This window comes from Balaenoptera acutorostrata, chromosome 15, assembly GCF_949987535.1.
Source record: "Balaenoptera acutorostrata chromosome 15, mBalAcu1.1, whole genome shotgun sequence".
NCBI lineage: Eukaryota > Metazoa > Chordata > Mammalia > Artiodactyla > Balaenopteridae > Balaenoptera > Balaenoptera acutorostrata.
This window is the reverse complement of record NC_080078.1, coordinates 7024843-7082456: the sequence shown is the minus strand read 5'-3', so window position 1 is coordinate 7082456 and position 57614 is coordinate 7024843. Positions and strand designations below refer to the sequence as shown.

At 45.7% G+C, this 57614-nt stretch overlaps 4 protein-coding genes across 6 annotated transcripts; 2 read left to right on the top strand and 2 right to left on the bottom strand.

The window, feature by feature from the left end:
* Nucleotides 1-681: 681 nt before the first annotated feature.
* On the top strand, nucleotides 682-2093 carry PPP1R35 (protein phosphatase 1 regulatory subunit 35). The gene is made up of 4 exons (XM_057528316.1): nucleotides 682-1187; nucleotides 1268-1520; nucleotides 1601-1737; nucleotides 1843-2093. Exons 1-4 carry the CDS (start codon nucleotides 687-689, stop codon nucleotides 2014-2016), a joined length of 1065 nt encoding a protein of 354 aa, XP_057384299.1. The 5' UTR covers nucleotides 682-686; the 3' UTR covers nucleotides 2017-2093.
* A 485-nt stretch (nucleotides 2094-2578) lies between these two features.
* MEPCE (methylphosphate capping enzyme) lies at nucleotides 2579-7402 on the bottom strand. 2 transcript variants are annotated; one of them, XM_007186648.3, is made up of 4 exons: nucleotides 5066-7402; nucleotides 3603-3821; nucleotides 3299-3425; nucleotides 2579-3182 (listed from the first exon to the last, which is right to left on the bottom strand). In XM_007186648.3, the coding sequence occupies exons 1-4, from the start codon at nucleotides 6758-6760 to the stop codon at nucleotides 3130-3132; spliced, it is 2094 nt and encodes a 697-aa protein (XP_007186710.2). In that variant the 5' UTR covers nucleotides 6761-7402; the 3' UTR covers nucleotides 2579-3129. The 2 variants fall into 2 exon arrangements, with proteins under 2 accessions (XP_007186710.2, XP_007186709.2); XM_007186647.3 differs by having other exon boundaries at nucleotides 2579-3026; nucleotides 5066-7397.
* Nucleotides 7403-8585: 1183 nt separating this feature from the next.
* On the top strand, nucleotides 8586-38691 carry ZCWPW1 (zinc finger CW-type and PWWP domain containing 1). Its single transcript, XM_057529311.1, has 18 exons — nucleotides 8586-8724; nucleotides 11135-11241; nucleotides 14712-14771; nucleotides 15585-15838; nucleotides 16325-16403; nucleotides 17517-17607; nucleotides 17904-18061; nucleotides 18272-18394; nucleotides 24460-24576; nucleotides 25311-25431; nucleotides 26058-26133; nucleotides 26540-26644; nucleotides 27578-27661; nucleotides 28269-28335; nucleotides 28748-28863; nucleotides 37037-37097; nucleotides 37570-37704; nucleotides 38262-38691. Exons 3-18 carry the CDS (start codon nucleotides 14744-14746, stop codon nucleotides 38579-38581), a joined length of 1935 nt encoding a protein of 644 aa, XP_057385294.1. The 5' UTR covers nucleotides 8586-8724; nucleotides 11135-11241; nucleotides 14712-14743; the 3' UTR covers nucleotides 38582-38691.
* Nucleotides 38692-39523: 832 nt separating this feature from the next.
* On the bottom strand, nucleotides 39524-53988 carry PILRA (paired immunoglobin like type 2 receptor alpha). 2 transcript variants are annotated; one of them, XM_057529317.1, is made up of 7 exons: nucleotides 53908-53988; nucleotides 53204-53593; nucleotides 43492-43716; nucleotides 41143-41173; nucleotides 40079-40128; nucleotides 39819-39850; nucleotides 39524-39646 (listed from the first exon to the last, which is right to left on the bottom strand). In XM_057529317.1, the coding sequence occupies exons 1-7, from the start codon at nucleotides 53960-53962 to the stop codon at nucleotides 39524-39526; spliced, it is 906 nt and encodes a 301-aa protein (XP_057385300.1). In that variant the 5' UTR covers nucleotides 53963-53988. The 2 variants fall into 2 exon arrangements, with proteins under 2 accessions (XP_057385300.1, XP_057385301.1); XM_057529318.1 differs by lacking the exon at nucleotides 39819-39850 and having other exon boundaries at nucleotides 39559-39646.
* Nucleotides 53989-57614: the final 3626 nt, after the last annotated feature.

The following is a 57614-nucleotide window of genomic DNA, read 5'->3' as shown; positions in this document are numbered from 1 at the left end:
CAAGAAGTGGTTCCTCACCAGACATGGAATCTGCCAGGACCTTGATCTTGGACTTCCCAGCCTCCAGAACTGTGAGAAATCAATTTCTGTTGTTTATAGCCACCCAGTCTGTGGTATTCTGTTAATAGCAGCATGAACCGACTAAAGCAGTAACATTTTGCACAACTACACTATACTGTGACAACCAGGATGTTGCCATTCACATAATCCACCAATCTCATTAACATTTACCAGTTTTGTACTCGTGTGTATGTGTATGTGTGTGTGTATGTATTACGTTCTATATAGTTTTTAAAATTTTTTAAAAACTGTACTTATATGCAGATATTTATTTTTTATATAGATGAATATTTTAGTGGATCTTCGAAGGGGAAAAAGGCACAAAAGGCCGCAAGGCGGAATGAGGCTGCTGTCGCCCAGGCAACCACGGTCGCCTAGGAGGGAGCCCGAGGCTGGAGTCAGCGAGCCACGCCCTCACTCAAACTGGGGAGCTCCGGTCCGAGTTCGGAGGCGACGGAACACCCGGAGATGCTGTGGAGGCACGGAGTAGGGAGGTCCAGTATGGGGACGCTGTACCGTTAATAGGGAGGACTGGCACACTCCACAGATTCCAGCGGAGGCCAGGTGGTGACGATTGGATAGGGCAACGACGCCGTACTGCAAGTTTCTAAATGAAAATGGTCCTAATGAGGACCCGTAGAGCTTCCAAGGGCTTCAGCTCTAAAACCCAGGCCTGGGGGCGGGGCGAGGCTTTGTGGGCGGAAGCCTGCCGGGAGGCGGGGACCGGGGCAACGGAAGTGACGCTTAGGCGCACCAATAGGGCGGGGCGGGCGCTAACGGTTTTCGGTAGCCCGGTCTTAGAGGGGCGGGGGAGAGGAGGTGGCGAGTCCGTGTCCCGTGACCCTTGGCCCCTAGCGACCCCGCACCCCTGCAGACACCCCAAGATGATGGGCTGTGAGGAGTCAGAGCTGGAGTCGGTGGAAGGGGGAGAGGCCGTGGCTGACCCAGGGCCACCCCCAGAACCCCGAGCTCCCGAGCCCGGAGCCCCAGTACCGGAGCCCGGCCTGGACCTGAGCCTGAGCCTGAGCCCTCTGTCCGAGAGCCCCGGGCGCGGGCGGTCCAACTGCAGCCCGGGACGGCGGAAGGGGCGGGCGGACCGGCGGGGCGGGGCCCGCAAGGGGCGACAGGTGAGCTGGGGGAAGGCCTGGCCGCCAGCCAGCCGACGACCCCGCGCCTACCTCTTCACCGCCCCGCTCTCTGCTTCCAGGTCCGCTTCCGCCTGGCGCCGCCCTCCCCGGTACGGTCCGAGCCGCCGCCGGCCGCCGCCGCACCGAGCGAGAAGCCCGCGGCGCCGCAGGACCTGGGGACGCCCGCGCAGCAGAGTAGCCTGGCCCTGAGCTTCGAGCTGCAGGCCGCGCGGGCCGCAGCCGGGGGCCAGTTCGATGCCGCGAAGGCCGTGGAAGAACAGCTGAGAAAGTCGTTCCAGACCCGCTGCAGCCTGGAAGAGAGCGTGGCCGAGGGTGAGGGGGGCAGGCGGCCGGCCAGGCGCGGGAGCGGGGGTGCGAGGCGCCGCTCACTTCCGCTCCTCCTGCGATCTCAGGGCTGAACGTGCCGCGCTCCAAGCGGCTCTTCCGAGACCTGGTGAGCCTGCAGGTGCCCGAGGAACAGGTTCTGAACGCCGCGCTGAGGGAGAAACTGGCGCTCCTGCCGCCGCAGGCCCGAGCCCCGCCTCCAAAGGTGAGGGACCTGGGCTTGAGTCTCCCCTACCCCGTCCCCCCTCCTCCCCAAGTGCCAGGGGTTTTGTCTCCGCCCCGAGGGTAACCTTGCTTTGTGCTCCAACAGGAGCCACCTGGGCCAGGGCCAGACATGACCATTTTGTGTGATCCAGAAACATTATTTTATGAATCTCCACACCTGACCCTGGAAGGTCTGCCCCCTCTCCGGCTTCAACTCCGGCCCCGCCCTTCAGAGGATACCTTCCTTATGCATCGGACACTGAGGCGATGGGAAGCGTAGACTTGGAGGCTCCCTGGATTGCTAGTTCGTATTTTTTTGTTTTTAAACTATGAGAATAAAGTGGTTTTGCTAACAAATGGGACTCTTCTTGGGAGCCTTGAGATGGGGTCAAGCCTCAGGTTGGAAGCTGCCAGAAAGTCAAGGTTTTGGCCCTCCTTTAAAGGAACTTGGTAGTGATGAGAAGTAGAGCAGGCAGGTGGTCTGGTCCTAAAAGTGCCTTTTCCTAGTTCCACTTCGACTCCACGGTTAACTCTTCCAAAGTTAGCCTTGTGCCAAAAGCTTACATAAAAAAATTATGTCAGTGTGTTTTTGGGGGAGGATAGATGGATTCTTCAAGTTTCACATCAAAGTTCACATACCCCTTTTTCCTGGCCTAGGGTTCTGTACACTTGTGTGTGGGTTTCGTTAGCATTCAGCAACCTTCCCAACCATTGAAAAACCTGCCCTCTTCCTTAAGACTATAGTTTGGGCAGAGAGGAAGCACAGGTTCTACCAGGAGGCACCATCCCCACCCCACCACCCCCCTCCCCCGTCCCCCCCCAAAACTAGAATGTGCCAGACACAGGTGTGTGGGCCACTGCCCTAAACATCAAGTTTATTGTGCTGTTCTCACATTCCAAACCCAACCCCCTCTCCCAGTGAGGGACAGCAGAGGGAAGGATTTTCACAGTACCTGCATGCCTCCCCAGCAACGTCCCCCTCTTAACCCTCAGTCCATCTATCCGTGGTCCACTGAAACGCAGCTAGGGACAAGGGCCGAGGAGAAATGGGAATCTCTCCTTGGGAGAACAGGAGGAAGAGGCTAGAGAACTTGATACCCCCCACCTCCCATGCCCTCGGAGAACAGAGGGCAGCAAACAGTCCATGCCATCCAGCCCAGTGGGCTAGGGGAGAGGAAGATGATGGTGACTCCAGCACAGCTGGGCTTGCTGCTTAGGTGCCAGAGGTGGAGGGAAGAGGCTGGGGCAGCAACACAGGAAAAGCTTTCTCTGCAGATCCAGGAGAGGGAACTATTTTTGGAGGCAGAAAGAAAAGACCTTGGGATACTTTCCTTTACCCCCCCAGGTCCTTTGGAGCAGCGGGCAGCTTCACACTTTCTGTTCAGGGGGCCACTTAGTGGCTGGGGGAATGGGCCTTGTGGAACAGGTACACAGGACGCTGGAAGCCTGAGGGAAGAGTGTGCAATCAGGAGGGGTTGGCAGGACCTTAAGACTCCACAGGGTCTGCACCCTGCACCAGGACTGGCCTCCCTTCCTCCCCCAACAAAATAAGCCAGCCTTACCTCTGGAGGTGTTGTGGGGTGTGGCCACAAGCTCATAGCTGGAGAAGCCCACCTCTGGGGATGTCAGGTAGGAAGTGAACTGCTCTGGCTTCAGCTGAATTCGATAGTAGTTCTTGTAGATTGTTTCCTAGGGAGGAGAGCAAGGGATCACTTTAGCTCGTTGCCTTCTCTGCTGGTGGAGGCTGATGCCCACCCAGGGGGCCTTTTCACCTTGTTCAGAAAGTCCTCTTTCTGCTTCTTTGAGGCCTTCCTTGCCTCAACTAAAGGAAGGAGAGGCCCAACTTCCACAGAAACCCCAACTCACCGTGAGAGTCTTCCTCCTGCCGTAGGATGACCAAGGCTGGGGCTCCAGGACCAGGATGCCCCCAGGATGTAGGTGCCGGTAGATTCGGCGAAACATGCGCTTCAGCCCCTCGTCTCCCCAGTTGAGATGCACCCACTTGGTGAGGCTGAGGCAGAGCACCACATCATACTCGGGTTTTTGGGCCTCCACCAGCTCATCTCGATCCAGCACGTAGTTACCCTGAGGGCAAGAATTGGGGGTGAGGTCAACAGAGGCATAAAAGAACCACTGCCCCCCTCACAACCCACTCTGCAGCCTCACTTTAGTCCTTGGCCACAATCTGCTCTGACACTCCTCAAAATAACTCCCAAATGGTGCCCTGTTTGAGTCTCATTTTCTTGCTTTCTATTGGTGGTAAGCCAATCAAACATAAAAAGGGAGCTTGGGTAACTTTAAATTGAGCAAATTATCCACGAGATCACAAAGGCGGGGGTCAAATTGCAGAGAAAGAATGGTGGGGTTCTCCCAAGACCCTGTCCCCTACTTATTCCCACCCCACAGTCATTAAGCTGAGAGATTCAACGTTATGCAAAGGGCCCCAACCCAGGTTTGAAAAGGGAGACCTGTGGGTTCCTTCCCTGTAGTTGGGACTGGCGAAGTTTCAGGCCTGTTCTTTTTCTCCCAGAGAAATGGAAGAACCCCATCCCTCAGGAAACCTTTTCTAGATGATAAGATCATTACCACCCTCTGCAAAGTCCATTCTTCTAGGTTGTAACCCAACACACTGCCAACTATTTCTGTAGCTGGCCTAACTGGAGCATTTTATGGGAATCCACCTGCAGTCAGGGGACAGACACTGAAGACATGGTACTCTCTCCTGCTTCCCCACGGTACTCTTTCTGACGCTTCCCCATCCCACCATCTAGGGTCAGTATGGAGATGACCTAAGGCCAAGCCGCTTAGGTTCCTGGCCACTGACAATCAACTCTGCATCTAATGCAAACAAGGTCCCTATCAAAGGACAGAAACTGTAATTAGTCAGCCACTACCCTAATTCTTCCCCCCCCCCCCCCGCATCCCAAGACATTCCATGTCTGAAACCCATCCCTTCATGCACCTTCAGTAGGTTGGAGGACAAGTCTTCATCTGGACCACATCCTCTAACGGGGAAGGTCGACAGGTCTGGATTACAGTACTGGCCAAGAGCAGGGCAAGAGGAGTCTGCCCCAATTCTGGGGCTTGCAGTCATGAGAAAGGACTCCAAGTAGAGCCACCCCCCGCCATCCCCCCGACCCAGTTATAGGGGGGGAGACACACCCTGTGGAATCAATCGCAGATTCAGACCCTTCTCTCAAGGACTTGGTTTTCCTAGGGAGGGGTGCATGCACAGACACCCTCTGGGTCATAACCTTTCCCTGCCATGTTCCCATTTAATCTCATCTATATTCCTGGCCCCTATCCCAAGAGCCTGTGAACCCTCTTACCGTGACGAAGACAACATTGTGGGGGAAGACGGATGTGTCTGCTCCATCCAAGGGCACTTGGGGTGCAGCAATGGGACCCCGGCTGGCTGTCAGTGAGGCTGGGAAGTAGCTTCTCTTTCGGACGGTTGTGGTCCCTTCCTCACTCTCTGCTCCTGGGGCCCCGTCAGAAGTCTGGGGTGGCAGACGCAGCTCTTCGGACAGGTAGTGTCGGATGTTTTGGCGGGCCGAGTGGATGAGCTGGGCATCAATATCCAGGCCCACCATGCGAGACGGGCCCCACTTACAGGCAATGCTCAGGGTCAAATGGCCCACATTGCAGCCCAGATCTAGGACGTCCCGACCCCGAAACCACTCAGGCTTCAACACCCGAAGGCGCCCATCCTCACAGGAAGGATTGCGGTACCCATAGTACTTGCAAAAATTCCCATACTGGAACTTGCACTGTTGCTTTTTGAAGCCTGCAGCAGGTAGTGGGTGGAGGTGGTGGCGGCCTCCCCCACTCCCTCGGCCCTTTTCCTTGGGACCCTGGCCTCCACCCCTAGCCCCTGCCTCTGACTTGCTGGAAGTCCTGCGACGTTTGCGATGTCGTGAGGAGGAAGACGGGGGTGCAGAGGTAACTGAGGCAGCTGGAGGGGCTGAAAGGGAGCCTGAGGGGCCCTGTAGGGCAGATGGAAGGGGAGACACGACCTCATCCCTGCAGTTGATGGCTGTGTTGAGTTCATAGGGTTCGGGGGCGTCCCGGTTCTGGCCTCCAGGCTGCTGCTGCTGCTGCTGCTGCTGCTGCTGCTGCGGGGTGCCCTCCCCATGGAGTGAGGAAGTGAGGGGGGCTGTGGGCAGCACGGAGTGGCTATCATTCCCTCCAGCTGCCTGCTGCTGCTGCTGCTGCTGGTGGTGCTGTCCCCGGTGTCTATGCCGCTTCCGACCAGTCTTGAGTGGCGAAGCAAGGACTACTTGGCCCTCATCAGTGCAAGTATTGAGACTGAGAGGGTCTGTAATATCTTTGGGGATGAGGATCTCCACTGGATCTCGCCCCTTGGCCGGAAGTGGGGATGACTTGGGGGTCTCCGCATTGAGTGCGCGGCTCACTTCCTCATCCAGGAGACTATTCAGGTTCAATGGATCAAAGATATTGCCCCCCAGGAGGAAGTTGGAGGGTAAGACAGAGTCACAGTCCGAATTGACCCGCCTGCGCCTCTTGAAGGCCGGATGTTTGAAGCCTCCACCACCTCCCCCTACATTACAGCTATTTCTCCTCTTGCCCCCACCTCCCCCAGGGGGCCTGTGGGGCTGATAGCCATTACGGGGTCGAGGAGGAGCAGGGGGGCCCAGTTCTGTTCCGCCCCCTCCCCGTCGCTCCTCCCCCACGTCCGGGGGAGCGGCTCGCCCGGGGGTATCCGACAAGCAGGCCTCCCCGTGCGACTGCGCCTGGGGGCCGCCCCCTCGTTGCTGCTGCGACTGACCGCCCCGAGGGGTGGATGCAGCCCCGGGGCTCTCCTTGCCGGCCCCAGAAGCCGGGGATCCCGCCGAGTGTGCGCGCGGGCCCGGCCCACGCTGTGTTCCGCCGCGGAGCTCCCCGGAGGCTGCCTCTCGGTGCGATTGCACAGTGGGGCCGCCCCCTCCGCCCGACTCATCTTTGAGCGGCGGCGGCGGGGCCGGCACCAGAAACGGCTCCTTCTCCGCCGCCATCTCGATCATTTCCTCCCCTTATTCCGTCCCAGTCGAGGGCAACCGGGGGGACCGGGGGCTTAACCCCCCTTCCTAGACCCCGCTCGCTTCCCCCCCCTTTCGCGAGTGCGCGCGCAGTTCTGCTTCTCTCCCCTAGTCTCGCGCCCAAGCGCCTCCCCCGAAGCGCGCCCTACTCGCCCGCGAGACCAAAACAAGATGCCCGCGAGACCCGAACTCGAGGAATCAACCGCGCGTGCGCCGACCCCTTTCTCCACTACCACTACCGCTTCGCCGCGAGCGCGCACTGCTGGGGCGCGTTCCTCTCTCCCTGGAATCACGCATGCGCACTCCGCCACCACCCTGGTTGCGCGCGCATCGGAGTACGAACCAACTTAACGGCTCCGGGAGTTTAAATATAGCCCCTCTCAGCCCCCACAAAAGCCCACCACCCCAAACTGACACCCTACTTCCCTTCGCAGCTATGTCCGTCCCTACTGATATCCTTTGTCTCTGCCGCGCGATCCCACCCACCGTAGGCGGGGGACGGGGAGCTGGTGTGAAAAGGTCTCCTTGACACCCGACCCTTGCTCCTGAGGAATGAGTCTCAGCGGTCTCCGCCCGGCTCTAAACCAGCAACCTCCCTACCCCGCCTCCTTCCTCCCCCTAGTGGGCAGCGCCTGCGCACACCCTTTTGGGCTTGCGCGGGTAGATGCAGCACGTGCTGGAGATGACGCCCCGCCCTCCGTGCTAGGGGCGGGGACTGTTACGTTGCTTCCTCAGGTTTGGTACACGCATCATGCGTCAGCACGACTCGGAGGGGCGTGGCTAAGGAACGGGGCGGCCCTCATGAATTATTCATGATCTGGTTGCCCCCTGTGTCCACCTATTTAGAAGGGCTTCCGAGGGAGCAGAGGGGTGCACCTAAAAGTAGGGGAGGGGAAAGAGTGGAGCGTACTGCCCGTCCTCCTACGAACTGTTCTCAGTATAATACGACAGGTCATTTTAACTCACCCCCTGGAAAATATTCTCTGCTGAACTGGAAAAAAAAAAAACTAAAACAGGCAATGTTGTCCAACTTCCTCTTCCCCCGAAATGGCCGAGTAGTTCTCTCGCTCCTCCGCCTTTCCCCAATCGCAATCACCTGGGGACACTACGCCCTCCTCTCCGCCTCCCCACCCACCTCCCGGACACCAACGCCTCCGCCCACCACCCAACGTCTGCGCACGAGCCCCCCAGCCCACGGAGAGCGACCCCGACGCCCACCACAGCCACCAATAGCAGTACACCCACCACCACCGCCCCCTCGTACGCAGGCCTTCCCGAGCACACGCTGCGGCTTCGCGCCGCCTTATATAAAAACGAATGTGGGCGGAGAAGAGGCTTTGGCCTGCTTTGGGGACCCCCCTGTCTCAGTCAATGGGGAAGAAGCTACTCGACGGCCTTTCCAGAGGGTGCTTGGTGGCTCGTTCTCCTTGCCAACAGCACTTGGGGTGCGGGTCCTGTGGCTGAGAAGAGGGAGGAAGAGGCGAGAATGGGGTTAAGGAGAGTCTCAAAATAAAATACCAAAATAAGGGCATGAAGGAGAGTAAGAGGAAGAATGGGGATCAGTGCACGATTCCCAGAGGAAGGAAAAGGCAGTCTGGGGCACAGAGAAAAGTTAGTAAAAGGAAGATGTGCATCTTGAACGATCAGGCGCTATTGCTGCCACCTAAAAAAAGTGAGGCCAACGAGGATTATGGGATTTGTAGTTTTACAGGGCGTTCTATTGGAAGATGGCGGAAATAACTCAGCTGCGCAGACGCAGAAGTCGATTCCAGTTGCGCATGCGCCTCAGCCCTGCGAGCACGCCGCCGGTGGGGGTGGAGGTGGAGCTTGTGCGTGGCCTCGCGCCTTTCCCTGGTGGCGGGAAAAGTGGCTCGAGGTTCGAGGTGCTTGGAGAATCTCTGCCTTAGCCCACTGTGCTCCTCGCCCTTAGGTTCTCATCTCTCCAGAAGGTAGCTGGTGCTTCTCCACTTGCAGCTGAAGGTGCTAGGCGCGGTCAATCCTGGCACCTGTCGCCTGAGAAGTTTTCTCTTCAGGGTGCCGTCCAACTCTTAACCCCTGTCCTCAGAATCTCTAACCGCAAACTTACTCCCAACAAACAAACAAAAGTAACTCAATATCCGGCGGGCGACGGCGGGCGACGACGGACCTGAGCGAGAATGCGGATCCTGGTGCCTCCGCGGGTTGTGGGTGGGGAGCGGGAGCTGAGGGGAAATTCTCTCATGGTGGGGGAGTTGTTGATGGGGAAGAGAGACTAGAAAGCCACTGTTTTACCCTTTGAGGGGAGTCAAGGAGTTTTGGTTCTGTGGTACCTCCGGTTTTAAATGCTGTGCTTAAGGCAGAATTGGTGAGGGAAGAGAGAGGGAAAAATGTGGGTCCGTCAAAGTTCTTCCCTCTGGTTTATAAGGTGGAATTAGGCCTTTTATTGTTCCAGACGTCGCCTTGGTGCTCTGTGAGGCAAAATGCTGCCAGAGTCTGGGAGTCCATGGGCATGACCCCTGTAAGCGAAAACAACACAAAAGGCTAGTGTGAGGTCGGCAATAGTTTGGGGCAAGTATGGAAGCTTTTCGGGAGTTAGATAGCAAGGGTCTGAACCAGGATCAGGGTCCTAAAGAAAGAGTCTGTTTCGGTGATAAGTGCCCGTATCTCTGTGCTTCCTTGCACCCTCTGAACCGAGAAGCTTTAGTCACCATTAATTTATTTATAAGATTATGTAAAAGGTTTAGTTCAGTTAGTTATGACAGGAAATGTCTTGTTAGGTAGTCTGCTATGGGCAGTAAGCGTAGCGGGGATCATTTTTTCCTTCTGTCTTGTTAAAAGTTTTAAATCATGCTTGCTGAGTGCACATGAGAGAAAGAAGGAAGAAAGAAAGAAGGAGACAGGAAGGAAGGAAGAGAGAAAGAGAAAAAAAACCTCTTACTGACGGAGGAATGATAATGAGCAGGGATCTACATGCCGTTAGACATTAAGACAAAAAGAAATCAAACTCCAGCTTAAAGGATATTTAAAATATAGTCCTTATTTATTTATTTAAGAGTTATGTTTTATCTGGTGGCCATACTGAGGACTTCAAGCCTGGGAGGCAGCATCTCAAGTAACCCTGAGAAAACTGCTCCCAAAATATAGTCTTTATTTATTTATTTTACAATATATATTTACTTATTTTTGTTTGTGTCTAACTACTCCCACTAGAATGTCAGCTCAGTGAGAACAGAAACTCGATCTTTCTTGTTCTCTGCTCAAAATATAGTCTTCTTGTTTTTTTTTTTCAAAATATAGTCTTTAAATACAGTTTTTTGAGGCTCACGGAGTCTGTGTTAGAGGACAATTCTAAAGGGTTTCTTTTCTTTTAGACCAAGGATTCCAGGGACAATATAAAGAGGGAATAATTGGATACTTAAGAGGGGAGAAATTTGTGAACATATTCTAAATGGGGGGAAGGGGGAGGAGGATTAATGCTTTTTGAAAAATATTGACAAGACTGAATTTATTTAGCTAGATCAATTCTCAAACATTTTGGTCTCAGAATCCTTTTATACTCTTAAAAATTATGATGGATTCCAAAGATTGGTTTATATCTATTTATGGATCTATTGATACTAGTATATTAGAAATTAAACTGAGAAAAAAATTAAACATTTATTTATTAATTTTAAAATAACGATAATAAACCCATTACATAATGTTAACATAGATAATATTTTAATGAAAAATGTATTTTCCTAAATGAAAGAAAATTTAGTATGAAGAATGGTGTTGTTTTACATTTCTGCAAATCTCTTTCATGTCTGGCTTAATAGAAAACAGCTGGATTTTCATCTGTTTCTGAATTCAATCTGTTACGATATCTTGTTTTGGTTGAAAAGTATGAGAAAACCCAGCCTAACACAGATAAGTAGTTGAAAAAGGGAGGGGGCCCTCAGGGGTCTTTGGATCACACTTTGAGATCTGCTGAGCTAGGTGATTTCATTCTATAATCAGTGTCATGATTTTTAGTGTTCTAAATGAAAGAAAACTATTTTTTGGAACAGCTCATTCACCTTCTCTTGGTTCCCTTTGTTATTTCTAAGTTATTTTCCCCTCCTTATTCACCCTTCTTTCTTATGTCAGTTCAGTAGTTAGGATCTGGTTATGGAACTTTCTGTTACTTTCACACTTAAAGCTTTATTGGATTTTTTGGTCTCTCTTTTTTCATCTAAGGTCAGAAAAAAGAAATTAAAACCTCAAATGTTATTCCTGGGTCTAGAGACCCTATTCCTGGGTCTAGAGCCCCCAGTCATCTCGTAGCTGGCCAGGTGAAAGTTGGTGGTATTTTGTATATTTATTAACTTCCTTAAAATTGTTTTTCTCTCTCTGAAGTAGATTTCAACATTCGTTATTGTGGAAGAAAATACTTCACCTGAAACAGAGGAGCAGAGACTTGGCTTATCAGACAGTGACTTCCAGACTTTCCCTTCTCTATTGATCAGGTTAGAGATTTTATTTAAAAGTAATGTTCTTCATCACACCCTCACTGTAGGTTAAGGAAAACCAGTATTCATTGCTGCTTGTATATTTACTACATCTTATTAACTCAACAGTGATCCACAATTTTATCTAGTTGGTTGGGGCTCCAGTAACACACTTTTGCCTAGAGAGGTCAGTATAGGTTTAGATAATGATTTGAACCTAAATATTGGAAAAATTTTGCCGTTTTAGGTTGATTAAAATACTCTTTTTATTTTAAAAATAGAGTTTAAAAAATCACTTTGAAATGGTGGTATATGTATAAAATGCTAGAGTTACACAAGAGGGTACAGTAGAGAGCTCGTTTCCACCCCCAGCCACCCGTTTCCACTCTGCTGAGACACTTTTGTCAGTTTCTTGTGTATTCTTCCAGAGATAGTTTACGGATACACAAGCATCTTATATAGATGAACATTTAAAAAAATCAAATTTTGTCATCTCAGGTACACTAATTTTCATTTTGTTTTTCTCATTTAGTATAGTTTTATAATTCTGATTGTCTTCATAGGGACTTCTGAGGATCATTTTTGGAATTCTAGAGTCTGGGAGAAGATATGTTTGTCATTTATTATTATTATTCCTTTTGCAGCCTAATTTTATCCAGTTTCTGGCTTCTGTTTAGGATTATCATAAAGAAGGGACCAGTTTGCTGCAGTGATTCTCCCCCAATGTCCCACTTGCTTTTTTTCCAGTGTCAAATAAGTTTGGGAGTTGGTGGTGAAAAGTTAAGATGGAACAATGATAAAATGTGCTTCTTAATATATAGGAAAAGTAGTTACTGCAGAATAGCGCATATCAATTATTCGCCTTTATGGAATGAAGAAAAGGAACAGAAAAATACCAAAAAAAAAAAATTAAAAATACTTTATATTCAGCCATGCTGTGGCCACACTAAGTCAAGTCTCCAGTACCTTTTGAATTCATCTTGGGATCTGGAGGGAGGAATTCTACACCCTGAACAACTGAGTGTTTAGCTTGGCCATTTGAGGGTCGTAAAATTTTCAGCCCCTTTAGAGGGAAGACTGTATGAACCCAAAGATCCATTTTATGCTGCTTTTGGAGCTCTTTATAGTGGCAGATGGCAGAGTTGGAAGATTGAGTTTCGGGTCCAGGGCCTTCAAAGCACTCAAAACCAACAGCCAGAAATAAGATCACTGAGAAGAACAGACATGTTATTAGAATTTAGAAGCCAAAACCTGGGTTCATCTTGACTCTACCATGTATTAACACTGAGGTTTTGGGCAAACCACAGCTGGGTAGAAATAATATTAATGGTGGAAAGTGAAAACTGGAAAAATGTACAAGTTCTTGGAACATCACAAGATGAGTCTTGGCACTGTGCTGGGTCACAAATGACTTATAGCTGTGTAGAGATGTTAACCTCTTCAGCCTTTAGTGTGGCTGGAGGCCCCCCACTCCCATCCCTCAGTTTTATATGGATGTGGGCAGCCTGGTCCTTTTACCCTAGAGTACCTAGAAATATTTCCTGTGTGTTTCAATGTGTACTTTTAATGTGTGCTTTACATGTGTGCTGTGATATTAAAATTATTGTGAAGCACTGAACTACTGAACTAGACGATTGGGATGTAGAGTAGCACAGTTCATAACACAAACTTATAAATCAGACAGGTTCTAATCCTGATTTTTACCACTTTATCGATTACTTAATGTCTCTAAATCCCTCTAAGCGTCAATTTCCCCAATTGTAAAATGGTATCAATCTCATAGATGTATTGGGAGAATTAAATGAGATGACATATCCAAAGTTATAGTGAGTTCTCAATAAGTGTTATTCATTATTATTAGTCACAATTTTGGTAGAAATAATGAAGCATGCTGATATTGTATAGAACATCTGTGAGTAGATAGCTACAGATAAACTATGGATATAGAGTGAATATGCTAGATTCTTATTACTAGCTTCTCTGGGGACCTCTGCTGATTACTAAATATTTCTGAGCCATGAATAGAAATTGCGAGAATCCAGCACATTCGGAAATTTATTAGACTAGAAGATCTAGGTAAAGGGAAGCTATACATTATAGTGATGTTAATAAAGGGGGTTCCCTATGCATAGGGATGCCTGAATTAGGTAGGAGAATTTATAGGTTTTTTTTTTTCTAAGTATTTAGGAGAACCTTGTGAAATGAGGTTATCCCTCTGAAGAAAACTCACTGTTTAACTCCCAGGACTGTCCACACCCTACTACCACTACTCTACTACTATTTATACTTCTGGCTGTTAAAAACGTGTCTTGTTTTAATAAGAGGCACCAAATGGGGTTGCTTATGCTAAGCTCCAAGTCACTAAACCAAGACAACTTAATTACAATGTTCGGTCTCCCAGAAATGGAATCTTAAACCAGTCAATCAGGAATTGCCTGATCAGCACTAGTTGGGTAATCTGCCTGATAGACTCCAGTAGTCCCTTAAAGGAAAATAACCTTGTATGACCAACCTGCTTTTTTTTTTTTGCCTAGTATTACTTCCTTGTTCCTGCTCCCTTCTGCCTGTAAAAGTCTTTAATTTTGTATAGTTCCTTGGAGCTCCTGTCTATCTGGTAGACTGGATGCTGCCCAATTCGTGCATTGTTGAATAAAGCCAATAAGATCCTCAAAATTTACTCAGTTGAATTTTTTTTTTAATTTTTTTTTTTGGTTGCATTGGGTCTTCGTTGCTGCGCGCGGGCTTTCTCTAGTTGCGGTGAGCAAGGGCTACTCTTCGTTGCGGTGCGCGGGCTTCTCACTGCGGTGGCTTCTCTTGTTGCCGAGCACGGGCTCTAGGCGTGCGGGCTCAGTAGTTGTGGCACGCAGGCTCTAGAGCACAGGCTCAGTAGTTGTGGTGCATGGGCTTAGTTGCTCTGCGGCATGTGGGATCTTCCCGGACCAGGGCTCGAACCCGTGTCCCCTGCATTAGCAGGCGGGTTCTTAACCATTGTGCCACCAGGGAAGCCCCTGAATTTTGTTTTTTAACAAATCACTACCACTATCATTTCTACCTACTTACAAGTGCCTACCTCATGTTGTACATGGTTCTAGAAACTTAAAACACTAAGGATTGTTGCTGATCTTTAAAACAGCAACTCTTATTATCCTCCAGCATGTAACTGGCACTGCTGAGGAGTAGAATTGTAGTCAAGAAGGCAGAAAATGTAGTTCAAGTGTCCCAGGCAAAGAGACCCTGAACCCAAGAAGACAGGGAGAGGAGAAAGTTTAAAATCATGTTCGATCAGCACTGTATAGAACAGGGAACTATATTCAGTATCCTGTGATAAACCATAATGGTGAAGAATATGAAAAAGAATATATATAAGTTTAACTGACTCACTTTGCTGTGCAGCAGAAATTAACAGAACATTGTAAATCAGCTAGGCTTCAATAAAATTTAAAAAATCATGTTCAGAGTCATAGCAGTTCATTTCTTTTTTCTAACAGAGGCATAAAGAAAAGTGTAGCTTCTGAGCTGAATGATGACAACCTTGCAGAGTAAAGACGGTGAGTCCAGAGTCACTTTCCTCTTCTTTCTCAGCCCTTGGTCATCTGGACACCTTTACCCCCAAAGGGAAGCTCAATTCACATATATTTCATGTCCACTTTGTTAAAGTTACTACTTTTCTAGACACTTTGAGTGAAATATATTTGACTTAGAAACAGTCTTATTCTAGAAATGTATGAACTCGTAGGGAAAGAAGAGACATTTAGATATTTAAAACATGAATTTAAATGTGGTAAATGCCACAGGACAGGTACAAAGTATTATGGAAGCTCAGAAGAAAGATACATTACTTATACCTGGGAGGATCAGTGCAATTTTCATTGCATCGTTTGTAGATTTTGACTAGGTTTTTAAAAATTTCTCTAATTTCCCCTAAAATTTTGTGCAAAGTTAAAACAAGCAAATTAAAAAAAATTTTCACATTTGAATAATTCAGTTTCCTGCATACTTACATTTATCACCTTTGACTTACTCAGTGGTTCTTAAACCTGGTAGTGCATCAGAATCATCTAGATAGCCTTGTAAAATTAAGATTCTTGGGCCTCACTTCAAACTACTTCATCAGAATCTTAGGGCAGGGATGAGAGGGTCGGGGGCTGGGAGGGTTGGGGAAGGAAGGCCTAGGAATCTGAATTTGTTAAATAATTATTATTTTTTCATATCATAATATTTCATAATATAATATTATAATATTATTATCAATATTTCATATCCAGATAATTCTGATATGGTCAATCAATGGCAGTGTTTGGCAATTTCTGTGTTAGATTCTATATTTCATAAATTCCATTTGATGATCACATTTCTTTCAGAATGCGGGAAGGGACCAAAGAAAACCTTTGCCCCACCTGCACAAAAACTGCAAAGCCTGATGCCCTGTAACCTTAACTCATCGAAGGAGGAGATCCTGGGGATCAGTTCCCCAGAGGCAGAGACCAGGCCAAGCCTGCTAAAGGCCAGGTTAGAGAAGAAGAAGGAGAAAACAACCAAAGAGAATGGTACAGGCAGTGGCCAGGAGATAAAAGGAAGGGCTCAAGACAACAAGAAAGCAGAGAAGAAGGAAAAGGTAAAAATCACAATGATGGGCTCTAGTGGGACAGTTTCTCCTAGTCACCCAGCCTGGGCAAACAGGATCTTTTCATTTCGGAAGACATTTAAATATTTATAACATAAATTTGAATGTGGTAAATCCCACAGGGAAAATTCATCCTGTAGTTTCAGTTTTTGATTTCTTTTTGGGGCTTCTATTTTCTTCTCTAAGAGGTAAAAAGTGTTTTGATGAAAGCGTTTAGCAGGGCATACTGGGTAGGGAGGGGCTGAGGTGGGATGGAGGTGAGAGTAGAAGTAGACAGAAATTTTATAAACTTTTTCCTTTTCTTTGACTCCTTTACTCCCAGGAGATCTGGGATAGAATTTATGGAATCCTTAGGTTGACTTTATGCTCTCAGTCTTGTGAACTTACTGCCTCATCTAAAGGAGGCTTCCTTGACTAGTCACAGAGGAGGACTGGGGAAAGATGAGCAGTTTTTCTCCCCTACCCTTCTCTCTGCAGGGAAAATCAACTCTTACCAATGCAGAATTTGAGGAGATTGTCCAGATTGTGCTACAGAAGTCCCTCCAGGAGTGCTTGGGTATGGCTTTTAGTGAGAGAAAAAGAGTTTCAGTTTGGCAAAGAAATTGTTATCTGAGGGGTAGAGTAAGTCGATAGCTTCTCTCCTTCCTTCCATCTTTCTAAGTAAGGAAATATTAGATGAGACTTTGAAATATTTTTAAATACTTCATCTTCTATCAACAGGACTATAGCTAAACCACCTTAGACAGAGGGTACAGACTTTTAGAAAAGTAGATTACATTGACTTCAGAATATAAAAATAGTCTCATCTAGATTTTTTAAATGTAATTTAAATTTATTTCTATATGTTTACAATCTTCATAGAAAAGATAAATTATTTTTCCCAGATTTGAAGAACTTAGTCTCCATCTACCCTTGTATATTTCTGTTTCTAATACTGCTTTAACATATGCTCAGGAATTTGATTTTAGAATAAGGAACTCTAGAGCATAGGTCGTGAGGCCTTCTCCATAAGGTCATGAGGCTAAGGACAGTGGTTTGACATTTTCAGCTATTCTTAGGTATACTTCCATTCCTAGAGAAAGTTTGAGGAACAAATGATATAAAACATGGTACATAAAATTTCTGTTATGTACACAAAATAAAATTAATATTACCTGGCTATCCTAGAATAGGCACATCAATCTGGAAAGGCTTGCAGAAGGATATAGATTTGTAGTTTTTCCTGAGAATTAAAAAACTTGAAAGTTGGAACTTCCCTGGTAGCACAGTGGTTGAGACTCCACGCTCCCAATGCAGGGGGCCTGGGTTCGATCCCTGGTTGGGGAACTAGATCCCACATGCATGCCGCAACTAAGATTCTCATGCCACAACTAAGGAGCCGGTGAGCTGCAACTAAGTAGACTGTGAGCCACAGCTGAGGACCCCGCCTGCCGCAACTGAGACCTGGCACAACCAAAGAAATAAATAAATAAATATTAAAAAAAAAAAAAAAACTTGAAAGTTCTATGGTGTTGCAAAAGTCCAAAGGTAAGCTCTTCCAGGCAACTGACGGGAGATATTTTAATGAAAGTTTACAGTTGGAAATAATGGAGTAGTTGTTTTCTTTAATTGCTTCTCTGCTTATAGTATTTTGTTTTGGGAGGGATGGAATCTAGCCTTGATTTTGCAGAGACTTCCTGTGCCCAGCCTACAAGATGTACCCAGTTAGACAAGGAACCAGGAATTGCTTCTTCTACTACTGATAATAATAATGCTGATGGGTAAGTTTATCCCAGTGAGGCAAGTTGATCACAGGGTAGACTTAATATTGATAAATGGTTATCCATCTATCTGTCTATCTAGTCATTTTTCATATCTCTATAGATTTCTCTCATCTCAGGAAAGACACTTGAGTTGAGTTGGGAAAAATAGGCCAGTAGATGGATAAAATGACCTCAGGAGGCCATAGAGAGCTTACAATTCTTCTGTCCTCCTAACTTTTATCCTTGGGTTTTTTCAAAAGAGGGGTACTACAAATTGCCCCTTTATACCTTTTAATTAAAATTCTTATTTGCAGAGAGAGGGTAGTGGTACCGCATATTCTAGAGATTTCAGCCTCTCAGGAAGGTGGAGTAATCCCTGAGATAAAGACATCTAAGCCAGGCCAGCCAGATCCTGCACCCTCTGAGAAGAAATTCAATAAACTCTCCTTAAGCAAAAGAAAGAAGGCTGCTCGTAAGTATAGTCAGATACACTTTGACACCTGGCTCAAGTACTTACTCCATGAAATTAGGGAATTGGACAGTGGGCGTACTGAGAATTTTCAGCCCAAGACTTGAAACTATTGATCTATGATTCTTCTTCCTTCTTTAACTGGCCTTTACTATCTACAAAGATTCTCTTCTTTATCTCCCTACCCTACAATGTTTTCTTTTATCTTCCCAGAAGATGAGAAAATGGAGAAAGCCCAAAGTGGACATGAGCACAAACAGAAAGACCAACTGAAGAAAACAGTTCAGGATCATTCCCAGATCAGGGACCAACAAAAAGGAGAGGGAAGTGGTTTTGGTGAGTTCAGCCATGGTTTGAAAAACCTACTTGGGCTTGAAAATTGGAGGTGGAGGACAGAGGTAAGGGTTAGGATGTTAGAGGAAATTCTGCAAAGACTATAATTTATCCCTCACAGCTGCTTGTTAGAGGATATGGTGCTGAGGAAGAGAACTATTTCATTCATTCAATTATTCAGTCATATAATCCACAGGTGTTTGGTGCTTGCTAAATTCTGGGCATTTTAAGAGGTACTGAGTAAATGCAGAGGAAACAAATATAAGCCTGTCGCGCGAGAGAGAAGCGTGTGAGGAAGGCCAACAAGAAAGCTACAAATTGGGAGTAGTCCTGGAAAAGTTTCCAAGAAAAAGATATCATTTGAGCCAGATCTTGAAGTATAATTTAGTCAGAGGAACTAAGGTGGGGATGGGGGTCAGAGTGATAATTATTGGCAGAGTAATGGAGGAGGGCTAATGTTTGTAGGTTTTGGGTATTTTGGGGGGTAGGAGGTTGTAGGGATGGGGGAGATAAGGCTAGAGGCAAGTAAGCACCAGATGTTAAAGGACCTTACAAGTCACGCTAAGGAAGTTGGATTTTATTTTAAAAGTAAAGAGGAGCCATTGACATTAAGTAGGCAAAACTTGATAAGATTTGCATTTTAGAAAGCTTGCTCTGGCACTAGCATGGAAGATGGATTGGCAGGAGAAAAACTAGACCCATAGAAATAATTATCCAGGCAAGGAAGACAGACAAATAGCAGTGAAGAGGAAGAGACAAAATTGAGATCTTTAGGATGCAAGATCAATATGATATGATTGCTGCTGGATATGAGAGCTGAGGAAGAGTGAGGCCTCTAGGATGGTCCTGTTTTCCAGCATGAGTGACTGAGTGGATGAAGAATCATGATCTGAAGTGGAAAATATAGAAGAAAGAGCAAGTTGAAGATGATGGATTGAGCTTTGCATGAGTTAGGGGGTCTGTGATGAGCTTTAGAGCTCAAGAAAGGGGTCTGGGCTCTCGGAGATACAGATTCAGGAGTCATCTGCATCAATAGGAATAGATGAAATTTTCCAAGAAGAGGGTGTAGAGTGAAAAGGGAACATTGGAAAAAACCCTGGGGGAACATAATGTTTAGGGTTGAGCAGAGGAAGAGCTACCCAGGGAGAAAGCTAAGAAGAACTAAGAGAAAGCTCAGAAAGGTAGGAGGAAAACTAGGAGAGTGTGGTATCACAGATTCCAGGGGAGGAGAGAATGTCAGGAAAGAGGGAGTGTTTAGCCATGTTAAATGCTACTACAGAGATAACAAAAAGAATAAAGATTTGAAAATCAACAGATATCACAATTAGGAAATCATTAGGGTTGATTAGAGCAACCATAGGGGTTGGTGAGGGTGAATGGCAGGTTATTGTTGGTTGAAGAATAGATACTTTTTTCAATTAGTTTAAATGTGAAAACTAGGAGGGAAAAAATAGTAAATAAAGGGGAGTGGGTATAAAGTAGATGGAAGATTTTTCTTTCTTTTTTTTTTTAGCTTTCTTTTAAAGAAGGATACTTGACCTCTTTATTGTCAGCATATTTATATGCTGAGGGAAAATTGTTTATAGAGAGGGAGAGATTAAAGAAGAGAATGAGAAGAGAACCAGAGGGTTTATTTTGAGTCAGAAAGGACACAGCCTTTCAGATTGGATGGAGGGAAATAAGGATGCATATAGATTTATTTATTCTTTTTTTTTTTTTTAAATAAATTTATTTATTTATTTATATTTATTTTTGGCTGTGTTGGGTCTTCTTTTCTGTGCGAGGGTCCTCTCCAGTTGCGGCGAGCGGGGGCTACTCTTCATCGTGGTGCGTGGGCCTCTCACCATCGCAGCCTCTCCCGTTGCGGAGCACAGGCTCCAGACAGGCAGGCTCCAGACAGGCAGACTCCAGACGCGCAGGCTCAGTAGTTGTGGCTCACGGGCTTAGTTGCTCCGCGGCATGTGGGATCCTCCCAGACCAGGGCTCGAACCCGTGTCCCCTGCATTGGCAGGCAGACTCCCAACCACTGTGCCACGAGGGAAGCCCTATTTATTCTTTTAACAATAGTTTTTAATGCCTTATATTATATGCCAGGCATTGTGCTGGGTACTAGAAATATATTAGTGAACAAAATAGATAATCCTTGCTGTCATAGAATTTACAGTTTTAGTGTGCTAGATAGATAACAAACAAATACATTGTGTGAAATAACCTTGGTAATATTGGGAAATTTTAGTATGATAAATAAAATAGATCATGCAATATATTAGTATGTTTAAAATTTTGAAAATAAGTAGACTTAATCTGGGGGAAAACAGGCTTGCACCAAAAAAGAAAAAAAACCAAACACCAGAACCCGAAGATTAAGGAACAGTGGACTAAACAGTCAGCTGGTGTCTAATAGGCATGCGTATATATATAATTTGGATTATAGAAGAATAATATGGTTTGTACATACTTGAAAGAAAACTCTAGGAAGACTATGCAGGTACGAAACAAGGTAGTCTAGGGCAGTAAACCACTCCTCGTGTTGTAATGACATGGCAATCAGTATAAAGAGCTGGAGGTATAAGTCTAATGTGGGCGGTCGGCTGGTCTGGGTAGTAGTGTTCCCTCTCCTGTAACTCTCAGTATTAAGGCGAGGGATAGATTTTAGCCTGGGAGATGGAAGTTCACTCCTTTGGCAGTGCTCGTGAGTTGAATTGTGGTTGTAGTGACTGTGTAAGCCTCTTCCTATTAATGAACCACTCTTCCTGTTTTTCACAGTTGCCAAGGAGGGGTGGGTGCTCCTGGAGCAGGAAGTAGAAAGGGAGTATCCAGTAAATAAAATTTGCATTAAGTTCTGTGAAGGGTAGGAAAAGAATGTCACGAGAGGAAATGGTGGAGACCTAATTAAGATTGGGTCAGCTAGAGAAAGCATTTATAAGGAAATAACATTTAAGCTGAAACCTGGAGCAAGACTAGAAGTTAGCCAAGTGAAGCGTAGGAGAAAGTTTTAGGTAAGGTGAAGATTGTCGTACTCCAGGTACTGAAAGAAAGCTGGTATAATTGGGATTCAGAGAGCAAGGGAAACAAGGCTGGAAAGTGGCTCTGGATAAATGTAAGGAGGTAGGCAGTGGCTAGATCAAAGACCATGTTACAAAGTGAGAATTTTATCTTAAGTTTAGTGGGAAGTCCCTGGTGGGTTTTAACCAGGGGAGTGACATCATCAAATTGATGTTTTAAAAGGATCCCTTTGGTGATTAATTGGAGAATGGAGTATGGGGAGACAAGAGTAGACCAGCTAGGAAGTTAGTGCTAGGATTAGATGTTTTGGTGGCTTGGATTAGGATGATGAAGGAGACAAGAAGTGAATGGTTTTAAGATATGTTTTAGAGGTAAAATTCTCAGAACTTGGTAATGAGCTGGATATTGGGAGGTGAGAGAGAGGAGAGGGTTTGTCAAAGATGATTGGCTTCAGGCTTGAGCAGTTATGTGAAAGGAGGTGGGACAAAACAGTTCTGTAGGATAAGATCAAGCATTTGGGTTTGGGCCCATTAGGTTTGAGATCGTTGTGAGACATCCAGATAGAGATATCAAAGAGCAAGATGGCTATAGGAACCGGGAGCTCAGAACAGAGGCTGTTAGCGTACATCTGTGTGTTGTCAGGTGTGAAAATGGATTTCAAAGCTGAGGGAGTGGATGAGCCGGCCTCAGGAGAAAGTGCAGCATGGGGAGTGAAGACCCATGATTAGGCTTTGGAACTCCAACTCAGAGATTTAGAGATTGGACAGAGTGCGAGGAGAACTCAGTAAAGGAGACTGAGGAGGGAGTTACCAGAAAGATGGGATGGGGAAACGGGAGAATGAGGGATCACGGAACCCAAGAAAGCTAGTGTTTCAAGAATGAGCGGTCAACTGAAATGCTCTTGACCTGTGTCTATGACATCAGCCTTCATTATCACAGAGCCACATCGTGAGCCTCAAACAGTTTTCAAACACCTCTTCTCTTCTTTGTAAGTTGCTTGAAAGGAAACTTTAAGGAACTCTATGTCTTTAAAAACTGTCATTGGAAAGTTCATCCTAAACCATAAATATCTAGTTTTATAGCATTAGGATGATTTTCCCCCACTCATTTCCTCATGAATATTCATTATTTTTACAACCACCATTTATTTGATTGATCTCTGTTCACTTTTATGGTCCCTGGCCCTTTCCCCTACTCTTTTTTTCTAGTCTTCCCAGGTCACCTCTGTAAACATCCAAAACTATCATTGGAAACTATCTTTTCAGACTAATATATCATTCTCAACCAGTACTTTATTCTTCAAAATAAAGCAGTTGAGAAGGTGATCCATGATATGAGATATTGTGAAGGGACCCAAATGTAAGCCAACTGCTTTTCTGAGGGATGATTTTGGTGGGATGGAGGGCATCCTTTATGTTTCGGCATTCAAGGTAAAATTTGACAGTGGGAGAGTGAACTTACTAGAGAAACATATTGGTTGATATTGTTAGCTGTGAATATATAGTATACCTATGTGGCTGGTCAGTGATTTTTCTCTAGCAATGCTCAGTCAAATGAGTATAGGCACAGAAAAAGTAGAGTGGGTTCATTCAGAATTGTGTTTGCTAGCTGGGTGGGAGGAAGGACAGAGGGAAAGGGAGTTGTTGATGTCTGCAAGAGAATCTAAGGAAATTAAACCTGCGTAAGTACAGAGTGAAGAAAAACAATTAATCTTAATTGCTACTAGATTGAGAGAAAGGTAGGGGCCAGTGGATTGGAGATCTAGATAAAGTGAAAGTTGCCACAGGGGTCTTGGAGCAAGTAAGGTGGAAGGATGGGGCATTTTTTATCAGACAGGGGTTTAGATAAGTGGTTCAGGGGAGTGCGCGGTCCCTGCAGATGACTGGGTGTGGCATGCAGGGTGGGAGTGGGTTCCTGAGGTGAGGGGGTTACCGAGGTGGCATGGAGGAGAACATATGGGGTGCCTTGTGAGTTACCCCTGTGGCTGTAGTGGTCATCTGCGAGGGCAGGAGGTAGAGAGGAGAAGACTGAACCAGATGCCAGCATCTTGACAAGGGTGATGAGAGGGCAGTGTAGTCCCATGGCATAGACCTCGAGTGAGGAAGGGTTTTATAGGAGGGAGGATAGTAATGGTCTGCAAGTGTCAATGGGGAGTAAGGATGATGCTGACCCCACTTTCTGGCGTGGGGTATGTGAGAAGGACAGGCTCTTCTTAGAGGGCTTCAGCGGTGGGGTGGGGTCGGGTTGGGGCAGTGTCATTAGCGCATCACCAGATTTCAGAAAGGAGGCAGAATTTCAGAGAAGAGATTGAAGACATGTGGACTTCTGTTGATTTTGTTTGGAATCCCAAAGACTATAGTGGAAGAGTTTGGGAGGGAGAGAGGAGAGGCTTTGTGGGACGTTGGGTCAACTTAGAAGATGTGGGGGTAGAGAAAGGTGGAGATGAGAGTTTGGAAGGTAATGGATAAAAGGAGTGTTTGGCCATTGAGCACAGCCTGAAGTAAATAGTTTGAGAAACGATAGGCTTAAACCTGTCTTTTGGAGAGGGGTGAACTCAGGGCTGTTGGTCCCAAAGGCTGCAACTTGGTGATTTGGTGTCAGGTTAATTTGTTGAGGTTGAAACAGGAACTCTGGATGCTGTGCACAAAAGAGGTGCTGGTTAGTCCTTCAGAAGAACTTTTTAGTAGTGACATGCCCTCAGAGAAATGAGGCACTAGCCAGAAATATGCCAGACATCCTTTTTAAGAACTGTCAATACAGGAAACACTCCTTTCTGCCTTGGGGGAGGAGAGATGATAGCATGGTATAGGAGAAAGATTGAGATGTGAGACCTGGGCTCTAAGTTCAGCTTTGCCACCAATTTAGACTGATCTTTAGCAGTCAGTTATCTCCTCTGAGCTTTTGGTTTTACCATTTATAAGTTAGGGATTGAATGAGTTGATCTCTAAGGCTATGTGATTCTGGCAGAGGTGGTGGTGGCAGGGAGTATATTGATTTTAATTAACTTGAAGAAGGAAGAACATATTTTTGAGTCTCTTATATCAGGCTTTTTCCTGTGACAGGTCAATGTCTAGTCTGGGTCCAGTGTTCCTCCCCAAACTGTGAGAAATGGAGGCGGCTACGTGGGAACATTGACCCCTCAGTCCTCCCAGATAATTGGTCCTGTGACCAGAATACAGGTAGAATGGAGTGGAACTTTTTTTTTTCAGTTTTTATTGTTTGTCCCTTTCTTTCCCTGCTTTCATCCTTTAGATTAAATATGACAAAAGTATAGTTAGGACTCCAGGGGTCCTTGTAGTTAGTGTTTGGGGAGAGGGAGGGATCTTGCTGTCATGTCAAGATGAATCTGGCATAAAGGGCTAGAGGAAGACACCATGAAGAGCTATGTTGTGAGGAGAGCCCTGGAATCTAAACGTATGTTCTGAGTGAATTCCATCTTCTTCAGCATTGGTTTGAGCCTGTCAATCTGATTAGATTGTTGGTATTGGGTTGGCAGATAGGAAGGGATATGGGATGTATGGGGAAAAGCCAGTGAGAGAGATTCAGTGGCTTAGAATTCTAGAATGTTTGAAACTACTTGAAAGAGATTATGAAGGTCTAGTCTAGCCCAACTATTTTACAGATGAGAAAACAGAATATCAGAGAAATTACCTTCATGATGTTACACTGATGGAAGCAGGGTCAGACACGTGGGATGTACGTAGAAGTTTGGAGTCTCTTTCTACAGAGCATAACGAGGCAGCGCTCCTACTTCTCCAGGCTCTGGCTGCATTTCCTTCATGGGTCTCCCAGGTGTCCTTTTGGTCCTACCTGCTGCATATACCAATTTCTTCTTGTCCTCTCCTCTGCCTTCATCCAGATTTTCACCTTATGAGGCTCTTTCCATCCCTTCATTCCTCCTCTCTTTTGGCAGATTTGGAGTATAATCACTGTGATATCCCTGAGGAGACCTGGACGGGGCATGAGAGTGAAGTGGCCTATGCCTCCTACGTCCCAGGATCCATCATCTGGGCCAAGCAATACGGTTACCCCTGGTAGGGCGCTATGGCAGAGTCAGAGCATCCTTCATGAACTTGGGAGTGGTAGATTCAAGCAGGGAAGGAAGGAAATGGAAGGGATTTTAAATGGAATGGGATTTTCTGCCTTAGAAAGAGCATGGGTGAGGGAGAATATAAAGTGCTAAGCTTGGAGGCTTTGAAAGAACCTGTTTTCTAGAGGTTTCACGATGGAGACGGTATCTCCCCGGAAAAAAGGGTTGGACAGTTCTACCCTGGATGGGTAGAAAGAGAAGAGTGGCTCTAAGATATTTTTTTAGACATTGGGAAATGAGAGATATACAAAGTAAAGAGAACAAGGAAGGGTGGAATAGCTTCTTTTTTGGAGATGTCCTTAGTCAGAAGATTTTGTTCTCAGGGTTGCCAGAAGGCCTAGAAGGATAAGATATTTTTACTAGGAAGATTCTGAGCTTCTTTGTACATTCATGGAAGTCACTTCAATCATTTGGTAGTGACCACTGTGGAGGGTTGACAGAGGGGTGTATTTTGGGGGTCCTTTATTTGCGAAACATATTGCCCTTTTATGTACATGTATATTGATGAGTTTGTGTTCTGTTCACCTGACCCCTTCTCTTCCATCCCCTACACCCATCTGTCTTCTCCAGGTGGCCAGGCATGGTAGAATCTGATCCTGACCTGGGGGAATATTTTCTTTTTGCATCTCATCTTGATTCTCTGCCGGTGAGTTCTCCTGATTCAGGGTGGGTAGGTGCTCAGGCCAAAGTAATGAACAAATCCATCCTAACAGATGTACAGAGTTAGAAATATAGACATAGCCAGCAGACACAAGCAGAAACAGATTCTTAGCTAGAGTGACAAAAAGATATAGAAACAAACTTGTATCTAATTAAAATTTATTCATTACTAGGACATTTATGTTTTGATAAATATGCTTTGGTTAGGACTCCTGAGGTCAGGATGGAAGAATAATGGAATGAGGTGGGATATGTGGGTCAGGTTTAAAGGAACAGACAAGGCCCAGCCCCTCCTTCCTTGTGAATCCTCAGTTCTTCTCCTGCCTTTTCTGGCTAGAGGGCCAAAGCAGAAGAAGGACAAGAGGCTATAACAGAACCATCTTTTATTACAGTCCAAGTACCATGTGACATTTTTTGGAGAAACAGTCTCTCGTGCTTGGATCCCAGTCAACATGCTAAAGAACTTCCAGGAGCTATCCCTGGAGTTAGCTGGAGTGGTGAGCAACCCTCAGGGGTCAGTTGTGATACAGGGAACTTGAAAAACTAAATCTTCCCTTTATTAAACCTGATTTCTCCCAGGGGAAGCTGTGTCAGGAGAAATTACATATCTGACGAAGTATGCAAGGGTGAGGTTATTCATGAGGTACACTTCTTTCTACCAGGATTGCAGCAGGATAATGATTTTTCTTAGTCTCTTTCCCTGTCTGCAGATAGAGGGCCTTCCTAGAGACCATGGTTTTCTACAGTTTAGCCAAAGCAGGTGTGATAGAAATGAAGGCACAGATTAACTTAGGGTTTCTCAGTCTCAACACTTGACATTTTGGGCCAGATAATTTTTTGTTGTGAGGGGATTCCTAGGCATTGTAGGAGTTTTAGCAGCATCCTTGGCATCCTACTGGCATCTAGCCGGTAAGACCCCTAATCCTAGCTGTGACAACCAAAAAATTGTCTCTAGGCATTGCCAAATATATTCTGGGGGGGGGGAAATCTCCCCTGGTTGAGAACCACTGAATTAACTAAATAATATTTCTTCCCTATAATCACTTTGGGCTTCATGAGCCTTGCAAATGAGCAGAGGTTTAGGAGCTCAGGGACCTTAGAAAATCAGGCAGTGAGTACTAAATCAAGCAGCTGGATCTAAAGAAACTTGTGAGAAGCTTAGAAGTACAGTCATCTGAACTCCTTTAATTTTGCCTTTACAAATTTCCATGGGCTTTACTTTGGAGAGGACACCAAAATGTTGGTTGAAAATTTTGCTAGAAATTGATGAAAAGTTTGTTTGGGTATAAGATGGGATTGTGTCTCTGAGCTCAAAAGATTAAGAATAGGAGTATCATATCAATACCAGAAACTGGAAATAAATGTGAAGATAATGTCTGGTGAGTAGCAGTATGTTAGAGTCACTTTTCTGAAATCTTCTTTCATTTCAGAAAAAGTGCAGGAGTAAGGACTGCAGCCAGAAACTGGGGGCAGCCCTGATGATGGCTCAAGAGGCAGAGCAGATCAATATTCAGGTGGGAAAGTTTAGATCACATACCTGCTTCTCTTTGGGACTTGGGACACAAAGCAAGTTATACATTTCCTACTGTAGAAAACCGGCTGTCCTTCCTCATTACACAGTCTTAGTCCTAAAACTAGTCTTTCCTTCCCAGGCCAGCTTCCCTTGATGCCTTAACTCATCCATTCTTTTCCCTACCCTTGGACAAATGGGATCTTTTCTCAGTCCAAACAGGGACTGTTGGTAGGGGGAATCCCACCAACCTATTTAACTTCGAGTCTCAGGTGTATGTACCTTATCTTCTCTTTTATGTGGAGTCAGCTTTTACCCTCAAATTCTGCTTTTGGGTGGGGTAGAGAATGACAGTGAATCTCCCCTTCCCAGTTATTAACTGAATTATAAACAAACTGGAAAAAGAAGTTATAATAATATTGTATATTATAATATTATAACATATTATAATAGTTAAGCTCTACAAAAATCTAGATAGAAAGTATGAAATTTCAAGTGAAAATGGTATGGAATATGAATACAAATTCTATAACTAAAAACCTTGAAGACAGAGGACAAAAATAGCCCCTGGGAGAGTAGTAGATGATGCTTTTGTTTCTTGGTTCCCTCAGGAGCGGGTTAACCTGTTTGGTTTCTGGAGCCGATACAGTGGATCTGACAACAGTGGGGAAGGAAAAGGTAGGATGAGTAGGAGGTTAAAGACTAGAGAGAGATGGAAGGGATTCCTTCATGAGGGCAGCAACTGAAGCTTTTATTTTATATCCAATATCATCAACCTAGTTCTGGATTCTGTAATAGGAGGCTCTCCATGAATGCCATTGACCAAGTGTCCAGGATGGATGGATGCACAGATGGGTAGAGAGAGGAATGGAGAAAAAAAGGGAGTAGGGAGGGAGGGTGCATGTTGAATAGTGACAGGACTTTGAAAAGGGTGGAACCATGATAATCTAGGATCAGATTTCGTGGAGAAAATGTGACTTGGATCTGAAAGGCAGAATTAGAAGACTGATTCTCTGGGATCAGCTCCACTAACTCATCACCTATTTTATCAGATAAATTATTTAGCCTTTCCTTCCTATTCCTGTTCTAGACGTAATGCTCTCTGGGGCTAACAGCTTAGATTCCTGCTTGGAGAAAGAAGAGGAAGAGTCAGAGTTAGAGGAAGAGTCAGAGTTGGAGGAAGAGGAGGAAGAGCAACAGAAAAAAGTAAGATTGATCTTGGGGATTCCTTTTAGGAGATTGCTGTAGGGCATCTGGTTAGCATGGATTTATATTTTCTAAGGAACCGTCCTGTCCCTGCGTCAGAGTAGCCCTGACTGGCTGGCTGGTTTTATCTCTTAGGGGGTCTTCAGGGAAGGAGAGTCTCCTCTCTCCTCAGTTATTCTCTCTAATATCTCATATCTCTAGGAACTTATTTTTTGATTATAATCTCAGTTCTTACTGTAGTTCTTTGGTTCCTACTGGAGCAATTTCAGAGAATAGCAGGTTGCCTCTCTTCACTCTCCTTTCTTCCCTGTGTGAACACTTAGGATATTCATTATTTTATTTCCTTAGTCTGTTTTCAGGCATATGAAATACATATATTTTTCATATTTAAAGACTTTTTAAGAGCAGTTTTATGTTAACAGGAAAACTGAGAAGAAGGTACAGAGAGTCTCTATGTACCTCCTGCCCCCACACATGTATAGCCTTCTCTGTTATCAACATCCCACCGGAGTGGTGCATTTGTTTACAGTTGATGAACCTACATTGACACATCATAATCACACAAAGTCCATAGTTTACATTAGGACTCACTCTTGGTGTTGTACATTCTATGCGCCTGGACAAATGTATAATGACACATATACATCATTATGGTATCATACAGAGTATTTTTACTGCCCTAAAAATTTTGTGTGTTCCATTTACTCATCCCTTTCCTCCCATACCCCTCAACCACTGACAACCACTGATTTTTTTTTACTGTCTCCATAGTTTTGCCTTCTCTGAAATACCATATAGTGGGAATCATACAGTATGTGTAACCTTTTCAGACTAGCTTCTTTCGCTTACAACTATGCATTTACGATTTCTCCATGTATTTTCATGGCTTGATAGCTCATTTATTAATTTTTTTGGCTGAATGATATTGTATTTTTCTGGATATACCACAGTTTATTTATCCATTCACCTACAGAAGGACATCTTGGTTGCTTCCAAGTTTGAACAATTATGGATAAAGCCACTATAACTATGGTTTTGTGGGAACATAAGTTTTTAACTCCTTTGGAGTAAATATCAGGGAGCTTAATTGCTGGATTGTATGGTAAGAGTATGTTTTGTTTTGTAAGAAACCATCAAACTATCTTCCAAAGTGGCTGTACCATTTTGCATTCCCACCAGCAATGAATGAGAGTTCCTATTGCTCCACATCCTTGCCAGCATTTGGTATTGTCAGTGTTCTGGATTTTGGCCATTTTAATAGGTGTGTAGTGGTATCTTGTGGTTTTAATTTGCATTTTCCTGATGACACATGATGTGGAGCATCTTTTTATATTCTTATTGGCCATTTGTATATCTCCTTTGGTGAGATATCCATTAAGGTGTGTGGCCCATTTTTAAATTGAGTTGTTTATTTTCTTATTGTTGAGGGTTTTTTTTAAATTTATTTAATTAATTAATTTATTTTATTTTTATTTTTTTGGCTGCCATTGGGTCTTGGTTGCTGCGCGCGGGCTTTCTCTAGTTGCGGCGAGCAGGGGCTACTCTTTGTTGCGGTGCTCAGGCTTCTCATTGTGGTGGCTTCTCTTGTTGTGGAGCACAGGCTCTAGACGCGTGGGCTTCATTAGTTGCAGCACGCAGGCTCAGTAGTTGTGGCTCGTGGGCTGTAGATAGCAGGCTCAGTAGTTGTGGCGCACGGACTTAGTTGCTCTGTGGCATGTGGGATCTTCCCAGACCAGGCCTCCAACCCGTGTCCCCTGCATTGGCAGGCGGATTCTTAACCACTGTGCCACCAGGGAAGCCCTCTTATTGTTGAGTTTTATGAGTTCTTTGTATATTTTATTTTATTTTTTACTTTATTGAAGTATAGTTGATTTATAATGTGTTAGTTTCATATGTATAGCACAGTGATTCAGTGCCATATATATATATATATATACATATATATATATATTCTTTTTCAGATTCTTTTCCCTTATAGGTTATTACAAAATATTGTGATATATAGTAGCTCCTTGTTGGTTATCTATTTTATATATGGTAGTGTATATATGTTAATCCCAACCTCCTAATTTATTCCTCCCCCTTTTCCCCTTTGGTAACCATAAGTTTGTTTTCTATATCTGTGGGTCTATTTCTGTTTTGTAAATAAGTTCATTTGTCTTTGTTTATTTTAGATAATAGTCCTTTATCATGAGTCTTTTTTCCTCAGTCTGTGACTTGTCTTCTCACTCCCTTGACATTGTCGAGGACAGTGTCACAGAGCAGAAGTTTTTAATTTTAATGGAGTCCAGCTTATCAATTATTTCTTTTATGGATTGTGCCTTCAGTGTTATACATAAAAACTCATTGCCATACCCAAGGTTATCCAGATTTTCTCCTGTGTTATCTTCTAGCAGTTTTATAGCTTTACATTTTACACTGAGATCTATAATACATTTTGAGTTTATTTTTGTGAGGGGTGTAAGGTCTGTGCCTAGATTAATTTTTTTGTAGTTCCACCACTATTTGTTGAAAAGACTATCTTTGCTCCATTGTATTGCCTTTGCTTTGTTGTCAAAGATCAGCTGACTATATTTATCTGGGTCTATTTCTGGGCTCTCTAGTCTGTTCCATTGACCTATTTGTCTGTTCTTTTACCAATACCACACTGTCTTGATTATGGTAGCTTTACACTAAGTCTTGAAGTTAGATGGGGTCAGTCCCCCAACTTTGTCGTTCTCTTTCAATATTGTATTGGCTATTCTAGATCTATTGTTTTTCCATATAACTTTAGAATCAGTTTGCTGATATCCACAGAATAACTTGCTGGGATTTTGATTGACATTACATTGATTCTATAGATCAAGCTGGGAAAAACTAACATCTTGACAATATTGAGTCTTCTTATCTACAAACATGGACTGTTTCTCCATTTACTGAGTTCTTCTTTGATTTCATTCACTGGAGTTTTGTAGTTTTCCTCATATAGATCTTGTATATATTTTGCTAGATTTATACCTAACTATTTAATTTTTTTGGTGCTAATATAAATGGTATATAAATGTGTTTTTAAATATCAAATTCCATTTGTATATTGCTGGTATGTAGAAAAGTGATGAACTTTTGTATATTAACCTTGTGTCCTGCAACCTTGCTATATAATCACTTATTAGTTCCTAGAGTTTTTAGTTGATACTTTTGGATTTTCTACATAGATAATCATGTCACCTGCAAACACAATTTCATTTCTTCCTTCTCAGTCTCTATACTTTTTATTTCCTTTGTCTTATTGCATTAGCTGGAACTTCCACTATGATGTTGAAAAGGAGTGGTGAGAGAGGACATCCTTGCCTTATTCTTGATCTTAGTGGGAAAGCTTCTAGTTTCTCACCATTAAGTGTGATGTTAGTTGTAGGTTTTGTGTATATATTCTTTATGAAGTTGAGGAAGTTCCTCTCTATTCCTTATTTACTGAGAGTTTTTCTTATGAATGGTTGTTGGATTTTGTCAAATGCTTTTTCTGCATCTATTGATAGGATCACATGATTTTTCTTTTTTAGCTGTTGATGTGATGGATTACATGAATTGATTTTCGAATGTTGAACCAGCCTTGCATGCCTTGGATAAATCTCACTTGTTCATGGTGTATAATTCTTCTTATACATTGTTGGATTTGATTTGCCTAATATGTTGTTGAGGATTTTTACATCTCTTCATCAGGCATATTGATCTATAGTTTTCTTTTCTTGTAATGTCTTTGTCTGGTTTCGGTATTAGGGTAATGCTGGCCTCATAGAATCAGTTAGGAAATACTCTCTGCTTCTATCCTCTGAAAGAGATTATAGAGAATTGGTATAATCTGTTCACTAAATGTTTAGTAAAATTCACTGTTAACCCATCTGGACCTGGTGCTTTCTGTTTTAGAAGGATATTAATTACTGATTCAATTTATTTATTAGATATAGGCCTATTCAAGTTGTCTATTTCTTCTTGTGTGAGTTTTGGCAGATTGTGTCTTTTAAGGAAGTGGTCCGTTTCATCTTGGTTATCAAATTCGTGGGCATAACATTCTTTGTAGTATTCCTTTGTTAGTCTTTTAATATCCTTGGGATCTATAGTGATGTCGCCTCTTTAATTTCTGATATTAATTTATTTCCTCTCTCTTTTTTCTTAGTTAGCCTACCTAGAGGTTTATCAATTTTATTGATCTTTTCAAAGAACCAACTTTTAGTTTTGTTGATTTTTTCCTATGGATTTCCTGTTTTCAATTTCATTGATTTATGCTCTAATTATATTTTTTCTTCTGCTTGCTTTGGATTTAACTTGCTCTTTTTCTAATTTTTCTGGTTTCCTAAGGTTGAAACCTACATCATTGATTTTAGATCTTTCTTTTTTTCTAATACATCATTCAATGCTATAAATTTCCCACTAAGCACTGCTTTCACTGCATCCCACAAATTTTGATAAGTTGTATTTTCATGTTATTTAGTTCAGTATATTAAAAAATTTCTCTTAAGGTTTCTTCTTTGACCTATGTGTTATGCAGAAGTGTGTTGTTTAATATCCATGTGTTTTGGGATTTTTCCAGTTATCTTTCTGTTAATTCCATTGTGGTCTAAGAGCAGACATAGTATGATTTCTATTCTTTTTTTTTTGGCGGCTTTGGGTCTTCATTGCTATACATGGGCTTTCTTTAGTTGTGGCGAGTGGAGGCTACTCATCATTGCGGTGCGCAGGCTTCTCATTGCAGTGGCTTCTCTTGTTGCAGAGCACAAGCTCTAGGCGCGTGGGCTTCAGTAGTTGTGGCGAGTGGGCTCTAGAGCGCAGGTGCAGTAGTTGTGGCGCACGGGCTTAGTTGCTCCATGGCATGTGGGATCTTCCCGGACCAGGGCTTGAACCCGTGTCCCCTGCTTTGGCAGGTGGGTTCTTAACCACTGCGCCACCAGGGAAGCCCCTGATTTCTTTTCTTTTAGAGTTGTTAATTTGTATTTTATGGCCCAGTGGTCAGTCTTGGTGAGTGCTCCATGTGAGCTTCAGAAGAATGTGTATTCTGCTGTTGTTGGATAAAGTAGTCTATAGATGCCAGTTATATCTAGTTGATTGATGGTGTCGTTGAGTTCAACTGTGTCCTCACTGATTTTCTACCTGCTGAACCTGTTCGTTTCTGATAGAGGGTTGTTGAAATTTCCAGCTATGATAGTGGAATCAACTATTTCTCTTTGCAGTTCTGTCAGTTTTTGCCTCATGTAGTTTGGTGTTCTCTTGTTAGGTGCATACACTTTAAGGATTGTTATGTGTTCTTGGAGAATTAACCCCTTTATCATTATGTAATGCCCTTTTTTATCCCTGATAACTTTACTTGCTTTGAAGTCTGCTCTGTCTGAAATTAACATACAGCTACTCCTGCTTTCTTTTGATTAGTGTTAGCATGGTATATTTTTCTGCATCCATTTACTTTTACAATCTATATGTGTCTTTATATTTTAAGTGGGGTTCTTGTAGGCAGTATATAGTTGGATCTTTTTTGATCCATTCAGAAAATCTGTGTCTTTTAATTGGTCATTTTAGACAGTCATTTAGACTGTTGATGTTCAAAGTAATTATTAATACAGTTGGATTATTATCTACAATATTTGCTACTGTTTTTTATTTGTTGCCCTTGTTCTTTCTTCTTACTTTTGTCTTCCATTCTTTTTCTGCCTTTTGTGGTTTTGATTGAGCTTTTATATGATTCCATTTTCTCCCCTTCCTTAGCATATCAGGTAAGATTTTTTTTTTCCTTTGGCTTCTTTCAGGACTTTAATTTTCTGTAGTTTGAAAATAATATGCCTTGGTGTGGCTGTTTGGCATTTATCCTTCTTGGTGTTCTCTGAGCTTCCTGGATCTGTGGTTTGGTGCCTGACATTAATTTGGGAAATTCTCAGTCATTATTGTTTTCAATATTTCTCTTTTTCTTCTCCTTCTGGTATTCCCATTACACATATCTATACATTCTGTAGTCATCCTACAATCTTTGGATATTGCAGTCTTTTTTCCAGTCTTTGTTCTCTTTGATTTTCAGTTTTGAAGGTTTCTTTTGAGATATCCTCAAGTTCAGAGATTCTTTCCTCAGCTGTGACCAGTCTACCAGTAAGCCCGTCAAAGGCATTCTTCATTTTAGTTACAGTGTTTTTGATCCCCAGCATTTCCTTTTGATTCTTTCTTAGGATTTCCATCTCTTTGCTTACATCGCTCATCTGTTCTTGAATGCTGTCTACTTTATCCTTTAGAGCCCTTTGCATGTTAATCATATTTGCTTTAAATTTCCAATCTGTTAATTCTCTAGCATGTTTGGTTTTGATACTTTTTTTAAAAATGTATTTATTTATTTTTGGCTGCATTGAGTCTTCATTGCTGCATGCGGGCTTTCTCTAGTTGCAGGGAGCGGGGGCTACTCTTTGTTGCAGTGTGCAGGCTTCTCATTGCAGTGGCTTCTCTTGTTGCGGAGCATAGGCTCTAGGCGCACGGGCTTCAGTAGTTGCGGAACGCAGGCTCAGTAGTTGTGGCTCGTGGACTCTAGAGCGCAGGCTCAGTAGTTGTGGCTCACGGGCTTAGTTGCTCTGTAGCATGTGGGATCTTCCCGGACCAGGGCTTGAACCCGTGTTCCCTGCATTGGCAGGCGGATTCTTAACCACTGTGCCACCAGGGAAGCCCCTGGTTTTGATACTTGCTCTGTCTCTTCAGCTTGTGTTTTTGCCATTTGATATGCCTTGTAGTTTTTTTCTTGATTGCCAGATATGATGTACCAGGTAAAAAGTACTGCTGTAAATATACCTTTAGTAATGTGGTGGTAAGGTGTCAGGGGAGGGGAAGTGTTCTATATCCTGTGATTGGGTCTAAGTCTATTAATGAACTTATGCCTCTGGACTGTAAACTTCGCAGTGTTTCTTAGTTTTTTCCCACCCCCTTAGGTGGGACAGGATGATTAGAGTGGGCTGAAGTTGGGTGTTTCACTACCCCCAGGACAGTTAGGCTCTGTTAACACCCTAGTAAGTTAGGCTCTGGTTAACTGGTTTCTCCTGAGGGTAGGTTTTGTTAAGAAGAACAGAATGCTCTGGTATATTTCAAAATGGTTCTTTCCCCCTCTCCCTGCTGGAAGCATGAAGGAGTTTTTCTTTGATATTTTCTGTGAGAATCTGGTTGAGCTCCTGGATGTAAAACTCACAAAAAGTCTGGAAGTCCCCCATGACTGGGTATCCCTGGAGTTTTTAACTTTCAGACTTGTCCACACTGAGCAATTCCTTTATTACTGTTGAGGTTTTCCTATCCTGACACTAGTTCTCTTGGTGGTTTCTGCTTGTGAGTGTATGTTCTGATAAGCATGACTCCCTGTATTTGCCTGTGTATCTTCAGTTTTGAGGGCAGAGGTTTTCCCTGTGTCCTCACCGTTCTTATGGATCTAAGAAGAGTTATTGGTATTTCAGTCTGTTCAGGTTTTTAGTTGTTAGAACACAGTTACAGCTTCCAAGCTCCTTGTGTGTAGATCTGGAAACTAGAAGCTCTGAAATGTAGATTTTTCACTTTCTCTTTTAATTTTTAATTTACCAGTTTTTATCATGTTTGTGGCCTAATTTTATTTCCTTCTCTTGTTCATAAAGCCTTGCATTGACTAATAACAAATAGAATGGGAAGGATGAACATTTTTATCTCTCTTGTCATTTATTTATTTATTTTTAAACATTTAAAAAATTTTTATTTATTTATTTTCGGCTGCGTTGGGTCTTCATTGCTGTGTGGGGGCTTCTCTAGTTGCAGTGAGGGGGGGCTACTCTTCATTGAGGTGCACGGGCTTCTCATTGCAGTGGCTTCTCTTGTTTTGGAGCACGGGCTCTAGGCGCGTGGGCTTCAGTAGTTGTGGCATGTGGGTTTTAGAGCACAGGCTCAGTAGTTGTGGCACACGGGCTTAGCTGCTCCGCAGCATGTGGGATCTTCCTGGACCAGGGCTCGAACCCGTGTCCCCTGCATTGGCAGGTGGATTCTTAACCACTGCGCCACCAGGGAAGTGCTGTCATTGATTTAAATTGTATCAGACTCACAGAACCTAATTTGAACTCCCTTAAGTGCACTCATCATTTCTGTAGCATCCCACTTTATTAAATCACAATTATGTGACTTCATTTATATTTTCTTATTTTTCTCTCCTTATTTTTCTCAGGATCCAACTTTGCCTGGTCCCAAGCCAGCCAAAATTCAGACCAAAAAACCCAAGGAAAGAGGTAAGCAAGTCAGCTGGAAATGAGGCATGTACTACAGTTAAGGCAAGGCAGAAGCAGAGTGGGAGAGTCTGCATGTGGCTGGGCCTTACTGACGTCTCAGCTCCAGAACCTGAGAAAATGAGCAAGACTCATGCTAATGTCGTCAGGGAAGCTGTAGCCTTCTCACTTCTGTGAGTTGAATTATAAAATATTAGGTTAAAGGTGGAATGAATGTTTTAAATTCTTAGCCAAGAAGGATGACTTCTTGGAGGAGGCGGGTTCTGAGGTGAACTGTAAAGAGAAGAAGACCCGGGGGAAAAATAAAAGAAATATTTGGGGAAAAGAAAGGAACCAAGAGGACTCACTAGATTGAAAATGAGCAGAAGATGCAAGGCGGAGACCAAATGTGGGGAGTCTATGGACCCTAGCCATACTGTCACTCAGTGAGAAATAAACCAGTGTCCTTCACGGTTGGGGGTTGGGGGTGATGCAGGTGGAGCACATGGACGAGATGGGACCCCGCAAAGGAAGACAATGAAGAGATCTCTGGGAAATGAATCTGCAGCTCCACCTTTACCCATAATGGGAGGGAAAAAAGGGCATGGGAATTCAGAACCTGAGCAGCCAGGTAAGGCTCAAGACTTGGGGAAAACTGGGGAAATGAGGTTCATGTCTGCATTTTCCCTCCTTTGATCATTTTTTAACAATTTCACAGCTTTTCATTACTTAAAAAAAAAAAGTTTGGCCAAAAGGGTGTCATCCAAATTGTAGAACACAGCACACACTGTAGAAACATTTGGTGGTTATTATTTGATTTGATTCAGGGACATTCAGGGATAAGAGAATGGTAAGGAGGTGGGAATTAACATTTTTTGATATTTCTGTGGGCCAGCTAGATAGATACTTCTATACTTGTTCCCTTTAATTCTTTCAGTATCTCTGTGACTGGATATTTGCCATTTTAAAGATAAGGAGAATGAGGTTTAAAGGGTTTAAAGTTTGCTCAAGACCCATGTCTAGCCTGTGGATCCAAGTCTTTCTGACTCCAAACCCCATTTTCTTTCTATTAAGAAAGGTCATCTTTTCCAGAGATTGTTTTGGTAATAGAAATTTAGGAGTTTGGCTTGTAAAAGGTGAGGACAGATGACCCAATAAGGCTCTCAGTTTTATCACTTTTTCATTTAGGCCCTAAGAAAAAATTTAAAGCTCCCCAAAGCAAGGCCCCAGTAAGTGACTCATCTGAGGAAAAAGAAGCTAGAATAGTGCCAGAGGTTCTGACCCCACCAGCTCCTCCCGGGGCCTGTCCCATGGTGGGGAAAGAAGGGCCTGCACCCCAGGAGCCACGGCCTCAGGAGGCTGGAAGTGTCCCCTCTGACGATGGAGCCTCCAGTGACCTGGACCTGGAGCAACTCATGGCGGATGTTGGAGAAGAGCCGGAGCAGAGGGAGGAGCCAGAGCACAGAGACGACGCAGGGGGGCTCGCCGTGGCCTCCTGTGAGGAATAGCTGTGGGCTCGCACCGCCTTCCTGCTCTCTCATCCCTTCTGTGGGAGCAGGAGGCAGAGCCTCTCAGAGGATCCCCGAGAAGCTGATAAATGTTGGGCTTGTTCATTGGCTGTGAGGTTGGTTGGCTAAGGTCGGAGTTGTGCAGTTTATGTTAATAAACCAGGTTACTGGTTTAGTTGGTTTGGTTCGTCTCAACCACTTGCTTTCTTTTGGCTTCTCTCCCTCCTCCTCCGTGTCACTGTGGCCCTTGGTGCTTTCTGGTGGGAGGCCTGTCAGTATAGGGATCTGGGAAGGTGATGACACCCGAGTCCTGGGAGAAGGACACTGAGAAGGGCAGGTCTGGGTTCAAATCCTGCCTCAGCCTCCTATTAGCTACATGGCCTTGGGAAAATCACCGTAACCATTCTGGGTCTTGTTATCCTGCCTCAGATGGTACCTCCAGTGCCATATAGGGTGCTTGATGATGCTGAAATGAGGTGATGCACGTAAGGCACTGACACAATGCATGCTAGTTATCTTCCTAAGGAAAGTAGAATGGTTAAAGTAGGGGGACAAACCTTCGCTTCCGGACTGACTACCAGTGTTTGGGGATTTATTGGTCCCTGGCCTGAGGCAGTCACTGAACAAAAGGACTAGGGGAGGGATCTGGGTGTGAGCTATCTATTATGGTTCATTTATGGCAAGAAGGACAGAAGTTGAAGGTGATGTCAGCTTTCTCCTTAGATGCATTCAGGCAAATTGTACAGGGACTTTTATTTTTGTGGTCAAGGGCTAGGAAGTTGAAGAGGGAACTGGAGCAGGTGGCTGTGTGTCTCTCAGGTCCTTGGTGGCCTTCAACACCTGCTGGCTTCTGAGTCGTCTGTGTCTGTCCAGGGTGATTATGAGGAACTGAGATCCCTGTGTGCAGCTGACTCTAAGCAGGTCCTCACTCAGTCCCACTCCTTAGGCCTTTAAGACAGAGTATAGCGTCTCTTCCTGGGGGCCCTCTTGGGGAGGCGGGTGGGGAGGCGCTGCTGGTGAGGTCAAGCTGGAGAGGGCGAGGGAGGCATAGAAGATGTCGTCATCCTGGGGGAGAATGGAAAGGGGAGGGGGTTAGGCAGCAGAGGGGGAGCTGTCCCATCTCAGAGCCGCAATCCCACAGCTGAGGCCCTGCCGAAACCACAGTCCCTCTGTTCTTCCACCCCACCTTCTCCAAACTTCCCTTTAATTCTTTCAGGACCTAATCTGAGCTGCTTACCTTGGTGTCCAGCTTGGGGCCTGCATGTTGTCCTAGAAAAAATCAAGATGTGCCAGGGTTAGGTGGCCTGGCAGCAAGGGTAGAGAAGTGGGCAGGGGGCTCCAGTAGTGAGGTCATCTTTAGGTCAGGAACAGGGTCTGGGGGAGGGTGGGTGAGGCAGGGGAGAGAGGAGGATGCTGAGGGCACGTGTGTGGGGAGGGGGTGTGTGGGGAGGAAGGAAGGCCCAGGTGGAGAGCGGGGATGATGGCGGCAGGACCTACCTTTATTCCCAATGTTCTCGTATTTCTCCTCCGGGTTTTGGAAGGATCCCCTGTGTGGGAACAGGAGGGGGGCGATGTGTCAGAGGCTGGACAGAAAAGAGTTACCACCTGCATCGGGCTGGTTCTCTTGGTGGGGGCTCTGTGACCTGCCCGGACACACTTGGAAGATGAAGGCAGAGGTTTGAGGCTCTCAGAAGGAGGCCGCCTGGACGGGGTTGAGGGGTCATTTGTGGTGTAGCCCTGTCCCTGAGTGCTGACTGAGGTGGATTGTTCTGGAGAAGCGGCTTTACTGCAGGGGCACAGGGAGGAGAGGCAGGAGGGGGAGCTCCTGTCCTCTCTGCCGCAGCGCCTCAGTTAAAACTGGAGCATGAGAACCAGGAAGCTAATCTCAGGTCCCCTGGGCGGTGCTCAGGCCTTGGTCCCCAGAGGAGACGCCATCGCCATGGGGAGGGGTCCGAGGAGGGCAGCTGTCAAGAGTCAGGAGGGAGAGAAAGGAGGGAGGGGCTGCGAGAAGGAAAAGCCTGGAAGTGGAAGGAAAGGTGGAGAAAGGAAAGAGGGGGGCCATGAGGAGGGTGAGAGCTCAGGAAAGGAAGGGGAGCTGGGGCCCGGGGGAGGGAGCCAGGCTGGGAGCCGGGAGGGAAGTTGCTCCGAGAAAAGACAGAGGGCGGAGCAGCTGGAGGTCGCGCGTCACGGGGAAAAGGACAGATTGGATGAGGAGCAAGAAAGAGGACAGAACGTGGAGGTGGTAGGTGTGTTCAGGAAGGATGAGGTGGAGAGAAGCCAGGATGAACTGGGGATGAAGGAGGAAAGGGGGAGCCAGAGAAAGACAGAGGGAGATGTTCCGGGAAAGAATCAGAGAAAGTGCTGGTCCACTGTTCTCGATTTTTTAAAGAGCTGGAGCCTCCGGAAGTGAAGAGCCTGGCCTGTTAGGGGACTTGGGAGGGTGTGGATGGAGAGTCCAGTCGGGGAGGGGCTGTGAAAGGCTCCCTAGTGCTGTTCTCAGAAGGAAACTTCCTGCTTCACAAAACAGCACCCCCCTCCCCCCTTGGAGGAGAAGCGCTCACCTGGCTGGGGTTCTGGCTTTAGTCTGCAGACCTGTAGGGGGACCAACAGTGTGTCAATGTGTCATCCATGGAGGCCGGTCTCCTGCCTGCCTTCTCTGCCCCGTCCCACCCTGAGCTCATCCTTGGAGAGACCAGAGCAGCGAAGCAGCTCGGCTGAAACCCGCCTGGGAAGGGCCTGGGACCTGAGCCTGCACCTAGCAGGCACCCTGAGGCTGCCCACACCTGTCCTGCCTTGTCCTCAACACCCATCAGGAGAGCAGCTCTTCCCTGCACCCTGCGCCCTTTCACCTTCTGAACACATTGGACTTGCCCACTTCCCCCAGCTCCAGTGACCTCTGCTCCACTCAGCCATACCCTGGGCCTTTTTTTTTTTTTTAATCACTCGAGCTGAGACCTCTGACCTAGTAAATGCTAGTATCATTTTTATGCTACTACTGTCTTTCCTTCCAGCTCTCTTTTGTCATCATCCCTCTGTACCTGTGCTTAACCTCAGTAACTCTTGTCTCTTGATGATCCACTTTCTTTCAGGTTATCCAGGCTCCCTGCTGAGCCCTCTACTCTCCATCTCTGCCCTCTCACTGGCTCCTTGACCTCCTGTGTTCCCCTGTCCTTCTGCCACACTTGCTGACACATCTTCAGTCCTGGATGTGTCCTAAGGCAGGGAATGCTATTTGCTTATCCCAATATCCACTTGCTTCTTCTTATTCAGTTACAGAACCTTGATTTTATTTGGAGTGGCAGTGTGCCTCCCTACAGATAGATGTGGGACCTATGACTAAATATAGCCAGTGAGATATAAGGGGAAGTTGTAGGTAGGACTTTCAGGAAGGCTCTTTAAAAGGAGGACAGACAGCTGGGTCATAGTCTTTTTGTCTTTTCCTCCTACATCCTGTTTCCTGTTTAGATTCACAAATAATGCCTGGAGTCCTAGCAGCCATCTTGCACCATAAAGCAGCCTTCAGGATAGAAGTCAGTATCCAGCACAGTGAGCAGAAAGGTGGGAGCCTGAGAGCCTAAGGACGGTGTCCTCTGCTTTCTGGCTCCAGATCCTTTTAGATGAGGAAAAAAATAACCCTCTGTGTTACTTAACCCACTGTTACTTCTGTTCTCTGATGCTAGCAGCTAAACACAACTGTTTTTTTTTGGCCGTGGCACGGCTTGTGGGATCTTGGTTCCCCAACCAGGGATCGAACCCAGGCCCTCGGCAGTGAAAGTACAGGGTCCAACCACTGGACCGCCAGGGAATTCCCTGAACACAACTTTTAATCAGCAATTCCTAAAGCTTTCTAAACCTGCATGGTTGAATACTGCTGAAAAAAAACATAGTCATGTGCAATGATGCTTGTACAGATTTATGGCTTCTCATCTGAGTTGATCCTCAAATACCGTCTTGCATTTCCTCAGTGACTACGTCACATTTTCTCTACATCTTGAACCTTCATCCTCACTCTCAGGACACAACCACTGTGGTTTTTGCTCTGCAGAGCTAAAATAACAATTTTAGAGTGACCCCAGCCTGGCCCACCTCTGGCCCTTCCACTGCAGGCTCTGTATGTGCAAGGACAAGCTGAGGTAGCCACATTGCTTTATCACATTGCCGCTGGGATCAGAGGCTCTGGGGTGTGATTTCCAAGGTCTTCTTCTCTCATCTCCTGCCTCCTCCACAGCTGTGAGCTACTTAGAGTTGCCAGCATGGTTTCCTTCCCCTGGAAGGACAGTGACCTCTATAGCACCCTCACCACCTGCCTAATTCTTTTTCATTCTTTGAGACTTTTTGCAGGTGTCATTTCCTCTGGGAAGTCCTCCTTGATTACCCCTCCTTCCTCCCAACCTACCATAGCTCTTTGCAAATGAGGCCATTAGCCCTTGAGGCAACTGTCTTCCCCATATCCTCCTATCCCCCAGTTCCTTGAAAGCAGGGCCTATGCTTTATTTACTTTTGCATCTCCAGTTACAACCCAGACCCTGGAAAATGGGTGTCCAACCAGTGCTTGCTGAGTGGAGCCGCCTTCCTGTCCCTTCTGTTCTCTCCTTAAATTTCCCAGGGCAGACCATCCCTACCCTTGCACCAAAAGGTGGGGACAAATGAGAAATGATTAAGTCAAATGAAAAGAACTGGAAATGATCAGATTTGTGGAGAGGGATTGGTCTTGAGCAGTGGTTCCCAAACTTGACACACAAATACCACCTGAGGAGACCATTAAAAATGCAGATTCCCAAGCTCAGATCTCAAGCCCAGCAGGGATCTGCATTTTTAATGGGCACCTATGGTCATTCTGATGCAGGAGGGTTCTGAGAAACACCCAGCTGGGAATCTTGGGGAGAGATTGGGGGTCCCAGACCACTTACCTTTGCTTCTCTTCCACCTGAGGTACACAATCAGTCCCACAATTGCAGTTATGAGCACAGCGCTGGCCAGTGCCAACCCGACTGTAGCTTCAGTACTCAAGGGCCAAGACCATGAACTCCTTTTGCTCTCTGGGACCCTGAGGCCAGCTGTGGTGGTGATGGTGGTGGTGGGGCCTTGAATGGTTGTGTTGGTGGTGGTGGGGCCTTGAATTGTTGTCTTGGTGGCTGGGAAGACATGAGAAATATGCAAATTCTTCACTAAAGGGCTGGAGGTATCTGGGTGAAGCTGTCACATCTTGTTCCCTAGTTTGGGGAATGTGGGGGGGGGTGGTGGGGAGCAAGTCTCTGAAGCTCTCCCACAGGGAGGGGAGTAACAAAGGCAGATGCTGGAAGCTTTGAATCCTCATCACTCTGTTTAAATCCTGACCCTACCACTGATCAGTGCTGTGAGCTCAGAACCTCATTTCATCACCTACAAATAGGGACAACTAAGTCACAGGATCAAAAAAAAATTACTGTGGTAAAATACATGTAACACAGATTTACCATTTTAACCATATTTAAGTGTATAGTTCAGTGACATCAAGTGCATTCACATTATCGTGCAACCATCACCACCATCCATCTTCCGAAATTTTTTATCTTTCCAAACTGAAACTCTGTCCCCATTAAACACCAACTCCCCATTCCCCCTTTCCCCAGCCCCTGGCACTCACCATTCTACTTTCTGACCCTAAGCATTTGACTACTCTAGGTACCTCATAGAAGTGGATTCAAACAGTATTTGTCATTTTACATGATTGTCTTAATAAGTGAGAAAACATCTGTAAAGGACCTAATGTATATTGGAAATATATTATTACGGTTAAATTAATATGTATTGAACTTTAGTTCCTACACACAAGGATATACTATGGAGAAAAGACAGTCTCTTCAATAAGTGGTGCTGGGAAAACTGGACAGCTACATGTAAAAGAATGAAATTAGAACACTCCCTAACACCATACACAAAAATAAACTCAAAATGGATTAAAGACCTAAATGTAAGGCCAGACACTATAAAATTCTTAGAGGAAAACATAGGCAGAACACTCCATGACATAAATCACAGCAAGATCCTTTTTGACTCACCTCCTAGAGAAATGGAAATAAAAACAAAAATAAACAAATGGGACCTAATGAAACTTAAAAGCTTTTGCACAGCAAAGGAAACCATAAACGAGAGGAAAAGACAACCCTCAGAATGGGAGAAAATATTTGCAAATGAAGCAACTGACGAAGGATTAATCTCCAAAATATACAAGCAGCTCATGCAGATCAATATAAAAAAAACAACCCAATCCAAAAATGGGCAGGAGACCTAAATAGACATTTCTCCAAAGAAGATATATAGATTGTCAACAAACACATGAAAGGATGCTCAACATCACTAATTGTTAGAGAAATGCAAGTCAAAACTACAATGAGGTATCTCCTCACACCAGTCAGAATGGCCATCATCAAAAAATCTACAAACAATAAATGCTGGAGGGGGTGTGGAGAAAAGGGAACCCTCTTGCACTGTTGGTGGGAATGTAAATTGATACAGCCACTATGGAGAACAGTATGGAGGTTCCTCTAAAAACTAAAAATAGAACTCCCATATGTCCCAGCAATCCCACTACTGGACATATACCCTGAGAAAACCATAATTCAAAAAGAGTCATGTACCGCAATGTTCATTGCAGCTCTATTTACAATAGCCAGGACATGGAAGCAACCTAAACGTCCATCGACAGATGAATGGATAAAGAATATGTGGCACATATATACAATGGAATATTACTCAGCCATAAAAAGAAATGAAACTGAGTTATTTGTAGTGAGGTGGATGGACCTAGAGACGGTCATATAGAGTGAAGTAAGTCAGAGAAAAACAAATACCATATGCTAACACATATATATGGAATCTAAAAAAAAAAAAAAGGTTCTGAAGAACCTAGGGGCAGGACAGGAATAAAGATGCAGACATAGAGAATGGACTGGAGGACATGGGGAGCGGGAAGGGTAAGCTGGGACTAAGAGAGTGGCATGGACATATATACACTACCAAATGTAAAACAGATAGCTAGTGGGAAGCAGCAGCATAGCACAGGGAGATCAGCTTGGTGCTTTGTGTCCACCTAGAGGGGTGGGATAGGGAGGGTGGGAGGGAGACACGAGAGGGAGGAGATACGGGGATGTATGTAAATGTATAGCTGATTCACTTTGTTATACAGCAGAAACTAACACACCGTTGTAAAGCAATTATACTCCAATAAAGATGTTTAAAAAAATAAATAAAAAAAATAAAAAGATAGGTGTAGATGTATATGTGTTGAAGTGGAAAGATACTTGAGGTCCATGAAGTAAACATAGCAAGCTGAAGAGCAGAAAAGTGTGCAGTTTGATTCTATTGTGTTCCATCTCTATATATCTGTAACTATATCTACATCTGTAGAGAGAACATTTCTGCAGAAAGAGGTAATGGCTGAGAGATAAAGTGGAGAGAGGAACTTGTTTTTCATTTGATTCCCTCTGTGTGACCATTTTTAAAACTATTCACAAGTGTGTATTTCCAGTACTTTTATTATTTTTAAAACGTAATATTTATTTTTATATAAGTTGTATAGGCACATAATTTAAAGAATCAACAAATTCCCTACAGGTTTTAAAAACAGCACCCCCTGCATAAGCCTTCTCACTCCTTTCCCACTCCCCAGATGGAACTACTTTCAGCAACTTTAGCTATTTTTTGGCATTAACCTCATATTTCTAAGTCACTGGCTTTTACTGCTACTGTTTGATCTTGTTGTTTTAGGTAGTATCTAGTCCTTCCTACTATTGAAATCCAGGATTTAGATCTCTTACACCCCCTTTTCTTCAACTTACTCAACATCTCAGCGTTTGATATTCTCCCTTTCATGAAACATGTTCTTCACGTGCCATCTGGGACACCATCTCTCTTTGTTCTTCTCCTCCCTCACTGGCAGCTCCGTCTCAGTTTTCTTTGTTGATTCCTCCTTGTGTTCCCACCTGTAACCATCAGGGTTCAGTGCTGGGACCTCCTCTCTCTACACTCACTTCCCAGATAATCTCATCCTGCCCTATGGCATTAACCACCAGCCATACGCAGAAAACTCCTGAACTTACACATCCAGCCATCTCTCCCCCTGCACTTGGAGTCATATATATCTCACTGCCTCCTCACACCTCTTGTTTGTCTGGTAACATCTCAAATTTAAGATGTTCAAAACAGAGCTCTTCATTTCTTCTCAAACCTGTTCTTCCCTCAGCTCCCCCTCTCAGTAAATGGAACGCCATCCTTCAAGATGCTCAGGCCAAAGGCCATAGAGTCATCCTTACTTCTTTCTTTCTCTTCTCCCATCATCTGCAAATCTTGTCTGCTCTGTCTTCAGAATATAACCAGCATCTGGCAACTTCTCACCTGCCCTGGCTGTCACCCTAATCAAGCCTCACCATCTCTCACCTTTTCCCGCTTTGACCTTGGTCATCTGTGCAGTCTTATTCTCCACACAACAGCCGGAGGGACACTTCTACATTGTAAATCCAATCACGGTGCTCCTTTGCAGGAAACCCTCACCTGCTCCCATCACTCTTGGAGTCAAAGCTCTCTCCTTGGGCTTCCCTGGTGGCGCAGTGGTTGAGAATCTGCCTGCCAATGCAGGGGACACGGGTTCGAGCCCTGGCCTGGGAGGATCCCACATGCCGCGGAGCAGCTGGGGCCGTGAGCCACAATTACTGAGCCTGCGCGTCTGGAGCCTGTGCTCCGCAACAAGAGAGGCCGCGATAGTGAGAGGCCCGCGCACCGCGATGAAGAGTGGCCCCCGCTTGCCGGAACTAGAGAAAGCCCTCGCGCGGAAACGAAGACCCAACACAGGCAAAAATAAATAAATAAGTAAATATTTAAAAAAAAAAAAAAAAGCTCTCTCCTTGGCTTTCAAAGCCACCTGAAACCTGCCTGTTCTGCCCTCACCTCCTGCCACCCTCAACCTCTTCCTCTGCTGCAGACACGCTTGTCCCACCTCACGGCCTTTGCCCTTGTTGCTCCCTCTTGACTGGAACCTTCTTCTCCAGACCTCTCCCTCACTTCCTGCACATCTGTGCTTAGGCTGGATTTTTTTGCTCATTTCTCCAGATCCCTCCCCAGCTCTTCTCCACCCTGCTTGGTGCCTTTGGAGGCTGGTCTTAGTGGACTCCAGCCGTGGGCTCAGGGGGAGAGGGGAGTGAGTCAGGGCATAGCCTTTGGGTCCCTCCCTAATGGGCATTGTATTAGTCAGTGTTCTCCAGAGAAACAGGAACCAATAGGATATACAGAGAGAAATAGTTTTAATATGAGGGATTGCCTCTTCAATTATGATGGCTGAGAAGTCCCACACTCTGCCATCTGCAAGGGGGAAGATTCAGAAAGCTGGTGGTGTCGTTCCAGTCCAAACCCAAAAGCCTGAGAACTACGGGGGCAATCGTGTAAGTCCCAGTCTGATTCCAAAAGCCCGAGACCACGAATTCTGATCTCTGGGTGCAGAAGAAGATGGATGCCCCAGCTCAAGTGGAGAGCAAGCTGGTCCTTCCCCTACTTTTTTGTTCTACTCAGGCCCTCAAGGGATTGTCTGGTGCCCACCCACTGCTAATCTCCTCTGGAAACACCCTCACAGACACACGCAGAAATAATGTCTTAGTAGGTATCCAGTCAAGTGGACACAGAACTAACCATCACGGGCATGTGGACTCTCTCTCCCCAGAGGCCACAGCTCCTCTCTGGGTCCCAGTACCTACTTTCTCCCCTGCTTCTTAGGCCTGTGGCTGGTCCCAGGTGTCTCACTGTCCCTGACTGGTTCCCTACCCTGTGCCCCCCTTAAAACTCTCCTCAGTTACCCTGTTTGAGCAGCTGCCTCCTGCCGGGACTCTGGCTAATATCCCCACGGCCTTCCCTGTTCCATCTGAATAAAGCAGCACCCCCAGCCCCTCTATCCACAGATTCTGCTCCATTTTCCTGCTTTTCTCTTCTCACCACCACCTGACACACAGAATTAATTTGTTTGCTTTTTTTGTTGTATTCTCAAGCGTAAGTTCCATTGTTAAGGACATTTTCATTTTGTTTTGTCTTAACTGCTTTATCCCAGTGCCCAGATTAGGACCTGACATATAATAGGGACTCAGTCAGTACTTGTTATTTCATTTGTTAAATGAATAAATGAAATAATTTTCCCTTGGAATTTCACAACATTCAACCACTGTCTTCCAGCTTCCTCTATTGCTATTGAGCGAGTCAAGCCACTCTGATTCCTGAATCTCTTTATGTGGCCAGTTTATTTCCTCCTTGGAAATGTATTGGATCTTCCTTTATCCCTGGTGCTTTGAAATTTCATGTTGCAGTGCCCCAGGGTTGGTCTCTTTATTTTTATCCATTTTGCTGGGTTCTTTCATTCTGGAAAATTTCTAGAGTAATTTTGTTGATAATTTCTTCCCCACGGGCTTCTTTTTTCTCTGTTTTTAAAACTCCTGTTATTCAGGGGTTGGAACTCTTGGACCAATTCTCAATTTTTCTTATCCTTCCTTATAATTCCTATATTATATTTCTATGGCTGCTATGACAAAGTGCCACAAGCTAGGTGACTCTAAACAACAGAAGTTTACTCTCACAGATCTGGAGGCCAGAAGTCAGGAATCAAGGTGTCAGCCATGCTGCACTCACTCAGGAGGCCCTGAAGGGGAACCTGTTCCTTGCTTCTTCCAGCTTCTGGTGGCTGCTTCATTACAGTCTCTGCCTCTGTGGTCACACTGCCTTCTCTTCCATCTGTGTCAAATCTCCCACTGCCCCTCTCTTATAAGGACACTTTTATTAGTATTTAGAGCCCACTCAGATAATCCCAGATAATCTCATCTCAAATTCCTCAACTGAATCACATCTCCAACAGCATAAGGCATTATTCACATTATTCAGTATAAAGTTCTGGGGATTAGGATGTGGACATGACCTTTGGGGGGCTGCTGTTCAACCCACTACAATATCCAAATCTTTGAATTTTTTTCTACCTTCTGAGATATTTCCACAAACTTCATCTTTCAATCATTTATTGAGTTTTCCATCTTTGCTAGTATACCTCTAATTTCCGAGACTTCTTTTTTTGTTTCAGAAGCTCCTTTGTGAAGCACCCTTTTGTGTTATATACATGAAATTCCTTAACTTTCTGAGGATGATAGTTATTTGAAAATTTTAATCTCCTTTCATTATTTTGGATTCTTCCAGATGCCCTTTCCCCCCCCCCCGCCCCCCCGATTGTTCTGTTCTCTGCATTTCATGGGAAAAGCATTCTTTAAATGTTTAGTTCAATCATTTTTAAAACAGCATCTCTAGCCTCAAGCAACCTGGGCACAGCTGAGGTGAGGGTACAATCCTTAGTGCAGGGGATTTGGTGCAAGGCCGAGACCCCAATCACCTTACCCCCTTGGCTCCCAGCATGCAGGAAGCTGTGTGTGTTATAGCAGAAAAGGCATGTCAGTTAGTGGGCTGTAGAGTGATCTGTTAGATTTCTAGATCTTTTCAGGCCCATCAGATAGATATCCCAGAGAAGAGTCTCCTAATATTCTGCCCTTGGTGGGTGGGTTGTGGGTACCAGCCTGGCTACCTGCATCCTGGGAGGCTCCCACAGGGGTCAAGTTGTTTAAGGTCTCATCAGTTCACCAAATCTCCAGATTTAAGAACTAAATCCTTGTCACCAGTTAGGGCCCAGGGTACACCCCCCAGACCCCTTGTGGATTATCGTAGAAAGCAAATATCCACTCTTTGGCTGGGGTGGTAGGTGGGGGTATGGAGGTGTCTCTGCTTCTTAAATACGTTTCAACTAGTCCTCTAGTTATCAGACCCCCTTCCACCCCCAGTTTCACGAGTACTAGGAGCTGCCATTCTGGACCCTTTAAAGGGTTTTGCAGTGTAAATCGCCTTCCTTCTGGGTGTCCCTGCTGGTGGCTTAGGGTTTAACTCCTCTGATCTCCTGAGCCAGTTACATTAGTCTATCTGTTTCCAGCGTCCCAAATTTTGTTTTTGTTCACCTGGATTGCAAATACTTTGTCCTTGTGGGTTTTTGTCTTAAAAAATTCCCTTTGCTGTCATTTTAGTAGATTTTGGGAGGGAGTGGAGGTAAACATGGGCATATAACCCAGCATCTTGGCCAGAATTTATGCATTACTTTTAAAATGAAAATTATAACAAGTATACATTTTTTCAAATGTTGCACATTAATAATAAAAGTAGAGAATAGGAAAAAGTCTTGTGAGGCATTTACATGATCTTTGGAAGAACATTACAAAGGTTTACTGAGGGATATAAAATAGGACCCGTTCCTCAGTGAGAAGATTGCACATCATACTGATTTCAGTTTCTGTCAATTGCTTTATAGGTTTAATGCAATTCTTATTTAAAAAATCAACATAAGCGTTTTTCTAGGTACTTGGCAAACTTATTCTAACATTTATGTGGAAGAATAGGCAGGCAACAATAATAAAGTTTTTGAGGAAGAAATATGTGGTTGTGATGGAGAAAGTCTTAACAGTCATTGAAACATGATAAAGTTTTAATAACTAAAACAGTGTCATACTAATATAAGAAAACACAGACTAGTGAAACAGAATAGACAGACCAGAAATGGATGCTATTCTACAAAAGAACTTAAAAGCTAGGCCTATGAATCAATGGAAAAAAGAAAAAATATTCAATAAATGAAGTAAGGACAACTGATTTGTTTCTTGGTATAAAGATCAACTTAGTTCTTTATCTCACACCATATACCAAAATAAATTCTCACTATGTTGAAGAATTTTATTGTGAGAAGTAATCAAATCTTACAAAAATTAGGAAAAAATATTTTCACCCCTAGTGGGATGTGGGGTTTTCGGCTTAGAAATAAAAGAGAAAAACTACAAATGAGATTAGATAATTAGATTTGGCTAGAAAAGTAAACCGTTTGTAAAAAAAAATTAATAAGCCAATCTCAAACTTATGAGTTATGTTTGCTACAGATATTCCTTTGGTGTGATTTTTTTGCATGGTGGTACTTCACTGGGATTAAAACATTTCTTTTTATTACTTTCTTGTATCTTTTAAAAAGTAATGAGCATGACCATCCAATTAATTGAATTAATTGAAAAAAATTAACTTACTGATGAAAAAACTCAGAGTAAATGTGACTGAAACACAGAAATGAGAAAAAGAAGGAAGAATTAGGAAAGGAAGAAGAGGGATTTAAGGAGAGACGAAGTCCCTCAAAAAAGGCCATTTAAGGAAATATGGAGGAGGTGCAGGAAATATTAATCCAAGGCTGTCTTGCTTAATTCAGGTTGTCAGTCACTATCTATTTGCTTTAAAACCAGCATAGTGGTCAAGAAGGGGCAATGGTTTTCCGAGGGGGAGACACGGGGAGTGTCCATCCCAGCTGGGAGCAGAAATTCATCAGTGATACTGCTTAGAATTGCCAGCACAAGTGATTATAAAAAGCAAACAAATGTAGACGATTTTCAAAAAAATAATCTACAGACAACACACCCCTTTATTGCCTGTGCCTGGGAGAGAACCCCTCACCTCTGCCCTGGAGTCAGATACACTGAGGTTCAAGTTCCAACGCCCCACTGAATGAGAGAGGGAGATCCGTTGATGCTACACGTCCATTATTAGGTGAAAAATAGTCAAAACGAGATGATCAGGTCAGTAGCTGAGGCCAAGCGGCTCATGGTTAAGAGAAGAGGCTCTGGGGTTAAACTGGGGTCAAACCCCACCTGCACCAGGAGTGACTTCGGGCAGGTGTTTGCTGTGCTAGCCTTGGTCTCCCTTCCTATAACAGGAGGATGGCAGCAGGGCCGACTGTTACCGGGGTCGTGGGGGAGGTTAGCTGGGGTTTAGCTGGGCTGATGCTGCCAAGGTGTCCAGCCGGGACGCAGGGCACAGTCAGCGGGAGCTGCCGTTACCGCTGCTGCTGCCTCATCATGACCAGGACAGAGGAGCGAGATCAGGGTGGACAACGGGGACAGTGGGACGAGAAGCACACAGGGAGAGGTGGGGGGCGGCAAGGAGGTAAAGAGGATGGAAGCGGGGGAAGAGGAGATGGGAAAGAGATGGGGTGGGGGTGGGAGCGTTGAGGGCCGTGTTCTGGGGAGCAGAGCAGCAGAAGGAAGGGGGAGATGGGAAACAGGTGATGGGGACACGGGACGCCTCGGGCCACCATTGGTGGCCACCACACACCTACTGTGTGTGTGTGGGCTGAGCTCATGGCCGTGGGGAGACAGACATGGGGTAGCTGAGCCTCCACACATGGACACATGACAAAGGGGAGGCGGCCGTATCCCAAAGATGTCAAGTCACCTGGAGGACATGGGGTGAGGACAGGGGAAGGTGCAGCCCCAGCTTGGAGCAAGAAAGGAGAATAGCTGGGAGCCCAGAGGGTGGAAGCCTGAGGATGAGGGAGGGGGCTGGATCTGGAGGGCAGAGAGGAGGATGGGCAAGGGAGGCAGCCCAGGGTTGGGAAGATTAAGGTGAAAAGGGGTTGATAGAGGCCTGGGGAGGAGTAGGGGGGGCAGGGAGAGGAGTTTGAGAGAAGAGAGGAAGAGGGGGCCTGGGCCAGGCCTGGGAGACAAGACCCCAGTGGCCTCCAAGAGCCTCAGACAGGACAGCGGGACTCACTGGGGATGACGGTGAGTGCAGTTCCCTCGATGGACTGCCACATCTGCTTGCCTTCTTTCAGCGTGTCCACCTCCACCCGGCAGAAGTACGTAGACTCATCCTCCCTCCGCAGTTTCGAGATCTGGAGGGAGCCGCTCTGCCCACCCTTTGTCCAGTTCAGGAGGAGCCGGTCCTTGAAATCCTTGTGGATGAACGGCGGGGTCGTCTTGTAGATGAACTCCCCATGGAAGTGTTCCCATCTCCAGGATATCCTCACGTTGGGAACTGTGGCTGATTCCCAGGAGTAACAGAAGGAGAAGGGGATGCGGATGGAGCCACCCTTGGGGGCTGAAAGTTTCTTTGGTTGGTTCATCCCGAAGTCAGTGTTTGGATTGGGTTCTGCCCAGTGACCTAGAGGAGGGAGGGAGAGGGAGAGACTTTGAAGGTGACCCCAGACCGTCAGCCACCCTCACCTACAAGGGGATGTGTGACAGGTGGTAGGACTGGCCCTCTGGCCTGGGTGAGCCCCTCTCCAGGCTTGGGGCGGGGAGGAGGGTGAGGGGTTGGGGGGACCCGGCACTGTGGGACCAGCTCTTTGTTTGTTGGGGGTGGGAGGCCTGGCCGGCTACCCCAGGGGACACTTCTACAGACACCCAGCCATAGCCCCTCCCCGGGGGGGTGGTCCCTGCGGCCCTGGGCAGAGCAGGACAGTCCCGGCCTCTCACCTGCCTGCAGAGATGCCAGGGACAGCAGCAGGGGCAGCAGCAAGGGCAGACCCATGGCCTTGCCCTCCTCCCGGGATGAGAAGACAAGCAGAGCCTTCAAGGCCAGAGGGGAGGCCTGTGGAGGGGCCGCCTGCGGGGAATCTCAGCACCAGGAGAGCGACGACCAGGCTCCTTCAGAGGACTGAGGAGGGTAGGGGCCTTCCTGAAACCTCCCCACCCCTGCCGTGACTGGCATTTCCTTTATCAATGCAGCTTCTTTTCCTATATTGCAAAAGGGCCTCTCTGTGGTCAGTGCAAAGGGAACCATGATCTAGGGCTCCCTGCCCCCCTCTGCACCCTGAGGGGCTGGTCCTGACCTGGGCCAGCTGGGGCCTCGCCTCTCTCCCTCAGCTCCCTGCCTCTGCCACCCCCTTGGCATCTCCTTAGGAGTCAGTCTCTGTGTCTCTGTGTGTCTCTCTCTCCTTTTCCCTGCTTCTCGGAGTGTCTCTCTCCTCCCAGGGAAAGGGGTGACAGCAGGACCAGTTCAGGCTCCTTCAGGGAGAGGTCCACGGCCCTGAGTCCCTGCCCAGCTACAGCCCCTTAGAGAGGAGGAGGAGGAGGAGGAAGCTGCTGCTGGTCAAGCCTCAGCCCCCAGCCCAGGCACCAGGGGCACCCAGCATGCTAGTGGTCTCTCCCTCTCCAGGTAGGGGACACTGCAGTGCCCCGCTTCAGTCCCCAGCTAGAACCAAGGCCCACCAGGCCCCTCCCGCCCTGCTCTGCTCCCTGTGTGCAGTCTCACACCCTCCCTGAGGTGAGGAGGTGAGGGTGGGCGCAGGTTCCCACCTACCCAGAGGGTGGGCCTTCTGGAGGCCGCGCCTCCACCCACAGAGGCAAGACTGGATCTGCAGGGCCCTCTGTCCTCACACTCTACAAGCAGGACACCGGGGCTCCGACACGCCCTGCCCCACGTCCAGGACTCTGAGGTGGCGGGTCCAGGACTTGAACTCCAGTCTTGCTGAGCCCACCGGGCCTTCTGCTCCTTCTGGACGCTTCCTCCTGGCTGCACCACAGAATCTCTGGGCCTCACCCTGTGAGTGCGGAGCTCTGGGGGTGAGCCCGGAGGCTGTATTTAATAACGCTTCTCAGGGGGTTCCATCTGCAGCTGTGCGACCCCAGCTCATCCAGAGCCTTCCCTGGACAGAGGGGATGAAGGTCAGAGCAGTCATGAGCCATCCTGGTGACAGTCCCTGGGACCCTCTCTGATGGAGGCCCTGCCCGCCTGTGACTGGTGGTGGGCGGGGTGAGAGATTGGGGGCTGGGAACTTTGGTGACCCCCCAGGGCTGGCTGGGATGGAGGCTCTGCTCACCCCCTCCCCAGGATGACGTTGGCATTGGTACTGGGTAGAAGGAGGGCAGGGGAAGACATGATTTCATTAGGAAGTGGCATTAGTTCTCTGGAGGCGGAAAAAAACAGACCAGCTTCCTTTCTCCTTTTCTTAGTTTTCCCCCAATTCTAATAGTTTTTTTCCATAATTTTCCCATAGCCAGCCAAGCAGCCTCCACCCTCCCTTTGCATCTATTTTTCTTACCTCTCCTCCCAGGCCCGAGAAGAGTGATTCTGCGCTTTCATGGAGCCCTCTTATCTGAGTCAGGCCTTGAACATCCATTTTCTCTTTTTCAGCTTTACAACATTCTGTGATGAATGTATTCCTATCTCCATTTTACCCAGGGGGAAAATGAGGCACAGAGTCTTAATATCATGGAGTCCTCTGGGCTGTGAAAGATGCTTGGGCTGAATTGGTAACAGCTGGAAAGGGGGGCAGAAGAGAGGAAAAGGGACCCACCGGCTTCTTGGCAGTGCCTTCAGAGGGTACCTGCCCTGTGTGTGGGGAGACATCTGGGTTCTATTCCTGCCTCACCCCACTAGCTTGGGACCTGGAATGTCTCCTCCTTGCCTGGCCTCTGGAGGAGGGGGCTGGACCCCACCAGGGGGCGCCACTGCCCATTCTCTTAGGCAGCACAGAACTTTTACAAAACAGGCTCTGGGTAACCTTTGCAAGCACCCACTGTCCAGGTGCCCTCAGGCCCCGCTGCTTCCACAGAAGTTCTCCTTAGATGCAAGTTGCACATTTCACATCATGTTCAGGCCCCTGGACCCAGTTGGAGCCCCATGAGGGTAGGATTTGTGAGGTGTGGTTTCTGCTCGGGGTGGCACGTGGTCTCTAGGTTTGTTCATCTTCCCTTCCCCAGTAGGCATGGGAGGGCCTGGGATTCAGCCTGGTGCTGTGGCTCTACTCACAGAGGAGGCTTGTGGGAGGAGGAGGGCCTGGAGTTTTGTGATTCAAAGATGGGCAGAGCCTAAATGCAGCCCTTTAGCCCAGGTAGACATGAGGGAGACATGAGGGAGAGGTCAGAAACTGTGTGATAGCAGCAGGGACAGGTGAGGGCTATGGGCCATGGACCACATGAGAGAGAGAACCACTGCCTTAGATCTTCCGCACTTTCTCCCAAGTTTCCATCCTCCCTTCTCACTGGCCTCGTCCGTCACTGCCCCAGCCTCTTCCCCTTCCATGGCATCTCACCCTCCTCTTGCTTTCCCCCCAAGATTAGTGATAAGGCAAAGATGTGCGTTCTCACTATCTCCATTCGTTGTGCTGGAAGGTTCTAGCCCATATAATAAGGCAAGAAACAGAAATAAAATTTTTCTAGCTGTATTTTCTTAGATTCTGTATTTATCTGTTTGGCATCCATTTATGACAGGGCTAATTGTACTAACTCTGTTTTCTTACTTTCTGTATTCTTGATGCTCTGACATCTGGGAGACCAGGAGTTACTGCTCATGGACCGGGGAGTTACTGCTCCTTCCAGATCTAGCTAATTCTTAGAGATAGATAGCAAAGGGCTTTCTTGGGAACACGCCTTTCATATACAAACTATCCACTCCCGGCCCCATACTCTATACCACCTCCTTTATCTAACTCTCACACAGCAACCCAATATTTCCCCTGCCCTAAATCAACCCAGGGCCAGGTGCCAGACAACTAAGGAAAGCACCTATAGCCCAACACCCACCAGAATTATTCAGAGTAGCCAATCTTAAACTGTTTTTTGTCCTGCCTTGTTTTTCCTGCAGAAAACATAATAAAGATTGTTTTCTTTATCCTCATTCTTTTTTTAAAAGAATATTTATTTGGTTGCAGTGGGTCTTAACTGCTGCAGGTGGGCTCCTTAGTTTGGGCATTCGAACTCTTAGTTGCAGCATGCATATGGGTGGGATCTAGTTCCCGGACCGGGGATTGAACCCGGGCCCCCTGCATTGGGAGCGCAGAGTCTTAACCACTGCATCACCAGGGAAGTCCCTATCCTCAATCCTTTTTCTGCCTCCTGAATGACTCTGGTGCTTCCCCACCTATAAGGGGGTGGTGTACACCCTCCCCTTGGGAAATATAAGTAATAAAAATCTTCTTTCGGGACTTCCCTGGGGGGACAGTGGTAAAGAATCCACCTTATAAAGCATGGGATACGGGTTCGATCCTTGGTCAGGGAAATAAGATCCCACATGCCACGGGGCAACTAAGCCCACACGCCACAACTACTAGCTCCTGCGCCTCAACTAGAGAGCCTGCGTGCCACAACTAGAGAGAGAAAACACGCATGCCACAACTAGAGAGAAGTGTGCGCGCTGCAGTGAAAGATCCCACATGCCTCAGTGAAGATCCCGCATGCTG

Coding starts and splice junctions, on each gene's coding strand:
- ZCWPW1 (XM_057529311.1), top strand. CDS start 14,744: ATGATGACAACCTTGCAGAGTAAAGACG. Junction 18,062..18,271: donor CAAAAGAAAGAAGGCTGCTC/GTAAGTATAGTC, acceptor TTATCTTCCCAG/AAGATGAGAAAATGGAGAAA. Junction 37,098..37,569: donor CAAAAAACCCAAGGAAAGAG/GTAAGCAAGTCA, acceptor GGGGTGATGCAG/GTGGAGCACATGGACGAGAT.
- MEPCE (XM_007186647.3), bottom strand. CDS start 6,760: ATGATCGAGATGGCGGCGGAGAAGGAGCCGTTTCTGGTGCCGGCCCCG. Junction 3,426..3,602: donor GCAGGAGGAAGACTCTCACG/GTGAGTTGGGGT, acceptor TCTCCTCCCTAG/GAAACAATCTACAAGAACTA. Junction 3,027..3,298: donor ACCCCACAACACCTCCAGAG/GTAAGGCTGGCT, acceptor CTCCAAAAATAG/TTCCCTCTCCTGGATCTGCA.
- PPP1R35 (XM_057528316.1), top strand. CDS start 687: ATGAGGACCCGTAGAGCTTCCAAGGGCTTCAGCTCTAAAACCCAGGCC. Junction 1,188..1,267: donor GGGCCCGCAAGGGGCGACAG/GTGAGCTGGGGG, acceptor CTCTGCTTCCAG/GTCCGCTTCCGCCTGGCGCC. Junction 1,738..1,842: donor CCCGAGCCCCGCCTCCAAAG/GTGAGGGACCTG, acceptor GTGCTCCAACAG/GAGCCACCTGGGCCAGGGCC.
- PILRA (XM_057529317.1), bottom strand. CDS start 53,962: ATGGGTCTGCCCTTGCTGCTGCCCCTGCTGCTGTCCCTGGCATCTCTG. Junction 43,717..53,203: donor TGCACTCACCGTCATCCCCA/GTGAGTCCCGCT, acceptor ATGTCTTCCCAG/CCACCAAGACAACAATTCAA. Junction 39,851..40,078: donor CGAGAACATTGGGAATAAAG/GTAGGTCCTGCC, acceptor GATTTTTTCTAG/GACAACATGCAGGCCCCAAG.